Below are 72,089 nucleotides of genomic sequence, written 5' to 3'. Positions count from 1 at the left end.
AAAGACAAACCGAAGGCGAAACAAACATATAGATGAAGAAATGGTCCAAGAACCGAAGGTTAAGATGTCCCAGAAGGCAAAGGAAAAAATCAAAATTGAAGAAACGATCCAGAAACCAAAAATTAAAGATCAAAAAATTAGAAGAAACACCACCGGAAAAATAAAGAAGAAGGGCGTAATACCCCTAAAAACAACAAAGCAATCGAGGAAAACGGAAGGACTGAGGAAAACAAAGGCGAAACGCCAAAAAACCAGAGTATAGATTTACTCTAAAATAAAGGCGAAACGCCCAAAAAACCAGAGTATAGATTTACTCTAAAATAAAGGCGAAACGCCCAAAAACCAGAGTATAGAATTACTCTAAAAATAAAAGCAAAACGCCAAAAACAGAGTTTAGATTAACTCTAAAAGCGAAATATCAAAGATCAAAATCAACTCGAAGCAAAATAAAACGAAAGGCGAATCAACTAAATAAAGCAAAATAAAGCGAAAGACGAAAATGTCAAGTAATAGAGGAATGCGAAAGAAAGAAAAACGCCGAAAAATAAGAGAAATGCGAAAGAAAGGCAAAATGCCAATCAATAGAGGAATGCAAAAGATCTCAAAACTGAAGACCGAGTCTAAAATGATTCAGGTAAAAATAAGGCCAAGTGCTCAAATAAAGGCGACTCGTCCAGAACAAAAGAAATAAGGCCATAGGCCCAAAGCAACAAATAAAAGGCAACTCACCCAAACCAGAGGAACAAATCTTAAAAAGGAAGGCAACCCGTCCGAAAATAATCAAAATCAAGGAAAATCGACGAAATAAATTGAAGACATGATCTCAAAAACGGGCATAAATACCCTTTGAGATTAGTGTATTTATGGAGGGGGTCGAAGGACTCATAACTCTATCAGTGAATTGCATGAAAGAAAACAAGAAGAAACACCTTGAAGAAAGATAAAGACGAACACAAAAAAGACAGAAAAAAAGAAATGAAATGAATATCGCCAAACAGGGACTCGCCAAAGAAGAAGGAACATAAAGAATAAAGAGGAATAAACAATAAACTTAAAATCACAAACAACGAAGATCAAAGTACTTGAAGACAAAAACACAGCAAACCAAATGGGAAATAATGAGCAATGCATTAAATAAAGAAAAGACTCAACCGAGTCCTAAACAAGAAAAGTTCAAAATCAAGAAGAAAAAAGAGAAACGCCGAAGGATGATATATTAGACAATCAAGATAAAGAAGAATCTATACGGATTCGCCATAATAAACAAAAGATGAAAAATGAAACAAGTCATGCAACAGTTTAAATATAAGGAAAATAAAAACGGACACTTGTCTTAAGTTCAAAAGCAACGAGGAATAGACGAACGATACGTGGAAGAAAGAAGAAAAATAGAAATCTTGCTGGAGAAGTAAAACGACTCGCCTCAAATAGAGCTGAAATACTCCAAGGCATAAAATACCATGACTTCAGCTCACTTGCGGGGGGGCTAATGATGGATACCGAATCCTATTCTACTTATAATGGAGCCGAGTCGCAGGAGATCTATTCTCAGACGACACCTGACTCCCGCCCAAAGGGCCGAATCCACCGGATCCTCCTTGACCGAAATACATCATTCGACATCATAAAGACCGAATCCCTGAGGACTCGGACAAAGCACGTCGACCCCGGGATTCGGATAAGATCTCCAAGATCTACGCAATATTCGGAGTATCTGTCCTATTTGGATGCAAACTCCAACTTAGGAAGATAGCCTCCAATTTAGGAAGACGAGACTATTTAGGAATATCTTCTTAAATAGGACTCCTGTCTGAATAAGGAAGGACACTCCTAATCAAGGTCAAACCCTACTAAATAGGAATCACTTTCCTACTACAACACTACTAGGTATGCAATCATCTACTATAAAAGGAGCTTGAGGTATGCCTAAACACACAACTTATATCAAATACAATTATTCTCCCGTAAGCCTAAACTGACTTAAGCATCGGAGAGCTAATCGGACAAACCGTCCGATTAGCCATCTACACTGTTTTGCAGGATTAATGCCGTCGAGATGCCAGAATCCATCAGTAACTAAAATTTTGAGTTTCATTTTCTAAATTCAAACCTTTATATTTTTGTTTATCAATTACGACCAAATTTTAAATTTTTGTCTACCTTCTAAAAAGAGTTAATACGAACATTTGAGTGAAACTGATAAAAAATACAAAGGTTTGAATTTAAAAAATGATTTCTAAAGCTTTGGTTATAATTGTAAAAAAACTTTTAAATTGTACATAATTATAAAAATTAAAAAATTTAAATTTAAAAAATAAAATTTAAAGTTTTGATCATAATTTTAAAAAGAATTTTTAAATTGAATATAATTATAAAAATTGAGAAATTTAATCAAAGATTTAAATTTAAATTAGGCCTAATTACGTAAAAAAACCCGCACCTTGAACTTTTTTTTTTGGGTAATTTACACAAATCTCTTAAAAGTGCTTCTATCTAATGTTTTTACCTCAACATTTTCTTTTTAGCAAAAATCTCTCAATTAAATAAAAAACTTTTCATAACTCCCTCATAATCTAATATAGGACAAGTTTGCCCCTATTTTTGGGGTTGAACACGGAGGAATGGCTCTATTTAGACATTTGAAGATGACAGCTCATTATATCTATCAAATTTAGGCATGTGCTCATTTATAGGTGACACCTCACTCTTGCTATTTTTTTACTTCTTGTTTTTACTTTTTACGTGCAGTAATTCTTGACTTTCATTTTTAATGTTAGATAATGGCCATCAAATTTCAATCTGCATACAATAAAATTCTTCACAAACACTTATTTTCTTTAATAAATTATTTATTTGACTAAAATTATTTTAGTTTAAAATATATTTATAAAAAAATTACTTTAAATTATTTTATATTCAGTTCAGTTTTTGTTTATTTTAATTTACATTCAGTTCATTTCGAATTAAAATTTAGTTAGTTTATTTTGAATTAATTTTTTTTAAATATATATTTTGTTCACGTTCATTTTATTTCAAGTTGAGTATAAATTTCAATTCGGTTTAATTTTAATCAAATCATATATAAATATATTCAGTTTACTATTAGTTTATTTGTCATTTTATAAATTTATTTTTTAGTGTGTAAATTATTAATAAACTGATTTGACTAGAATATATAAATTATAAATTTATACTAAAATTACTTAAGAATTTAATAAGGTTAGTTTATTTTAAGTCTACTTTATGTTTATATTTATCGTATTTTAACTTTATTTTAAATTTACATCCAATTAGATTTCATTAAAACCATTAGTTTATTTGCAATTTTATAAATTTATTTTTGATAAACTAAATTATTGATAAATTAATTTAGATTTTATAACCAGTTTACTAAGAGTTTATTAGTTTAATTTGAGATGACATTGAATTTACATAAGTTTACACAAACTACCGTAATATTTTTTAAATAATTTACTTTCAATAAACTATTATAAATCATAAAATAATAATTTTAATAATTTAATAAAAAATAAGTAAATTTTTGGTGTGTAAGAATGACGGTCTATATTGTTTGAAGAAGAATGATATACTTGTTGAGTTTTAACCGTGGAGACTTTCTTACAAATGCATAATTAATCAATTATGGAAGTTGAAATTCTGAATGAATAGTTGTAGCCTTTATCTTACGTAGCATTTGCACCATACACACTTAACAATTCCATTTTTCTTCTACTTATTATATTTGTTAGTAACTCCAAAAATCACCCAAAAATTCAGCATGTGGTATTATTTCAGGTTCACATAAGGTACACATCAGGTTACTTTTCAGTTTTATAAACTGTCAATTACATTTCACTTAAAAATAATCAATTTTTATAATAAACTATATCGCAAAATTCTTTATATATAAAATATTAGATAAAATTGTAAAGAGCAGCAAGACAAGTTTTGTAAAAAATTAAATTGAGGTAGTTCAGTTGATACAGGTTCACATCAAGTTCACATCAGGTTGATTTTTGGTTTTATAGACTATCAAATATATTTCACTTAAAAGAGATATTCAATTTATATTGCACTAAATCTCAAAATTTTATCTAAATAAAATGTCAGTTAAAATTATAAAGAATAGTAAGATAAATTTTATCAAAAAAATGAATTAAGATAGTTCAGTTGATACTGGTTCATATCAGGTTCACATCAGGTTGATTTTCAGTTTTATAAACTATCAAATACATTTCGTTTAAAAAAACTATTCAATTTGTATTACACTAAATCTCAAAATTTTTTCTATTTAAAATGTCATTTAAGATTGTTAAGAGCAGTAAGAAAAATTTGATTAAAAATTGGATTAAAGTTGTCCAGTTGATATAAGTCCACATCAGATTCACCTTAGGTTGATTTTCAGTTTATAGTTGTCAAATACATTTCACTTAAAAGAAATATTTAATTAGTATATTACATTAAATTTCAAAATTCTATCGATATAAACTATCATTAAAATTGTAAAGAGTAGTAAGATAAATTTGATTAAAAATTGAATTAAAATAGTTCAATTGATATAGGTTAACATTAGGTTCACATCAGGTTCATATCAAGTTGATTTTCAGTTTTATAGACTATCAAATATATTTCAATTAAAAGAGTTATTCAATTCTATATTAAGAATAAAGCAATCGTAAAAATCAGTTGGAATAAAAGCTAAAAAATAAAATTAAAAACCATCAAATTCGTAAAATCATACAACAATATAACAAACAATTTCATTATTTGTCAGCACTTTCTTTCTCTTCGCTAGATCCAGCACCGTAAAAAAGTTTAGATAGTTTATTTTTAATTTTTAATCGTTTATTTATCACTCTACATACTGATTCCCGATAGCATAAATTTTTAATAAATAAATTTAATTAAACTAAGTTAATAGAAAAACTATAAAAAATTTCTTTAACTTATATTTTAAGTTGATGTTCAGTTTATATTAAGTTTTTATTTTATTTACACCTATATTAATTTATTAGACTAAATCAAATTTAAATTTATAATTAGTTAAATAAAATAAAAATTTAAATTATTTACTTTTAGTTGACATTAAATTTATATTGAGTTTGCACTGATCACAGCGGATCAGACCGCCAAATATCTGGTTATAAATTATTTTAATTTAAATTATACTTGACTGCCACTAACCGGCATAGAGTCCTTAAGAAAAAATACATAAATTTAATTAATATAAAATTTATAAGTTTATTATTATATATTAAAATAAATATTATTCCAAGAAAGAGAACGAAAGTAATTTTATAGCTCAAGAAACAAAAGAAATAAAATAGAATCTATATTCTATATTCTAAAGATGAAATGTAAAGTCCCGTACATTGTACAGGAATTTACAAGCCTAATGCATGAAGAGGTTCGAATCGTAGTTAATTGTGCAGGCAGCCAAATGCACAATCCTCATGAAACATGGCCTACATGGAGATGAATTTTTCTTTTTTCTGTACTCAGCACAAGTGCCAAAGATATGAATTATTTTATACACTATTTGCAATTGTTCTTTTGTGTGTGTGATTGTTTTGCTATTCAACTCTCATGTCTCATCAGAGACAAAGTTTTTTAATGCTTAGAGAAAAGGACCCCATATACACAATTATTTTTTCTTGGATGCTTTGCTCTCCGGGAATTCAATTGGCAGGATACTATTTGTTTTTGTGGATGCTTTACTCCTCGAGGAGCTCAATTTGCAGAAGCAAAAAAAAAGGTCTCGCTAGCTTCACAGACCGTGAATTATTGTCATGGGTAGTTGTGCATTTATTTCCTCACGCTATTGCATTTTATATAACCTGCTCCGGTGGAAACAAAAAAATTAAATGCTATAGCTGCCTCCTATATATCTATGAAACTAGACTGTATTGAAAAAATTTATTTCGAGGACCAAAGTATACCTTTGACCACCGTGAATTAAGGACGACCTTTCCTTTAGTGAAACCAGTGCACTCCTTTACACTTTTCATAACCCTGCCATTCAGCTATAAATTTAGTTACTATTGTTCTGCACCTCACACGACTTTGCGCACTGAGGTTGGCTTTCTTTTTGGTGATTTCATTATCTTCGCTTTTTTGTTTTCATATTTAATTTTTCTAAATTTACCAGGTACCCACAACTTGCCGCACTGAGGTTAGTTTTTCTTTAGCTCTTTCAATTTCAATATGTTCGCATTTTATTTTCATTCTCACATTTGTTTGTTACAGGTCTGTCCATCAACACACGCATATCTCATACAAGGTAATAAAATTTTAACATTGTCAAACAATACATATGTGCGTGCTTTGTGTTTGTAGGAAAATATAAAAAATATTATTTATAAAAAATTAAATTGATTGTCTATCAAACAGCCTGAGAAGGGCCACAAGGAGTTTGCGTTGCCTACTGCCAGGGCCTTTTTTTTTAAAATGATTTCTTTTAGACATGATATGAATTCCACCACTGACATTTGGCCTAATTATCTATTATTGGTATTCTGTGTTGTTATTTAAATTTTATCAAAATTGTTTATATAAAAAACATATAAACACTTTATAATATTTGCATCACAGTAGAAATTTACGATTTTGTCGATTAATTATTTATTTGTATTTGCAAGTTACATATTAAGTTACAAAATGACTTTATTATATTTGTTTACAATTATAAAATATTTTTGTATAATACAGTTTAATAGTTTAAAACTTTTGGTAAGACATCATATTTGACATTTGGCCTAATTATTTATTATTGGTATTCTATGTTGGTGTTTGAATTTTATCAGAAATATTTATGTAGAAGCTATGTAAACCCTACATAATACTTACATTGCAATAGAAACTTGCGTTTTTTTTCAATCAATTATTTTTTTATATGCAATTTACACATTAAGTTACGAAATAACTTTGTTATATTTGTTTACAAATTATAAAATATATTTTTTGTTTAATATAATTTAATAGTTTAAAACTTTTGGTGTATAAATTTTCCTTTAGATGTGTGAAAATGATGTGTCTTTATGAGACATAACAGTTGAAAAATATTTTAAATTAAAACGATCATAAAAGAGAAAAATAATATATATGACATTCGAATTGGATTTTTGTTACCTAGATGCCGCAACTTATCGTGACGCCTGACTACTTGCTTATGTTTACGCTATCTCAATTGCACTGTCCGCCACATTTTTACAAAGTGACTAAGCAGTCCAGAACATTCTTATGGGATGCCACAATTGTTTTAACATTTACAGACTGTGTTATGGGTTTGACTAATGCTGAATTTCATGGGCAAAGTAATTTTTCCGAAGACGATGCCAAAGATCTGGCTGCCCAATGCGGATTTGAATTTTTACAAGACAAATTTGATGTTCAAATAAATTATTACCACACACATCGGCTGGAAACTTTAACTAAATCCATGGACACTATTCTCGAACATTGTGGTGGAGATAATATGTTATACATAGGGCTCATGGTTAAGTACAAGGCCACAAGGAAAAAATATGAAAGACTTAAATCATAATTATTGCAGTATAATATTTCCTTTGCTTTGTAGTAGTTGAAGGGCATATGGATAATCTTTGTAGTCTGTTGTTTTAGCTTTATTTGGTTGTATGCGATGTTTGTGTTATATTATTGAATTTTTTTTATTTTTTTCAGTTATCTATTATTTAAATAATTGTCAATAGTCTGACCGGTATATACCACGACACATAGTAGCATATTAATATCAAGTGTAAAAGCAACTTCGATAATTAAATAGTGTAGTTCTACGTTATATTTAGCGTTTATTTGGAATCCCCTGCAGTTTTACCAGTCTGAGCAGTTCAATCTGTATTTTTGCCAAAACCGCAGGTTTTTGCTGGATTTTGTGCACTCTGCTAAGTTATCGGATTTTGTGCACACTATTAAGTAAGCGTGCCTTTATTTTTTAGATCGCGATTGTTCTAAGTTGAACTATGTGATGTGCAGATGCCTGTGATGTCGTTAAGTTGTGAATCCCTGTTGATTGATGCCTTAAAAACCTTATCCATGCCAGCCCCAAATTTTGATACAGACCACACAGTGGGCGGTTGGTTTTTTTGCCGTGTGACATTCACATACAGACACTTTTGAACAAAAGATTTGGTTGATAAAGTTTTAATTGCGCGCTGTGACAATGAAAAAGATGCAAGGGAAACAACATCTAGATTGGCTCTAGAATTCTTGGAAGAGGCTTGCGGATTGCGCATTGTTAATCCCAGTTTTGCGGACCTGCGCCGAATTGAGCGTTTTTTTGGTGTTTTTGGCGAAGAATTTCCAGGTCAAAGTAAGCCTGATTATAGAGAACTTTCCGCTCTTTATGAAGCAGTACGCAAAGAATGTGAATTGCTTGAATCAGCTATGCAGGTTACCATGCATGGCGACTGTATTGATTTTACCTTCCCGACTCTAGAATCAGTCTAGCTATTTATTTTCTTATAAAACACTTATGAACTTATGGTTGAAATATTTGTAATTATTCGATTTCAGACCATGCATACCCTTTTTTGCGTGCACGTTTAATTGCATGTTGTTGTACACCTATTTATTTGGTTATATTTGTTGATGTATTGTTTACATTATATGCTTATATATTCGGTAGATATGTTGATTCATGATTAACTATTCACGTCGTAAACAATATTTGGCATTTACTGAAATAAACTTAACTGTATGATGTATTTACGTATGAAAGTATTGTATTAAATTTGATTGTATTAAATATTGCTAAAAAATGTCTTTTAACATTACGATTTACTCCTTTATTTAATAATATAATGTCGGTCAACTTCAGAGTTAGACTTCCTGTCGGTTTTACAGCTATGCTATGAAATAAAAAATTGCATTATTGGTGCACAATTCTAACAAGCGGCTTGAAATCCGGGGTTCCATTCAATATGTCGTCTGGTTCTATCAATGACTAATCAACTACAGAGATGGCTGTTGTCCACACAATTTTCTTTTCGCTTTACCATACACTCCTACAATAAATAATATAAATAACACCTTCCCTCAAATTACACAACCCACTAGCCACCATATTTTTCCTTACTATTTCATGATTTATTTTTCTAGCATGCGAAGAACATAAAAAAAGTTAACATTCAAGGTGCGTTATTTTCTTAAACTTCATTGTAAACTAAACAATTTTGTATGTTTTTCACTGCATTTTCATTTTTCAGGCATGAGTGCCATTATGGAGAAAATATTTAAGCAAAGACAGATGTTATTGGATGCCAAATATCAAAATTGTGACACCACTCAAACCCAAATTCGACATTTTGAAGAAGTTATCCCGCACAACTACAAATCCGTTAGGAAAAAAGGCACAAAAATACTGTGTCCATAGTTACGTTACGTGATGTCATTCACGTTTTGCTGTTTAATTTGTTGACTGCAAATTGGGAGTGAAGCTTTTAGGTCCAGTCACATTCCATATATATATATTCTATTATTATAAGTTACTTTTAATTATGTGACATTTATTTAATAAATAAATATGCAATGGATAAAACGTAACAAGGCCGTGCGACTACTAGCAGATTAATGATTATTAATATGATAAATTGTGTGTTGATATGCTGTTAATTAAAAAAAAATTATCGTTGTACTAATTCTTATCTTGGATATATATCAGTTTACAGATTAGATTTTCTTTTATTATGCCAAATGACCAAAAAAGACCAAATCTTTCATGAAAGATTCATAAAGTCCAAACCTTTCTATTGTATCCAATTTGTCACGAAACGCATGATTTCGTTTCAATTTTGTTCAATTACATAATTTTTTTTCCATAGGTAAAATTGTGTAGTTGGACAAAATTGAAACGAAATCAGGCGGTTCATGATAAATTGGATAAAATTAAATAAAGTGGACTTTTATGAAACTTTCATGAAAGGTTTTTATTTATTTATTTACCTTTTTATTTTTAAACACAGTTCATATATATATATTATAATAATTAATAATATCTGCTTGCGATTACAAAATTTGCTAACCTATATATTGATATGAAATTGTTTAGCAAACAATTGTTATATTAGTTCTAATTTTTAACGCACACCAGTTTACACAACTTTTTTTTATAAGCAAAAGTTTGTATATATATTATATAAATTGTTGCATATAATTTTAAAATTAATTAATTTTGTATTACAAATTTATGTTTTTAAAATCTACAATCTTATTGACAGAATTCCAGTAAAACACATTGATAATTTTAAAGTAGTGCTACATTCCAAATTTGTAAATAATGTCATTATTGTTTTATCTAATTTTTCTACACTAACGGTCATCTACAACGGTAATAAACGGATACTTTTTCAACCATTTATAATAACTTTTTTTTTTCAACTTACAATTTTCATCATCTTCTCATAAATTTTCCTATTTTTCACATCACACTTTAAAATGAAATTTCTTATGGTTTTAATTATAGTTTTGATTAGTCTATATGTAATTAGCATGTTTCAGCTTTCTGAAAACAAATTTGTTTTTTTTTAATTTTGTTTTTTCTTATTGTTATCCCATTACTAACAATGGCACTAATTGTTGATTATGGGTTATAGTTTAATTAGTGTAATATAATGTATTTATATTGCATATGATTGCGTAATTGCAGGTGATGGCCACAACGTACTTTTCGTCGCCAAAAATGAACTGCTTGGGTCTGTTATGTAATCTATTACTATTATCATCGATGCATATGCTTTAGGTTCTAAGCAGTTTGTGGAATTATAAGTGATGCGTAAAAAAATGTGCGACACCAAGTATCGATAGTTAAAGATTATATAACAATAATTGTAGTTTGCTTTGTAGTTCTTCTATTTCAAATTATGTACTATTTTGAACAATTTTAGTCTATATTAATTATTGTTTATTTTTTAATTTAATATATTGAAATTGTATATAATATATTAATTATTAGCTACCATTAAAAAAAGTGTTTCCCGAAACAAAATGAGGGTTATACACTAGTATATAATAATAATTGAAAATTGAATGAGCAGGTGTTGTAAGTCAAAAAAAGTTGAATGAGCAAGGGTGCGCATAAATTGAAAATAGAATGAGCAGGGCAAATTAGATGTGAAGGTATGACAAAAAGAGTATGAGCAGGTAAGAGATTATGAAAATAATTACGTGGTGTGCATCAATAAATAAGGAGATAGTTATTGTATGTAATAGAAACAGAATAAAAAAATACACTATAAGGATAAAATAGGAATGACAATTATATAAAGATAGGCATAGAAACTTTTTATAAGAATTGAGAGATTTTTGCTTTAAAAAAAAGCTGGGTCACTAACATAAAGATTTGATCTTTTGGGTGATTTGGTGTAATTTTCTCTTCTTTTTTTTGGTTTATACCCTGATCTTATAAAAAAAACATTTGTACCCAATTTTGGGTTTTTAGTTTTCATCCCTATCCAACACAAGGATATAATTGACAGTTTAATGAATTAAAGGATGAAATCATTAAAAACAACTAAATTGAGGGTTATATCATACTTTTTTATATTTTAAAAAATTCAAACAAATATTTCAACTTAAAAAATATTCAAAAATATTCTAATAATTAATTAATTAATTTTTATAATATTATAAAAAATAAAACAAATTAACAAAAAATATTTCCGAAACCAACCGCTTCTTCTCTAAATTGTAAAAGAGCGAGCTATTTGTTTTCCAATTTGGAGAAGAAGCTGCTGAATAATGAGGTTTTTATAAGGTTAGAATATAAACGGAAAAAAAAGTTTAAAGGGAAATTTTGTTAAGCAATGAAGTTTTTATATTATGATTAGATGTATTATAAAATGAAGTGAAAACAATTGGGAGTGAGGACTAGCAGAAGCGGTTAGGTGCTAGAAAGGCATTCCTAGTGCGTGGGAAAAACGCGAGGGGGAAGTTGGTTAAGGGAAGAGGAGATAGAGTGCATGAAGACGATATACCTTAAGAAGTGTTTCTTTATTTTACCTTAAATCTCTCTCATCACAATCACAATCACAATCACAATCACAATCAGGTGCCTTTTTCAATTTTGCAGCTTCTTGATTCAGATCTCTCTCTCTCTCTTCCCTTATTGGTAACCTTATTTCTCTTGATTTTTCATAAATTCCATCAACTCAAAACAGTTAGTGGAGCTCAAATTGGATCATAAGGTTGCTGCTAAACATTGAATTTGGTTTGTTTTGGAAGTTTCTCTAATGGGCTCTGCCAACTCCAGAATAGAAGAAGATAAAGTGCTGCAGCTTTGTCGCGAAAGAAAGAAATTTGTACGGCAGGCGCTTGACGGCAGGTGCTCACTCGCAGCTGCTCATGTCTCCTATGTGCAGTCCCTCCGCAATACAGCCACTGCTTTGAGGAGGTTTGTTGAGCCCCCCGAAGCTCCTCTTGAATCTTCGCTCTACACCTCCACCACTGCAACACCCGAGCCTCTTGCTTTGACTCACAGCTCCCCATCTCCTCCCACCGCCAATCACATGAAATTTACGGGTTTCTCTTCTACCAAAGTTGAAGAGAAGCCTCCACCAGTCATTACAGCCACTGTAACACCTCCATCCACTGAAACATCAGCGCCCTGGGATTTCTTTGGTCTGTTTCATCCAATTGACCATCAATTTTCCACGCAACACACTGTCGATGACATTCGACGCCTTAGGGAAGAGGAGGGAATTCCTGAGCTCGAAGACGAACAAGACAAACATTCATTCAGCGCTACGGAAGAACACTTGGAGGATTCTGAAGATGAATTTGACCAAGAGGATCCCCCTGCAGATACTTTAGTTCGTAGTTTTCAAAATCTTAATAGGCAGCCTGCACATAATTCATCACCTACCGTGCCTTCAGCTGAAACCCAATTATTCAATGGAGAGAAAAGCAATTCTCCTGATATGTCGCCCCTCACAACTCCAGCCGATACACCTCTCAAACACCATCCTCTTCCCCCCAAGGACTTCTTTTCCAGCATTAAAGATATCGAATCTCTCTTCATTAAAGCGTCTCAAGCTGGCACCCAAGTTCCAAGGATGCTTGAAGCAAATAAGCTGCATTTCCGTCCAATTGCCCCACCAAACCAACGTATCACTCGCTTCATGTCTTTAAACCTTTATCAAATTTCTATTTCATTCATTTCCATTCGATACTATCCTACTTTTATGTTCAAACATTTATTTAGTATGTTATGTACTCTCGCAGATGGATCCATGGTATCTACATTCTTCAAGGCCTGTTTCTCTTGTGGGGAAGACCCTACTCAAGTTCAAGAAGGTATCTACAACTCCTTTATCTCTATAGTAAGCTTTTCTCATAACATGGCATAAAATGGTTACATTTATGTTACTTTTCAAGTGTCCATGTAAAGTTAAATTTGAAATCATGTAGTCGTAGCGATGGAATTTTGATTCCATGAGTGAATGTTTGATGACATCTAATGGTCGATTGATGATCACACTTTCATGTTCTCTTCTGTTTTATTTAAACTGTCTATGAATGCAAGTTGATAATAGGGTGTAGTTTATAACTAAATGGTATTTTTTTTCCAAAAACACATTTAGAACATAGTAAGTTAGGGGTTAGGTTATATTTTTAATAGAAGATTGGAAAGAGAAACTAAAGTTACTCTTGTTTTATTTTTTTATTGTTTGCTGCTTTTCATACCAATTTCTACCAAAACATTATGATATTATCCATTTTCCAGTCAGTCCTAGACGTTGTTATGTGACTAAAGTTGCTAGACTTCATTATATGGATGATTGTTTTAAGTCACAAACCTATTTGTGTTTCTACCTGCTTAGATATGATTGCATACGATATATAGTGTTCTTTATATAGTACTTAACGTGTGTGTTAAATTAAATTTATGACCTAAAAACAGCTTTTTGATGTTTATAATTATCTCTATTGTCAATGGGAGGGAATGTGAATCTTAGAAATCGTTGTTGTAACTTATATAGGCAAACCTCAGAAACTGGAACACACTTTCCTTTTGCTTTGGTGGAAACAAACAGATAAGGAATCTAAGAGGCTCCTACAAATCATGGCATGCAAGGTTTAACATTTGCATCCTTTATTTGAAAATGACAAAGAATACTCTTTGATTAGAATTATAGGTGCATGTGGCAATGAAATATATCAGACTTAGAAAGTTCCTTGAGAGTTGTATGGGAATGGAGGAACAAAAAAGTGAAAAGTTTTGCTCTCATAGATTAAGTGAACTGTTTAGTAAAATTCCCAAGTGCTGTTTTATACTTGGGAAAATTAAGGGAATTTCCTATGTATACTTGGCTATATTTTGCACATAGAACTAGTGAGGTGAAGTTTGACAACAGGAAAAGAACAGTATGGCTCTTTGCATTAATATATAAGAATCTGACATGTCAACTTTGTTACCCCCATTATGTTTTAAGATATGCTTCTTGTCTTTGGATAATCCTTTTGCTAATTCTTTCTAATCCTTGCTCAGAACCTGCACAAAATGATGTGAAATATTTAACTTGGCATAGGACAACATCATCACGGTCATCTTCTTCCAGGAATCCTCTTGGTTTGAATGCCAAGGATGACGCAGAGGATTTTACTGGTAATCTTTTTGAGAATTTCTGCATGAACTCTGGAAGTCATGTCTCAACCTTGGATAGGCTGTATGCATGGGAGAGGAAACTGTACGATGAAGTTAAGGTATTGTGGTTTCTTATAGTTACAGGACTCCTTTAAACATTATTTTTGAGTCAAAAGAAAGCAGAGCATTTTTCAATTTGTTTTGCATGCAGCCTGGCTTTTCCATATGAGTGAAAACAGTAATTAAGTGGAATTGTTTCTTCTAGTACTGTATTACTTGTATCTGGTTTGTTATTTGAATCAGATTATAGACTATCGGTATTTTCCTTGCTTTGTTTCCTTAGTAACTATTCACTGTCAAACTGCTTCCTGAACTTCGGATAACAATCTAAGTAAGAAAAAATAGTTGAATGTTTGGTGCTTTACAATTTGACCATGTGATTCTTTGTCCATATTTTTTCAGTACTTTTAGCGTAGATCCATCTGCATGCTATAGTGGTCTGCTTCTTTCCTTTTGTGCCTATAATGTTCCTTCTCTGATTAGATTTTTAATTATTGGGTTGGGTGATCTGTTGCTTGGTCAGCATATTCTCATGGCATAGTAACTGCAACCTGATTTTTTAATTTTGATAATAGAAGAGTTCAAGAACCTAGTATTTCCTATTGCAGTATCGAAAACAATTTCAGCAACACTAGGCCTTATTATGAATCTAGTCGTGACTGAGTAGAGAGTTGAGGTAAGTAGCTGATTCACCTAGGGAAAACAAATACTGTTGTTTCATTTGTTCTTGCTGTGTATTAATTGCCTAGAGCTATAAACAGAGCTCAACCTTCCCGTTCTAGTATGGTCCAAGCTTGTATAAATTGTCAAAATTTAAAAGATTATTTAGAGTGGTTTTCATTATTAATCTTTACAGACAATTGCTTTGCCACATATAAGGAGAATTAAAGTGACACCTACTTTGAGCTAGATGCCCATTATGAAATAATCAGCATGTTATCAAATTAAGAAATCTGCATAAACAATATCTAAAACAGGTGGAGAATTATTGCTTTAGCTTTATGGAGATAACATCTTTAACTCTTTAAAATATTATTATGTGAATTCTCATATGATTTTATATAATCAGTTTTCAGTTTGTGCACCAGCAATTTGTCATCTGCAGATAGGACTTTGAATTTAGATGCAGTATTAATATTATTGCATTGTGCATAGCATATTTAGAATTTTATGTATATGTGTTTGACTATATTTGCTACACAATGAGAACCTATAAGAAAATTTTGAACTTCTAAAACAATACAAAGCTGTCCATGATACTCTAAATCTATAGTTGAATGTCAAAATTGAATGCCAAACCAACGTATGTGTTCCGTGCAATTGTAATATATTTATGTAACTTCTGAATTTCAGGCTAGTGAGATGGTCAGGAAGGAGTATGACAGTAAACTTACAATCCTTAGACAATTGGAATCAAAAGGAGAACATAGCCACAAAATTGATAAAACGCGTGCTGTTGTTAAGGATCTACACTCAAGAATTAGAGTTGCAATTCACAGAATTGATTCCATATCAAAAAAGATCGAGGAACTGCGGGACAAAGAGCTTCAACCACAGCTAGAGGAATTAATTGATGGGTATGTGATTTCTGGTTCTATTTCCTCAACTTCAGTTTTGGTTGTGAGTTGGGCATGGGACTGTTCATCAACTCCACATGCCTCCTGGGTAACTTAGTTGTGCTAACCGCTTAAAGATGTTTTCATGCCTATACATCACAAGTGCTATAATTAAGATGATGCATCTTGGTTGTCTGCCCAAAGTATGGCAATGTGGCTGCATTAATTGGTAGTGGTATCTGTCTGTTTTAAGGCTAAAATAAACATTCACTAAATTTAGAAATGGATCAAGCTAAATGACGGAACTCTAGATCAGTTTGAGCTAGAGTACTTGATCTCTCCTTGCAACTTAAAATATCATTTTGTTAGACAATTTTAGCTGCAAACGCTGTCCAGGAGAACTGCACATTGCTTGTGTTTAACTACAAGATATGAAACAATTGGGATTTTCTTTTACTTATGCAAACTATATGCTTATGAATGGGCACTAAAGTATTTTTAATGCCCAACCAATACTTTTCTGCTTGTCGCCAAGTAAATTATTACGTGTCTGCACGACTAAGTAAAAATGCGATTTGAGTGTTGTTGCCAAGTTAACTAATTCAATCTTTTCATTTCTTACAAACAATCATTGATTTTTACAGCTGAATGGGTTTATAAGTTATAGCTATGTTCAGTTATTGTGGTTGTGTAGTTCGTTTGGTCAAGTTAGATTATCATTTCTTTTCCAAGGTTTGCTTATTTATACTAGATATAATCTCTAGAATTGATCTGTTTAACTATGTGCCAATGGCAGGTTAAGTCGGATGTGGGAGGTTATGTTTGAATGCCACAAGCGTCAGTTCCAAATCATCACGATAGCATACAACCATAGGAGTGCCAAAATTTCTATACAGTCAGAGTCACATCGGGAAATTGGCATCCATCTAGAATACGAACTTCACTCTCTCTCGTCGTGTTTTAGTAAGTGGATTGGTGCTCAGGTGTCGTATTTGCGAGCCATAAATGACTGGCTTTTCAAATGTGTATTCTTACCACAAAAACCGACAAAGAAAAAGAGAAGAAGTGGGCCTTCCCCTTCATTGACATTGAGAAGAAGCGGTCCTCCAATTTATGTAACCTGCGGTCTCTGGTTGGAGAAGCTTGAAGCGTTGCCTGCTAAAGAGGTTGTGGAGGCTATAAAGGGTTTGGCTGCAGAAACTAGTCACCTTCTTCCCCGCCAAGAAAAGAACCAAGGGAAGAGTGTAAATGTAGCGTCATGGAAGACTGAAAATGGCGGTGATTTGGGGATTAACCTATTAAGAGATGAAGAGGCTTCAGATGATGGTTTAGAGAGGTTTCGATCAAGCTTGGAAAGATTTATTGGGCAGTTGAATAAGTTTTCAGAAGGTTGTGTGACTATGTTTGTGGAACTTCAGAAGGCTATCCGGGATGCAAAGAATCCGCAACCCCAAGCTCCACCACTGCAGCCACAAGGCTAGTTAAATGGGAAGCATTTTGGAGAAGAGTTGAGGTGTATGTGGGCATATATGTAGATATGAAGAAGGGAATAAAAGAAAGTAATTTATAAATGGTAGAAAAGAGGAATAAACGACATTGTAATTTGTAGTCTGAAAGGTGTCATTCACCTTGTTGTTGGTGGCGGTGATGCATAGATGGTCACAGAAGATGTATAGTTTCTTTTCTCTATTTATCTTCAACAAACAATAAGCTCTCGGCTCTCTTCTTTTACACCTACTTATTGCAAATTTTCATTACTTGCTCTTCCACTGTGAGAAAAGAGAATTTTTCTTTAAAGCTGTGTTTCTCTCATTTTGGTCAGAAATATCACACCATACCAGCTCGAGAAGTGTTTCTAAAACTTTTGATACGGTGTGGTTTGCCAATGAATGTTGAATAGCAGAATTTGCAGGGAGTAAAGTTCAGTTTGAACGAATAAACTTGACATGTAATTTGTGGATTTGGTAAACCTTGCTATTCTAAAATTATGCCAAAAAGCTTCAAAAGAAAGTTTGTATTCATTCAAAGTTTACAAATGTGCTTATAAGTATGAAAATGAGAAAATTATACATAATTGAGTAAACATGGGGTTGGGGTGATTTGATTGGATGTTTGTTGGTGTCTTTTGTTGTTGATGTCCTTTTGCTTTGATACTGGACATTTGATTCTTGTAACATTAAGTAGTTTTTGCAGACTTCAAGTCGATGCCCATGTTCTCAAGAACTACTACGACACCAACTGCTAATTCTTTTGAATGTTCTTTTCTCGCTTCCCGCATTCATATTTTTTTAACTAAACAACTTCCTACATTCTTGAGTAACTTCTAAAAATTTAAACACTGTAAAAATAGCAGTCTGAATTTTTGGAGAAAGAGAGAGGATGATTCTAAGAGTAAGAATAGCACTCAAAATTTTCCGTGTCTTTCTCCTAAATTCTGGTAGGTTTTTATAGAGGTTGAAATCCTCCTCTATTATTACAAATTATGTCATTGCTTACACTTTACTGCAACTTGTTCAATAATCCTTTTTTTCTTCAGAGGGGTCTAGCTCCACTAAAAAATTGTCTTTTATCTTTTTTCTTTTTCCTATGCTAGATTCCTCTTACTTATAGGTTCTTTTAAAGATTTGTATTGTAACTTTTGTCATTGGTATATCTCCTTTATAGATTCCTTCAAGATAAGCTTCCGGCAGGTACCTTAAATGCCATTCGTTGGCTAAATTTGTGAATAGATAACCATATATAATTGAGGTATAATATCTTTTTCCATCATTTAACATTTCATTTAAGCTCCGAATAATCGTCTCTATATTTTTTACCCTCATATCTCGTAAATTCCTCAAAATATATGGTGAAATTGTGAAAGTCCTCTATTCTTCAGGAATATATTCTCTTGTTATAGTTTCCATTTTTGTGAAAGTTTCAGTAGGAATTTCCTTTCCTGTTTCGTCGTCCCATTCAGGCACAATAGACATTGTCCTTATATAAATCTTCGGCGCTTTTGTTATAGATCTAAATATTTCAATTTGTAGTTTTACTGTTTCTGGTAATAAAGATATCTCTGATAAATCGTCACTCGGGTAGATGGAATGAATTAACCCGAATCTGAACATTTTTTGGGTCAACTCCTTGCTTGATTATGACTTTATTATAAGTTCCATTTATTGGAATTGTACTCATTCCAACTGCATTAGTAAATTTTTCTAAATATTGTAAGGCTTTAAGATAATCAGATTCTAATTACCCTTTAGATCCCGGTTGTAAATTTTCAAGAACTTCCTTTAAAGGAGTTATCAATTTTGATTTTATTTTTTTCATAGATGGTGGTCGGAGATCTAAATATTGAAGAGATCTCCTCATCATTATATTTTTAGTTAAATCATCTTCTAGTTCCTTCTTGCCTGTAGCACCAAGAATTGTCATTTTTTGTGAACTATGACTTCCTTTATCAATTGAGACTCGACTAGCAGCGACCTGCAGATAACTCATAGATACCCGCGCAATTTCAGTATCCAAACATAAAATTTGTGATATAGATTTTTGAATAGATTACGTGAGCTCTTTCATTTTTAATATGAGCTTAGATATCCTTTCTGATCTTTTTTCCATTTTTTTTTACCTGCAATTCATTGATTAGTATGATTTATCGGTCTACTAAGTAAATCTGCTAATATATTTTCCATTCCTGGCATATGCTCAATTTCAAAATTAAAACTAGTAAAATATTATTGCCATCCCATTTGTCTTCTTTGTGCTAACTTTTCATTATAATTTTTGGTGATAAAAGACTTATCCTGTGTATTATTTGTTTTAACAATAAATTTTTTAAGTAACAAAATTAACTCAAATTTTTCTATAACATATTTTACTGCTAATAATTCTTTTTCATTACTATGATAATTTTTTCTGTATTTATGAATGTACCTGAAGCATATACGTAAATTCTTTTACCATCTTTGCTTTTTAATATAGCTCCCCAATAATTGTCTGATGCATCTGTTTTTAATTTTACTTCTTCATTTGCACTTGGTAGAGGTAATTTTGGTAAATTTTTACAATATTCTTTTATTTCCTTTACTATTTTAGTGTCTTCGTCATTCCAATTTCAGGGATTATCTCCTTTTATTTTAGCTTGTAAAGGTGCTCTTTTCTTTGCACAATCATGAATAAAATCACTAGCATAAGTTATATGTCCTAAGAATTGTTGTACCATTTTTCTATTTTCTAATTGATCTGGAAATTTTTGTAATTCTTCAGCTATATGAGGTTGTAGTTCTAATTCTCCTTTAGAAATCATAAATCCTAAAAATTCTATTCGCTTATTTGCTACTTCAGCTTTTTCTTTAGATAACATTATTCCATATTTAAAACATCTTAGTAAGAATTGTTTAACATACTTAAAATGATCTTCTAAAGTTTCACTAAATATAATCGCGTCATCTATATAGATTAAACAAAAATTTCTTAAATCTTTAAATACATCATCCATTTTTCTTTGAAATATTTGTGGTGCATTACATAATCCGAAAGGTACTACTAACCTCTCATAATGTCCTCTAGGTGTACTAAATGATGTATATTTTACGCTATTTGGGTGCATTTTTATTTGCCAAAATTCGGATTTACAATCAAACTTAGAAAGCTTAAATGCTCCAAAAATCTGACACGAACTTTTAATTTTGGCATAAAAATACATGAACTATCTGATAATAATAACACGGACACCGTTTTGAACATAAAACGACACCGTTTTTAACCTGAAATGGCACCGTTTTTGACCTAAAACGACATCGTTTTTTAAAATAAATGCAAACTTGGTCTTATATGCAAAAATTAGATATTTTGTGTACTTTTATGCAAATTAAAAGTTCGTGTCAAATACCAAAAACACGCGATAGTTCATGATTTTTGGTGCATTTAAGCCAACTTAGAATACCATGTTTTTCCTTTTATACTATGCATTAAAATTTCTTTATGAGGTATTAGGTGTGCATCAAAGATTGTTACATTATTTAACTTTTTATAGTTAATTACCATCCTAATTTTCTTTTTCTTTTTATTTCTATATGATTTCTTACCATAAATGCTGGGCTGCTATATGAACTAGTACTTTTCCTGATTAGTTGTTTATCTAGTAATTCCTTTATTAGTATTTCAAATTCTTCCTCGTCTTCTCTATTGTACCACATTCTTTTACTTCTAATTGGATTTTCATGTTTTAATTTTATTTCTGCATAAATTTTATTTTATCCCATTTTTCTATTGGAATTTCTCCTATACATTTTTCTAATAGGTACCAAATTTCTTTTGGAATTTTAATATTTTCTTAATTATTTTCACTAGTTGTACATGTTCTAACAAGTTCTTTTATTACACTACTAGAAAACAACAGAGCATTAGCGACAGAAATATTCGTCGCTAATGCCCTTTATTCCGTCGCAAATGACATTTTGCGACGGAATTGCGACGGATCAGGTCCATCGCAACATTTTTGGTCGCTAAACATGTTAGCGACCAATTAACGATTCCGTGGAAAATTCTGTCGCTAATTTTGCCACATTCCGTTGCCAAAGGTCCCTAGCTGAGACCACGTTGGTGACAGAATTGTTTTGATTGGCCACGGAAATATTTGTCGCCAAATGTGCCAATTTGAAGACAAAATTGGCACAGTTGGCGATATATATTTCCATCGCTAACACTTTTTAATTAGAGATGCACATTATCCGTCGCTAATGTTTTCAGTTTTCTCTCAAGATTGGCACATTTGGCGACGGATAAGTCCGTCGCCATTTGGGTAATTACCGGCAGGATTTTTTCCATTTTTCCGCAGTTTTTTCCTGTCGTTTCAAACCTGTTAAATACAGTAATTAAAATTTATTTATGGGTCACAATTTATAACTTAACACTGAATATATAGATAAATATCAAAATATACATATAATCGTCTGAAAGAAAAAAAATATTTAGTGTGTACAAAAGTAATCTAACACGACACTACAAATCTGTAGTGTCGTCACGGTCTGGAGGGGGAGGGGGGAACTGTGGCCGATACTATGCAGGAATATTAGGCATCATCCTTGCAATCTCCTCTCGGATAAGCTGGGCCATCGCCGCTTGGTGGTCACACTGCTGCTCTGCTAACTGTTGACGATTTTGCTTGGCCAGCCTCTGCTCAACCTCCCGCAGGCTCTCCTGAATGCCCGCCTGAACACGTCGCTCAATGTCTTCGTCTGCCAGCTGTATCGACCTAGAAGAGCTGCCTCGCTGCGTCTTGCTACTCGGTGCTGCATACATGCAGCTCACTGAACCTAGACCGTAGATGCGGTGCTTCTTGTTGACACCCTCGATGTCCAGAAACAGCTGGGTCTCATCCACCTCCACTGGACTCTTCGAGCTACCCTCTCCAGTCGGCGACTGTGTCGCAGCAGCTAGCCTCTCAGCGATAGCGTCCTACAAAACAGTTAAATAACATACCAGTTCAGCTTTATAACAAAAAAAAGCATAATCTATTAAAAGTAATCCTAATTTCTAATGAAATTTCGGCAACATTTCCTTTATAATATGAGCATCACCCATTTTTTAGGGAAGTCCTGCAAGCAAATTACAATATATATATCCCAACCAATAAACACTCTCAATCTAATTAAGTACACAAACGTCAAGTCTACACAACCCATATAATTTAACACTTAATCCTAATATATTCAAAAAGTATAAAACTATGTTCAACACTTAACCCTAAACACAATTAATAGATTTTGAAATTTATAAGGACTTACATTCATGTTCTGAGCCCGCTTGTCTACAGGCTTCTTCTCAGACTTCGTGGAGTGAAGGCGACTGTACAGCTCCGTCGCAGTCGGCTCTCGGCCGAGCTCCTTAGTCTATAAGAAAAAGATAATTTAATTAGTACGAAAATAAAGCAAATACAGTATTTTATTTACTGAATTTAGAAACAAACCATCACGTCCATATGCTTGAGAGCGGAGCGAGATCCCCCGGTATGGCGAACAGGTCCAATACCAGCGCCCACCGGCTCGCTCATCCGATTTGTCTGGGCTATCTCTGACTTCTTTTTCTTCGCCTCTGTGTCCCAGAAGGCGTTCCAGGCCTTCCAGATATCCTGGCTCACAAAGATATGCTTCTTCTTTTTGGACTTCATCTTATGGACATTGTCTTTGTAGCAGGTGGCTGCGTGGGTCATGAAGACCTGTCTGATCACCTCGTCGCTGTAGGCCGACCTATCCCACCAGAAGTCCTTCTGTAAACAGTAAAACCATGTGTTCTGAGGTAGTTTTCACGAAAATCAAAATGTAACTGTATTAACTTTAATTTATTTACCTGAAACTCCTGAAAATAGAAATCCCTCTGGTCCGCAGTCAGAAAGCGCCATGCATAGCCAGTCTCGAACTAGCACTTCCTAAAAATCTCTCGGATAGCCCGAGAAACCGGCCCTGAGTCCAGCAACAAAGTCCTGTGATTTTATAAGCATAATTTAGTTTATATACAAATTAATTACATATTACAATACACACATTAAGAATTAAATTGTAATCGTACCTGCTAGGATCCGGGTGAACCCTCGCCCTACCCTAGTCGTCCAAAATAGCCGGGGGCTCGCCAGGCTCACGCTGCTGCCGAGGCTGAACAGGTCCTCCGACCTCAAGCTGCTCTTGCTCCTCAGCAACGTCGTCATCGCCAGCAACAGGGTCGTCTCCCCGTCCACGTCCTCGGCCTGAGCCAGTGCCTCGGCCTGAGCCAGTGCCTCGGCCTCGACCCCTCATACCTGCACATACGTCAATTTGAAATGTTCCACAACCAACCAACACATTATAACAATAAAATTATACAGTATTTCATGAAACATAAAACTAAAAAATATAAATTCAAATTCAACGAGTACACACTTGAATAATATAATTAAAAAACATAATTTCAGCGTTAATATATCGTCTTCAATAGTTGCAAAAAATCTAATACATAAAATTCACTCTAAACTACTAAAGTTCTTCGCTTTCATCTTCGTTTGATGAGGATGCGATGAACTCATCTTGCGTTTCTTCTTCAGGAGGCACGAACATCGCATCTTCTTCAGCTTCTCCATTTTGATCAGCCAATAGGTCGGATTGTCGTCCTTTGCAACAATGAGAAGATTTTCTTCTATCTCATCTTGAAAGGACGGGATAATCCCCTTGGGCATGTCAAGTTCGGATCACGCCTTTATCCTGCAAACTGCCCACCAATTTAATTAATCCCTTCTTTTACTCGGATATGGCAGGTAATGAACTTGGTCGGCCTGTTCAGCTAAGATGAACAGTTCATACTTATTGTATCTCTTTCTGTTATTAATGTCTCCCATGTTGTATTTTTTACTACTAATTGTGCCAAAATTTTGCGTTGGGTCGAACCACTCGCATTTAAATAAGACAGTCGTCCTCATTGGAAGCGCCAGATTCTCTAACTCAATTATGTTTGTCAGAACTCCATAAAAGTCGTTTTCGCCATTGACATATTGAGTTCCCTTCATGCAGACTCCACTATTCATTGTAAGTTGTTAATCCCCATAAGCTTGAGTCTGAAATTTGAATCCGTTTACACGGTACCCCTTAAATGTTTTGACTAATCTAAGAGGTCCTTTCGCGAGACTAAGAATGAAGGGATTGGTATATACAGTTGGATCTTGAACCTGTAGCGTATATAATGTATTATACATCAGAATGTTTTTATTGAAAGAATTGAAATATATTTGGTAAATACTTACATATCGTTGAAACCAGTAGGAAAAGTCACTCTCGAACTTTGCTTCAATTTGCGAGTTGCTGATTTTGGGATTTTCTCTGTGCAACTCGCCTTCGAAAACCCTTCAGGTAAGAAGAAAACAATAATTAGAAGCTGAATCAAACATAATTACATTGATAGCTGTATTAAAGCTTACTCTCTGTAATTTTCAGTTTCTGAATAATTCAACTGAACATATGTTCGGGCAGCAACAATCTCGTCATCTTCAAGATATATCTTGCGTCAAGCACCCACTGGTTGCCCGTGCGGCTTGAAAATAGATAGTCTGTCAACATTGTCGTCGACTTCAATGTCACAAACTTCATTCCTTTGCGGCCGCTCAGGTATCATTGGATCACCTTCTGAAAAGTAATAAACTGCAAATTTTGCATTTTCTTTATTCAAGTATCCGTTACTGATGCTTCCTTCCACCCTGCCTTTACTGGAGACTTTTTTTTCCAATTTTCTCAGATATCTGATTCCACATGTCATAGTTAGAAAACATTACATGTTAATATACTGATACACTGAATTAAGAAATTTCAGTAATATTACCTTTCAAATGGATACATCCAGCGATATTGGACTGACCCTACCATCATAGCTTCGTACGGTAGATGTACGGGTAGATGTTCCATGGAGTCAAAAAAGCTGGGCGGAAAAATACGTTCCAGCTTGCACAATATCTTTGGGATTTCCAGCCTCATACAATCTAGATCTTTCTCTGTTAGAGACGTGGAGGTTAACTCACGAAAGAAGATACTCAGATTTGTTAAAGGCTCCCACACTTCCTTCGGTAATAGCTCACGGAGAGCGATTGGCAGAAGTCTTTGCATAAAAATATGGCGCGTAGCCATCTGGAAACTTTATTAACTTAATCCACTCAAGTACAGCCTTTTTTCCGTCTCTGTCCAAAGCATATTTCGCCTTAGGAAATCTCCCAGTGACCGGATCTTTTGCGAACTCAGGCCGATCACATATGTCATTCAACTCTTCTCTAGATTTTGCATGGTCTTTTGTTTTCCCGGGAACATTTAGTACAGTATTGAAAATGTTGTCGAATACATTTTTCTTAATGTGCATGACATCGAGATTGTGACGAATGAGATTTGTTTTCCAATACGGAAAATCCCAGAAGATGCTTTTTTTATTCCACCCATAATCTGTCGACTTTGTAGCATTATTTATCTCAGCTCCAATTTCATATGCCTTCATAAACCCTAGACTGTCCACCTCTGCCAGCAATTCTTCTTCGGTTTTCGGCTGTCTGAATACTTTGTTTACGCTTTTTCCTTTTCGGAAATCAGTAGTATTACGACGATACAGGTGACCACGAGGCAAGAACTTTCTGTGGCAATCAAACCATGACTGTTTTCTACTCCCTTTAAGCGTGAAAGCATCCGTATTTTCCATGCAGTGTGGGCAAGCCAGTCTCCCAGATGTGCTCCAGCCAGACAACATGGAATAAGCGGGAAAATCATTAATTGTCCATATAAGTGCCGCTTTTATTTAGAAATTCTGTCGCCTATGAACTTCGAATGTCTGGACTCCAAATTCCTACAGTTGGTTCAGCTCAGCTATCAACGGCTGCAGGAAAATATCCATTTGGTGTTTAGGATTTCGAGGCCCAGCGACAATAATAGTTAAAAACATGAACTCATCTTTCATACACATCCCTGGGGGGAGATTGTAGGGTGTCAAAATTACTGGCCATGATGAATAATTCTGCCCGAAGGCCCCAAATGGTTGAAACCCATCAGTACACAGGCCTAGTCTGATATTTCAAACTTCTTCCGCAAACTTTGTATGCAATTCACAGAAATGTTTCCACGCCGGGGAGTCTGACGGGTGACACATCTTTTCATCAACCATCTCGTGTTCTGCGTGCCACGTCATATGCTTGGAGGTGTCTTTAGAAGCGTACAACCTCTGCAGTCTCGGAGTTATAGGAAAATAAAATATTTTCCTATAAGGGACGTTAACTCGTCTTTTCACAGAGTTTCCTTCAGGGGGCAGTTTCCATCGTTCGTGATCGCAAATTTTGCATCGCGTTAACTCTGCGTCTGACCCCCAGTAAATCATGCAGTTGCGGAATCAACAATCGATAACTTCAACCGGCAACCCAAGACCTCTAACCATCTTCTTTATTTCAGCAAAGTTTGTTGGCATCTTGTTGTCCTCTAGGAGCAGCTCTTGTATAAATTCGGTCACATCATCTACTAAAGCTACCGACCCTCTATGTCGACATTTGATGTCCAACATTTTAACAGCTTCAGACAAGGGAGAGTGTTTGCTATTACCGAGGCATACAGGTTCTTCGGCCGCACGCATCATATCATAAAAATGTTTAGCTTCATTATTCGGTTCCTCCTCCGTGAACACCACTTCTGGCCCGGCAGCATCGATAACCATTCTCTGAACGGAGCTGAACTCGTCACCCACCTCATATTCCATGTCAACGTCATACTCCGGTAGCTGTGCAACGGGACGGGGATTTAAAACATTTCCCTCACCATGAAAAACCCAAACTTGATAATATTTGACAAACCCTTTCTGCTAAATGTGCAGCTTCACAGTTTCGACATCCCGATAACTCGTATTTTTACATCCTGTCTTAGGATAGGGACATTTAATCTCGGGCCCACTCATACACGCGGGATGGCGTAAGGCGAAATTCACAAACTCTTGTACGCGCTCGTCAAAACGTGGGTGCAGCAACCGCCCTGTAGCCGCCTATACATCCAACTTCGGTCTGATTCCATTTCTGTAGCACAGATAATTAGGAGGGGTATTTGCTTGAAAATAGCAAAGTCAATGTAATTGACTGCTTTAAAGGTATGGACCTATCTCATTCGCAGAATTGGCGCCCCTTAACTCGGCCACGATATATGCCTAGCAACGGAGAAAAATATTCTGCAGCCTTCCGACATTGTTCTCCTTTAGTGCGATATTTATTATATGCGTTGTAACGCTAACTATATATTCCGCGAGGAATAAGCGTTACAAAACATATACTATACATTCACCCGGAGAACAAACGCTGAAAAACAACCGAATATTTTTCTACCGCTACTAGACATATATGGTTTTCGTGATCGAGCTACGGGAGGACCAGATTTGCGAACTGTACAATCCCGTGTCGTTCAATCTCTTGAACACACGGGACGAGAAATCTACGGCTAGGTTTACGATTTTATTCGGTGGGAATAAAATCGAGGTCATTTTAGGTTGAAACATCTAATAAATTAACTAATTATAATTGAAAATAAAAATTAAAATAATAACGGTACTTACTCATTGCAGCACAGAACCGAAACAGATAACAACGATCGATGTGGAATGACGGACCGATGCAACCAACTGACGGCTATCAAACCTATCATATAAGTAGTTTTAATATTTTGTTATTATGTAAATAAATATTAATTTTCTAAAAAAAAAATCTGGCAGCACTTCCCCTATAAAATGAGCATCACCCATTTTTCAGGGAAGTCCTACAAGCAAATTAAAATACATACAAACCAACAGTATAATACAATTACGCCGGAATCAACATTTACTACGTTAATTACACTAATTAACTGAAATTACACTAATTAATCAATTTCACCTTAATTACACTAATTAATTAATTAATTAATTCTACCTCATAATTACACTAATTAACTAATTGTAACTTTAATTAATTAAAAAATCAATAATTAACCTAATTTTTACAATAATATTAATAAATTAAAAAAAACTACATTAATTAAAAGAATTAAATTATTCTATTTAACCATAATTAAATTATATATACTAAAATCATTGCTAATGAATATTCACAATTAATTAATCTATATCATCTAATTAATAACCAATTAATATAATCTAAACTAAACTAATTAACTAATTAATAAACTAATCTATCTAACAATTAATTTAAAATACTAACAAGTAATATTAATTAAAATTAGTATTAATATAAATAATTATTAATTATATTAATTAAATTTTAGTTTATAATTAACTATACCTCAACTTACATAATTATTTATTAACTAACCTATATTATTATTAATTATCTAATTTACAACTAATAAAATAATAAAAAATCTATTTAGTATATTAATAAAATAATAAATATCAAAACTGATATTTACCGGGATCGCGCGCGAAGGCAACACGGAGGCGGATGGGCAGTAGAGACAGCGGAACAATCACCGGAAGACTGATTTAAAAAAAAATTAAATTATATAATAAATTAAAAATAGTAAATAAAAAAAAAGCAAACTTACCTGTCGTTGCCGGCAGTGGAGATTGGAGGAGGAGTGGCCGGTAGTGGAGAAGAGGAAGAGGGAGACAATACGGCGGGGGAGAGGAGAGGAAGATGGAGAAGATTGCAGCGGCTTACTGGAGGAGAGTGTTGGCGCAGCGAGACGCGAGGGTCCGGATCGTATATTTCAATTCAAAATCGAAATTCCAACAATCTGAATCCTAAAGTTGATCTTATCAACAACAAATGGATCGTCGTACCATTTACTAATTAAAGCATGCATCTAGGAATAAAAAGAAGAATACCTATGTCGATTCTCCAACGATTCTTGTAGTCCCAAAAGTACGGCGACCTCAAACTCGTCCACACGAGTATGCGTCCGATTGAATCCTCGCCTTGAAGTAATCTGCAAGAGTTCCTCTTGCCGAACAGCCCTAATCTCAAACTCTCGCCGCGATTACGTCCTTGCTCGGATGTATGAAAAACGTCGCCATGTTTTTCCCGTGATTGATGACTACTTGAACTCCTTCAAGTGCTTTCTCTCTCTACAACTTTGTAGTGATATGTGTGTTGTGTGGTGTGTTGAAATGAGCAAGGATGCAACACCTTGCATGCTAGGTGTCACACACCAAGTAAAGGTGTTGCCACCACATAACACCTTTCATGTGGTGACATCACATAGGTGACATCATATAGGTGATGTCATCATATGACATCACATATATGACATAAGCTTATCTCATTACATCATCACCATGACATCATCATTCTATTAGCTTATGATTAATGATTTAAGTATCATTAATTACACTAATTAATTACTTAAGCCTTTTAATTATAAAACTTGGTTAAAATATAGTTAGGTTCCTACTAATTTATAACTCTTATAAATTAGTCCCTAATTAACTTGGACATAGTACAATTAGCTTCCTACTAATTTATAACTCTTACAAATTAGTCCCTAATTTGTACTTGTTTTTCATCTTAGATTAATTCCCGAGATATGCTAGTATCCATATGAAATCGATCTTTCGTAAACTCAATCGGTTGAACACTCTATTGTGTGTGACTACCTAGGTTCACATCTATATGGCAACGAGAGTCATAAGAAACACCTTTCTTATATTAAATAATTAAATCCTATTTAATTATTAATTCTCGTAGATCGAGAGTGACGTCTAGCAACATATCACGACCCCCAAATAGAGATGAATGTTTCAATGCATTCTTAATGAACCAATGTTCATAATTACGATACACTCAAAATTCCCTTCATCTAAGATTCCAATCTTGACTATTGTCACGGTTAAGTCAAACACTATTTGTCTTGATTATATAACCTCATCTCTCAGTTCTTATTCTTGATAAATATGACTTCCACTGGAAACAACTTTCTATGTAAGTCATATACACATGCGCAGGTTTTTGTTAGTGATATGCACTAGGTCAATCATGTTTGACCATGTTTTGACTTTATTATTTTGTTATTTATTGATTGACAGTTTTTATCATTTTACATTAATGATTAAAATACTTGAATGGTTAATTCTTTCTAAGGTCATCAAGTATGTGACTTGATAGTAGAACCCTTAGGTTTAATAAAAGAATTATATACCATCTGTCCCTAGCCTTAATAGAACACTGAGACTAGTATGATGTTGACTGATGATTATGTTTTACTAATCATGTATATGAGATATTAAGTCAAATCATAGGTGCTATTTGAGAAATAAGGCACTGGATGACCCACTGTAAGAATACTACATAGATCACTGTCATAAGTAATTCTCATTACAGTTCTATTAGTATAATCCTTTGACCTTGAAATCATCATGGATTTCTACATAGCTATTTCATATTTTGATACAGTCTTACATTATCTTTACAGGATAATGGAATAGATTGTCATTGGATATGAAAGTAACTATGTGAGAAATGTGAGTGACTGAGAAGGAATTTGTCCCTCATTTATTTGAGTAAGATATCTATGGGCCCGTTGAAGAAGATAGACTGAAGGAAATGCATGACCATGCTAAATGAATTGATAAAGAGTTATCATTTTCAGTCTACTTAGAGTCAAGAAACTAATTATTGAATATTATAAGGATGACAGGACTATGCCTTATATTCAATCTGCATATCGAGAGACAAAGGGATTAAAATATTATTGTAAATGGTTAAATCGGATTGTCGATATTCGTATAACTTGTGTAGTCATAATGTCTTGTTAGAGGCCACTTATGACTTGTGGGCTGAAATAGGGATTTCGAGCCTACTGCCAACGTTATATGAACCTACAGGGTCACACACTAAGAACAGGCCCAAAACAGTTATGGGTTGTTCAAACCCAATGTGATTAAGTGATTAATTATTATATATATACATATATATAACTCGTAATATATATATATATATATATATATATATATATATATATATATATATATATATATATATATATATATTAATTCAAAATTTAAGGATAAGTGTTTTCCTTAATTTTTTTTTTGAAGATAATAAATATAGTAATTAATATATATGGATGATTATCAAAAAGGAGTTTTTGATAAACATAAACTTGTAGAATTGCAATGAGATTGAAATTCGAATTTGTCTCAAACCCTAGTGTTGTTGTATCACTATAAATACACATTAAGCAATTGCTTTGAGAATTACGAAATTCATTATTCACTAAATCACTAAAATTCGAAATTGCTTGTGAAGCAATAGTGCTAGCACACAAGCACTATTTTTGGCTAAGGTCTGTTCGTGTGGATACTCGTAGAGGACGCATTCTTTTGGAGGCGTTTCTGATCCGAGGCCAGGTATCACAAAAGTGAACCATCATTAGATTAGATTGAGTTGGTTTTTTTTGTCTTTTTCTAAATTAAATTAGGGGTATTTTGGGTGTTTGAAATTTTTAAGGTATATTTCCGACGTGTCAGATGATATGACACTGTCAGATTTTTTTTTCAAAATGACAATTAACTGAAAAAACGGCGCCAGGGGTATTTTGGTCAAATTTGGAGCAAAAGGGGTTTGTGAGCGCCGCCAGAAAGATCAGGGGGTTTAGCGCCCGTTTTTAAACATCAGGGGGTTTAGCGCCCGTACCCCCAAAGTTGAGGTGCCATGGGTGATTACTAGCCCCTATCTCCATATACTACTAATTAGAGCCAACACATCCCGCGGCCCTAGCTCATGAAAGATCTAGGGTTAAAGAGTATCAAACTCTAATCACCTATATACAAGATAGTGTCACTGCAAGTCAAAGGACATATGTACAATTATGATCTAGATGAAATTAAATTGACTTTAATGAATTACCATGTATAAGTCATCTAGCGTCACTTGTTCGACTCACTCAACACCTTGAGTGTCCACATGTTTATTCTGATCCCCATCAAGTAGTATGAGACTCACTACTTCCTATAATTAGCAACTCATTACTAATTAGGAGAATAAATAGAGGTGACAATCTTTCCGGGATAATGCGATGCCCTTATTCGCAGGACCCCATCGATCGTGAACAGTTATTTAGATCACTTGTATAATAGAATCTGTCACTCATATTCTTAACACCTTAAGAATAGATTCTATCACAATGTGATAAGGACAATACGTAATAAATGAACACTTAGTTGATGAGACACTTAGTTCAAATAGACATATATATCTTTGTCATTGGGATTAATTCTACAAATATACATGATCAAATGGCCCTAGGGCACATACTACTAACAGAGAGGAGAGGAGTATGGTGGGGGAGAGGAGGAGAAACGACGGCGGGGAGAGGAGGAAGCAGCAATTTCTGGGGCAGATGAGGAAGAGGAGGACGGCGGTTTAGTGAGAGAGAAGAAGAAGAAAGAAAAAGACTATGATCTGGTAAATAGGTTTAGAGTTAGCGACGGACTGTTATGTCCGTCGCTAAATAGTAAGTGAAACGCAACGTTTCACTTACACATATTTTAGCGACAGATTGTTTCATTCGTCGCTGAATTAACGACGGATGCAACAATCCGTCGCTAAAATATGCCTGTTTGGCGACGGATACTTAAATCTGTCGCCAAATTTGAAAAGCTGAAAAGGCGGGAGCTCCCCTCCAAAATTTGCGACCGACCTCTACATTTAATCCGTCGCAAAACTTGGCGGGAAGACTCCCGCCAAAGACCTCCTTTCTTTTTGATGTTTTCAGCGACGAATGTCTTATCCGTCGCAAAATCTGTCGTGAAGTAGACTTTTAGCGACAGATTTAGTATCCGTCGCTAATTCGTTGTTTTCTAGTAGTGTTATATGATCTTTCTCACCCGCGAGGTATCATAGGTGATGTTTTCCACTTATAAGTATTTCGAAGTCGGGGACAGATTATTATATGATTACATGGTGTTGTTAACTTTATATATTGTTTTCCTATACTAACTGGGTAATAATTTGTCAAAAAATCATTTCCTAATAGTATATCACTTCCATGTAGTTCACTCCTATAAATTCTAGGGATATGCAGTATATAAAATTGTAACTGTATCTTAATATTATCTAAAATAATATTCTATTTTGTTGTTTTTCCTGTGATATCAATTCCTAATTTATAATCATTAGTTTCTTTCCACAATTCTTCTTGTAGTATATATGGTTGAGCTAAACTTATAGTTGATCCTGTATCTAAAAATGCATGGTATGATATTCTATGATACTTTTCATATAAAATTTCTAAATTTATATATATACTCAAAAGGCTCGTCTTTATATCTTTCAATTTTGTATTTTGCTCCATTATAAGTAAATGTTATATAGTCATCTGTGATAGTATATGGGTTTATATGCTCTAGGAAACCAATTCCTAATAAAATTGGTATTTGGGTAGATATTAATGTACCCATATTTATTTTTATTGGTAATATAACTACTTCTGCGATAGTATCTGTTAATGCTAAATTTATTTTTACATATTCGGTAATAGTATGTTTATTCCCTGAATAATCTAAAAACTCATAAGTATTATATAATCTATATTTTAAAAAAGTTGATAATAAGCATTCATTTATATGGCTTTTACCTGCTCCGGTATCTATTAGAGTCTTTAATAATTTCCATTCACCCATTACATCTAATTCTGTTTTAATATAATATTGTGTAGATATTAAAGATGATTTTAAATCTATACTATTTCTAGGCTGAGAATACATTTTTCTTGATTGTTCCTTATTATATATTCACTTAAAGGTTGTTTCTGTTATTTTTGAAAGGATTTTCCAGTGGTGGTTAATAGTTTATTATCTTTATGTATTTTTCTAGATTTTAGTCCTACATTTTGATTTTTTTGTTTGAGATCCATAGATAATTCTGTTAAAACCGTCATAGTTGTAGTTGTTAACTGCCTTGATGGTATATATTCGATTAGATCGCTAAAGGTATTACCTATTTCTACATGTAATTTTATGTTATTCTTTTGTAATTTTTTATGATGATTAGTCGTAAATGCATATATAGTTCTATAAGTAACTGAAAATATCTTAGATCCATGTGTCATTTCTATTCTATATAATTTGTGATAAAGGGTTAAGGCTTTGTCTATATTTTTTTTATCTTGTAAGCTTATTAAGAAATCAGCTATTAAAGTAAATTTTAGTTTCTTATATACTAAATTTCCTGATATTTTTCCTAATAGAGCATCCAATGGATCATTTATTATCCTATCATCCATACAAAATAATTATATTGGACTGTTTATTCCTTGTCTAAAATGTGCTTTTATTATAACTTCAATTGTTCCTAAATATAAATTTTTATATTTTTTTAGCAGATAGCTTTGCCAATTCTCTGTTTATTTCTTTTTTATTTATTAGAGGTATAATCGAATTGCCTTTTATTTGATATATATCGACGGCTGACTCGTAATGTTTGGATATATAAGTTGCTTTTAAGACTCTATTATACAATTTTCTCTTAAATATATTTTCTGTTTTTATATTTAAATCGTGGTTATTTAATTGACTAATTTTTTCCTCATCAAATGTTTGAGTATAGCTAAATATATATTATTATCTACCATTTCATTAGATTCATTAGCTATCACTATCGCTTTCTGTTTCGGATCCTGTATCATTTATATTATCAGAATCATATTGAGATTCTAATTCATAATTGTTTCATTCTCTGAAAAATCACTAAATTCAATTGGTTCACAATCTTGTTCAACTAGCTCCTCCACATTCTATATGCTTTATGATTTTTTTGTTTTCTTATTTTAAGGCATCTATTAGCAAAATGTTCTTTTTCTTTACATATTCAACATGTACATTTTTTAGGATTTTTTTTATTATATCTTTTTATTTTTTTAAATAGTTTCTTTTTTGCATAATCATTTTTATTATAGTGCTTGTATTTTCTTTCATAAAATCTCCTAAAACTATTCTTATAATATTTTCTATTTTTCTTTCTCTCTCTTTTACTACTAGAGCATTTCCATTTATTTGGTTCAGATATTACTAGGCAACATAATCTATTTTTATTGCTTTTCTTTTCCTTCTTATTTCATATGTTTGGTTACACATTTTATTTATTCTTTTTTTGGACATACTCTTGATATGTTCCTAAAGTTTCTTCACTTAATTCCGGTTTTGTTTGTATTTCTTTAAATAATAATAATTCCCAAAGTTTAGGTAACTTGGTTACATGCATTTACCTTAATAGTTTGCTTTCTTCTGCTGATAATATTATGAATTTAGATATATTATAATAATATTTATTAAACTCACATGTATATTGTGGTAGAAAACACATATTACATATCGTTAAATTTTATAATTTCCATAAATATTGTTGTCCTAATTATATAAAATTTTCTTGTTCATTAAACCAATTTTCGTATTTTATTGTTTGTGTATCTCGCCGTGTAATTAAATTCCACCATAATTCTGCATTTCCTTTGGAGGTGTTAATAAGAAAGTTGTATGCTTTTTCTAGACTATATCCATTTGTTATTATAGATATATTGTTCATTTTTAACCATTCATCTATAGTTTTTAATATATCTTTTGGACAGTTTAAGTCTAACCATATTCCATTTGGATATATGGGTTCTGTTTTCTTAATAAATTTTAAGTCGTTATTAAAAGGTTTTTCTCTGTGAACTTTTCTCTTCATATTGTCATAATCTCTCATATCTATATTTCCTTTTATCATTTCTTCTTGTTCTGTATTAAATTTTTCAGGTATATTATCGTTTTCATATTTTAGTGGAGCAGATGTTGGATTAATATTCATATTTAAATTTTTAATTTTTTGACTTAAATTTAATAATTTTTCTTCTTTGATTTCATTATTCTCATATAATTTTAATCATTGTTCTAGGGTTAGCATTTGGGTTTTTATTGTTAATCCTTCATGTATGAGTTTTTCACTTTCTTTACCTTTTTCTTATTTTTCTATTCTATATTCAAGGACTTTGACTTATTCTTTTATATTTTCTAATAGATAAAATATTTTATCTAATTTTTCTTGATTATTATGTGATTTATCAATTATTGATTGCTTAAAAGCGCTTAGTGGTAAAGTTAGACTTCCATTACTGTATCCTTCATCTTCATCATATAATGTATATACAAAACTATAAGGTTTATAATTCATAGTTTTAATATTTGATTTACAATTTTTAAATTATTATTTATTTGTTTGAATTATTCATCAATTATAAATCTTTGTGTATCGACTATTTCTTCCATTTATCCTATTAATCATTATATCCCATGCGTTTTATTATAAAATTTATCATTTGTTCTATGTTTGTCAATCTATCTTCTAATAATGATAATTGATCATTTATTTCATTCATTTTTAATTATCGATAAATTTTAGTTATAATAATTTTTAAAAGATCTATATTTTCTATTTGGCCTAATGGTAAAAAAAAACCCAAACCTTGGCAAACTGTTGCAATGACTTAAGTGGCAATTTACCCTTTCAACTTGTAAGTAATGGACACTTAACACATAAATTAACTTTGTGTGCAAATTAGTACATAAACTTGGTGATTACGGACAATTTACCCCATTTTGGCAATTTTCCCCCTCAATTTGTAAGTTAATAGTTCCTTCAATTGGCAATTTGCCCCTTTAACTTGTAAGTTAATTTGCCAAGATGGGCTAATTGCCCATAATCATCAAGTTCGCGTATTGATTTGCCAACAAAATTATTTTCTGTGTTAATTGTCCATTGCTTACAAGTTAAGGGGGCAAATTGTTATTTAAGTCCTGTTGCAATTATATCCAAACCTTTTAATTTTTGCAATAATATCCAAATTGCATTTTTTTGTTGCAATAATATCCAAATTGCATTTTTTGTAGCAATAATAGTCAAATTGATGGCTAAACTTGTTGTTTTTAATTAAGATATTGGGCTATTATTATGTTTTGATGTATAATAATATAATAAAAGTCTCAAAAAAATGGCAAAACATTCAAAAAAATTCACATAAAAAGTGCAATTTGGATATTATTACAACAAAATAATGCAATTTGGATATTATTGCAAAAATTAAAAGGTTTGGATATAATTGCAACAAGTCGTAAAGGTTTGGGTTTTTTTTGCCATTAAGCCTTTCTATTTCACTTAATAAATTTTTAATTTCATTTGCATTTGGACTTAATTGCATTATTATATTTTGTATATATTGTCTACTATTCATATTAGTTTTTTTAATCTTTTCTAGTTGTTTAATTAATTATATATCTTTTTTGGTTATATTGTTTAATAATTTTTTTTTCTATTTTGTTCATATTTTAAAGTTTTGGAGGCTAAATTGATCTTTTATATAAATTTTATGATTTGGTGTTAGATTATAAGAGAGCGAAAATATTATTATTTTAATAGTAGGCACAAATTAGGAAATACCAACTCTAACTTAGGTTAGTTCAAGAAATAGCTCTTCTTGAGTAACTTCTAAAAATTTAAATATTGTTGTCAACAATTTCCCCGCATATAACCCAAATATATAGATTGAAGGTTTAGCATTATAGCGAAAAATGAACGTCTAAATATCATATGAGACTGCCAAAAATTGTCTACCTTCAAAATATATGTCAGTTTTGCAGCAGCTAAAAAGCAAGTTAGATGACAAAAAGTGGTAGTCCTATAAGCCAACAATTGAATGTCAAACTCCAGCACAGTTTTATAGACATATGAAACATATAAAAGCTAAATAAAATATTTCTAGAGAACAAACTTAAAACACATCAACGATTACATAAACTAAAGTACTATAAATAGCCAACAAGCCTATCCGAAAATTTATCAAATTTAAAAATGGTCGAATAGCATACTATTTGTTTCTATACGAAGTGAGTTTAATAAAAATTAAATGGAAAATTTATTTAACTATTAAGTCAAATTTTATTTAATTTCTCGTTAAGAATTTCACACAAAGTGATAAAATCATGTTCCATATTTCTATCAACAATATTTCGATATTTAGCATATATATTTCTAAAGTAAATAAGAAATTAATGTAGTGGTTATCTTAATAGAAATATGTTTAAAATGGTTTTTATCCGATTTAACTGTCAGATACACCTCTACCAACGTCAAAATGTTATCTAATTTATTATATTAGGTGGACCCGGCCTCTTCTTGTTTTTCATGGTAACGTTATGTTTGAAAAATTGTATTCATAATCTTATATTGGTTATGAATCTCAATTAGATCCTGATAAATAATAGAGTGATACTAGATCTGAATGGACGAAGGCCCGTGTGAGAATAAGAACAAACATATTATAAGAACACCAGAAGGGGAATTTTGGGCATTCATTCTAATAGTCAAATAAGTATTCGGCAGGAAAAGTGTCACGACCAAAAACCGAAGGCCGCAACCGGCGCTAGGCAACGAGAGTTGTTGCTCTGAAACCCGTATAAAGCGCAAAAAAAAAAAAAAAAAAACTTGGGTTTTTTTTAAAAACAACCAATATTTGATAACAAATAACTTTTATACGGTTAATAATTTCACATTCCTAAAATACCATCCACGCTGGAAAAAATAACTTTTATACGACATCTATATAATAAACCCTAATAACAGATGTCATCATTATTTCATTCATCTTCTCTCTCATCGTCATTATTTTCTCTCTTCCTCACAGCTCAAGTTTCTCTCTCCTCATTAACTTCTCCTTTCTCTCGCTCAGCTCCTCTCTTTTTCTCTTCGATAATCGCAAAATTCTCAATCATCAATTCATTACAAGCTGATCTTCGACTTCATTCTCCTCTTCAGAAGCAAATATTCAAGATCTTCACAGTACAATAATTAAAAGATAAGAAATCTACAGAAAAAACAGTTGAGTTTATTCTGATTTAGATTTGATTTTTTGTCTATTGATTATTTTGTATTATTTAAAATTGTTTATATCTGTCTATACTGAAATAAACTGAATTTTTATTAAAAATACATCAATATGTAGAATACATTGATATTTAATACAAAAAAAATTTAAATAATCAAAATAAAATAATTTTTAGATTTCATGTTGATTTCTGTTCAGGAATGGAAAGCATAGCGGTTTTTATTCAATATAATGGATATTGGGACAATAAACTGCAATATACAGATTTTACTGTCAAAGGACTACTTATACCAAAAAATTGTTGCATGAAGGATCTTGAAGAATTACTGGCAAAACAGATACAAATAGATTTAGAAGACACAAGTATGCAAATCAAATATCAGGTACTTTCAACATCAGTAATGAAATTATCAAATTTTAATTAATTATCTTGTTGATTTTTTGTTACTGTTGTGTTGATTTTTTGTTGACTGTAAAAGCATGTGGATTTAACATCATGTTCACGTGCTGTTGATTTGTTGTTACTGTTGTGTTGATTTTTGTTGACTGTAAAAGCATGTTGATTTAACATTCATGTTCACTTGCTGTTGATTTGTTGTTACTGTTGTGTTGCTTTTTTGTTGACTTGTTGATATTATCCAGGTTAAAGCAGATTATCCACCAATATTAATATAAGATAATGATGCATTAACCTTCTACTTCCAAATGAAGAGTAAAGAGACAGATCCAACAAAATTTCCACTTTGTCTTGAAATAGAAAAAAAAAATAAGAGACATGTCGATATATGTATCATCATCAAGATCAACACATCACAACGAAAACACGATAGAAGACATTTGTCAACAGAAAAACCAATCAACAAATAATGACGACTCAAATTCAGTTTCAAGCATCTTTCAATATGCAAATGATATGGGGAGGATGTTAAACGAAGATCAAGAAGTTCAAAGTCCATACATGGGCAGTTTGGTAATTGATGAGATAAAGGAAATGGAAATAGAAGAAGGTCAAAAATACCGAGACAAACGCATATTGAAAACTATTTTGAGTATTTATGCGATAAAAAATCATTTTCAGTTCAGATCCTACAAGTCATGCAAAATAGAGTATATTGCAATGTGCAATGAATCAGAATGCCAATGGAGATTAAGAGCGTCAAGAAGTAAGAAAACAGACGTGTTCATTGTTAGAAAATTCAACAAAGAACACACATGCAAAGTGGCTGACAGAATGGCTGATAAAAGGCAGGCGACATCCGAATTAATTGGAAATTTCATAAAAGACAAGTATACAAATTTCAAAACTGTTTATACACCAGCAGATATTATTAGAGACATGAAGAAAGAGTATGGAGTCGAACTAAGCTACCAGAGAGCTTGGAAATCGAAAGAAAAGGGATTGGACCTTACAAGAGGAAATCCGGCTGAATCGTACCAGTTGTTGCCTTCTTATCTACATGCCTTGAAAACAACAAATCCCGGTACTGTTACCGAACTGGAAACGAGGGAAAACAGATTTTTATATGTTTTCATATCATTGAATGCTTCAATTAAAGGTTGGGGTTTTTGCAAGCCAATTATTGTTGTTGATGGAACATTTCTAAAAGCAGCATATGGAGGAACTCTTCTCACAGCAGCAACTCAAGATGCCGCAAATAAAATATTTCCGCTTGCATTTTGTGTGGTAGATTCAGAAAATAATGAATCATGGGAGTGGTTTTTTACGAAAATTAGAGAAACATTTGGAGTAAGAGACGAAATGTGCATAATCTCCCATCGACATGAAAGCATCAGCAAAGCAATTGAAAAGATATATCCCGAGGCGCATCATGGGATATGCACATACCATCTCTTTAACAATGTCAAAGCGAGATATAGAAAAGCGAAAGGAGAAATCAGAGAACACTTTTTTGGTGCAGCGAAAGCATACAATATTGAGCAGTTTGAAAAACACATGAAAGAACTTGACAAGCTAGACCCGAAAATAAGGGAATATCTCAAAGAAGTCGGATTAGAGAAATGGACAACATTTAAATCACCAAACAGTAGGTATTCGACGATGACATCCAACATTGCTGAGTCATTGAATGCCACAAACATAGCTGCAAGAGAACTGTCAATAACGACTATGCTAGAGTTTTTACGTTCACTTGTGCAAAAATGGAGTAATGCATATAGAGAGCGTGCAAGGGCGACGAAGACAGATATGTCAAAAACAGCTGAAGAAATGTTGAATGCAAACTACATTCAGTCTCTGCATCTAACGGTAAATTGATTATTGTTTATGGTATATTGTTAATATGTTGTTGATTGTGTGTTACTTTGTTGTTGATTTATATAAGAAAATACATTTATGTTCAAAAAATTGGTTTTATCAGGTCAGCCCTGCAAATGACAATATATATACTGTCACAAAGACAATAACGCCTTTCTCGGTCAATTTGGAAAAAGGAACATGCTGCTGCAACAGATTTCAAATAGATAGAATACCGTGTGCTCATGCGGTTGCTGTGATAAGGAAATACAACAAGAATCCTTTACTCTATTGCACCAAGTACTACATGACTGAGACATACATCAACACATACAGCCACACCGTTTATCACATGACAAATAAATCAACATGGAATATACCACAAGAAGTTAAAGAAGTCATCGTGCTCCCGCCAGAATCAAGAACAAAATCCGGCAGACCGAAGAAAAAAAGATTTGTGGCAGGTCATGAAAAAAAATCTAAGAATACGTGTTCAGCTTGCAAGAAAGTAGGCCACAATAAAAAAACATGCAGGAGATGATTATGATTAAAAATAATTACTCTTATATTTACAGTTTTCAGATTTCATTTGTTCCATAAAACAATTCGAATTGTCAAAAATTATAATTGCTTGTTGATTGATTGTTAGTTTGTTGTTGATAAGTTGTTGATTCTTGTTGATATATATATATATATCTATATAACAACACTATTATGACAAAAATAGTTTTGTTATTGATGATTTATAAATGAAATTAAGTTACAATATATAAGATAATGACAACCAAGGATTACAATTGTCTATAAATAAATAATTTGTTGACATTTTGTTAACTTATTGTTGATTGTGTGTTGACATTGAGTTAAAAAAAGCAATAAAAAACAAAAATAACAAGATATTCAGCTAACTAATTTTTATAAAGTAATTATAAGGGTCATGTACTTAAAACAATATAAAGGAACAACATAAGTAGGTCTAATACAAATTAAAACCATCCTAAAAATAAAAAAAAAATACTAAACATAAAAACAACACATCAGTTCAAACATTATAAAAAACTATTTTAGGTTTTCTTCTTCCTCAATTCTCGTCGAAGTTTGACAGTTCCTTCAGCATTACTTGAATACCCCTTTTCAATCTTCCACCTCCCATATTTAACCAAATCTTGAGTAAGCCAGTTACGGTACAATTCCATTTTATGTCCAGAAAATGTTGGGGGAATAGGCTTCGAATCAATGAAATACTCCGCAAATAAACAGACAAATGCTCCACAATCACTGCAATATTAAAGAATATAAAAGCTAAAAAACAGAAATATAATTATGAAATATAAACATAGTAAAAACAAAAATAAAAATAAAAACTGACCTATTGCTTTGAATTGGCAAATCAGCAACATTTACAACAGTAAATGGATTGTATCTGCTGTCAAAACTAGAACACAGAGCAAATGATGCCTGACTATTCCTCATCGAATAAAAATCAAACTTTTTCAAATACTTTGGAAGATAGTCACTAAAACACTTCATATAACTTGCCACAGTCGCATCCATCGTCTCATCCCTCATGGAATTGTAAACATAGACCTTACACTCTTCAAAATTAACCCGCGCGAGAATCCAATGGTTTGGATCCAAAACAATCACAGGGAAAAGAAGGTCATCCACTAAAGTCTTACCATATCTGCATCCTTTACCCAAATAGTATTCCAGAATAGTATTTCCAGCACAAACTTTAATTTCAGCCAACCCAGATGTCAAAAAAGAATGATATTCTGCATGTAAAACCTGACTGAAGATGGTATCAGTGGTTGAGAAGTTTGACTTAGTAATATTCAGCAATTGACGCTTCTTTCTCAAGTAATAAAAGATGATGTCGATATGCTGTTGCAAAAAAGAAAAAAAATCAACAAACTACAAAGGAAGATAAAAGCTAAACAAATATAAAATAAAATAAAGAAAAAAGTATGCTAGACTTACATTGGTAGAAAGTTCGCCACCAACATAATTCAAAGTATGAAAAAAACTCTTTTTTGACAGTAAATCACACCCAAGATCAAGCGGAGGATTGACAACACCTGATCTACCAGCAAAACAACTAAAAAAAAACATATAAAAGTTAAAAAATAGAGATGCATAAATAAAACATAAATAAACAATAATAACATTAAATTACCGATTGACAGCATTCCACCCTCGATCAATCCATGAAAAAATGTCAGCATCTCTATAGGCATCAACCTTAGTATAAATAGTATTGATGAAGGGACAAGGAACATTATCGAATGACATTTCAGTTCCAACTGCATCTAATTAAAAAAAAGTCAACAAAAATTAAAAATTTATTGTTAAAAAAACATATAGAATATAACTATAAAATATAAATAAGTTAAAAGTTATAAATTCTATATATAAATAATAATAGTTTAATTACAAAATTACATTGACATGGATACTGAGAATACTAAATATAATATAGGTTGACAAGATGTTGATTTTGTGTTGACAGACAATAAAAAATAACAAATTTAACAAGAAAAATTTAATAGCAAATAAACTTTTCAATTCATCAACAAATAAAAATATAGAAACATTACTAGATTGAAGGACTCCTTCGCTTGATTTCAATTCCTGTATCAAAAACAGATAATGAATAAAATAACAAAAGAAAAAACAAATATAAAAAAAAGCAACAAACTTACATCTTTACTTCCAAAATCAGAATCAAAGCTCTTAAAATGATTAGCAATTGTCTCGTCTAGCCTAGCAATCTCAGAATCAGTGAATACTATATCTGAATCAATTTGTGCCTTCATGAAAAAATTAAAAAGAATTATTAGTAACAAAAAATGCTAGTAAACTTTAAATAAGAAAAAACAAATACCTCAATAATATTGATGTCACATTGTTGACCATCAAGTAAATCATTTTCAGCTGACACTTTGTCTAGTTCTTTGTCATTTTGATTCTCTGGAGCAAAATCATGTTCAAGTTTTTCAGCTTGCACGTCGTCTATTTTTTTGTCATGCTCATTCTCCGTAGCAGAATCATGTTCAAGTTTCTCGTTCTTCGCATCACATTCTTTATTACCATCTTTACTTGTAGATAAATCATCTAACTGACCGCCTTCATTGCCTTCATCATCACCATGCTACAAAATAGAAAAATGTAAGAATAAAATATTCTAACTTTTCACAATTATGACAAAATATATAAAAATAATAAGATAAGTTTAAAATTGAACCACAATATCTTCCGACTTCTCAAAAAACGGTTCATTTTGATAACAAAACCATTCAAAATAGCTCCAACTTCTGAAATATCCTTCTTCAGATCATCATGATAACATTTCAAATCATTCTTGATAGCAGACTGATCTGATATTACAGTTCTAAGCTGCTTTTCCGGGTTTCCAACCCTCTTTGATAAGCTGTCGATTTGTTGTTTACCCATTGTTGACCCACAAACAGTGTCATATTAACAGCAGAAAGATCTTCTTCGTCTACACTTCGACTTCTTTGGGTCCCAACCTTCTTTTTCCCAGAACCAAAAAAACCTCCCAACATTAAAATACTCTTCTCATCAGCAGTAGGAGCAATTCTTGTAAACATAAGCTATATTTTAAGACATAAAAAATAATCAACAAATGATTAAGACAAAACTAGAAAAATAATAAAATAAAAATAAAATAAAAATAAATACCTTTGAACCAAGATTAAAAAAGTCGCTCTCCAAATCAGTCAAATAAGGAGGTGTGCTCGAACTCCAATTCAGCATTCTTGGCACCTTATTACCTTCTAGCATACATATATTACCATCCGAGGTAGGAAAAGACTCGTAAAACAAATACTGTAAGATAATAGGAAAACCAATTAATCTGTAAAAGCCAAAACCATTTTTTGACTTACTGTACATATTCTTACGCTGAAAACACTTAAGAGTATTTAAAAAAATTTCTTTACCCCACGGGTAAGAATTAAAGTCCCCTAAATCAATAACGTCCAAATGGTGCTTCTCAACAAAATTCAAATCAAGAGCGGATAAAAAGTAAAGCTCCAAGACATACAAAAAAGCAATCTTTACCGCGTCTTCATCACAATCCCATCTCTTTGACAAAAAACACTCTGTCACAGACTGTCTATTAACCTTCGGCAAACCAGCAAAATACTTATCGGAGAGTGATCCACTTCTTTTCTCAAAGCCAAGCTTTTGAATTTCACCGATACAATTCAATCCAGTTAGAACAGCAAATTCCTCTATACTAAACCTGATTCTTAAATCACCAACACTGTCACGACCCAATTTCGTGGATCGTGACCGGCGCTAGGGTATGGGTATGGTCGTACCAAAACCCGTAGCAAGCCTTGCGGAAAAACAATAAACAATATAAATAACTTAAATATCTGGAAAGTTTAACAGCATGCCTTATATATAAAAATAAATAATCTGGAGTGAACATGCCAATAAATAATCGAGCAAATCGATAATCCCAAAGTATAATAATCCAATGAAATAAATAACTAGTTCTACTACGGTCTAAGAGTTCGAAAAATAGAAACTAGTTTAATAACATAAAAACCTCCGAGGAATCAAAAGAATCGGAGTGGACCAGCTTTCAAATCATAAACCTGGAAAATTTGGGAAAACAACGGGGTCAGATATACTGAGATGAGTTCGCAATACTATTTACATTTATTAAGTTTAAAACCCTTAAATCAAAACATTTTTATACTAATATAATATGATTATGGAAAAACAGTATTGAAATGATCCCAGCGTAAGTATGACATAGCATACCGATAAACCCAGAGTGGACGGGAACAAATCCTCGTCAAATAAATATACCAGCGTGAGCAAGACTTTAGTCTGCCGTTTCCCAGAGTACTTACCGGTGCACACAGTCTCGATACAAGCCTATCGAGTAGCTCGTTTCAATCCAGTTCCATAATCCGTAAAAACAGTTCGCAAACATTTATAATATTAAAATAAATTGCGGTACTTAATAAAGCGGTAAATAGCACTACAAACTCACTGCTTGCTTATCCACGTGATCTTGGCAAACAGCTAACCCTGCGTAGACTCCGAAGCACGAGCAGTCGACGGGTCTAAAATAATAAATAGGTTAAAATCCGTTGACCCCTAACTCTAAGATCACTAGACACCACGTAGGACTAGCGCAATTAAATAACCAGATAAATCACAGAGAAACACAATCCTCAAATAAAATGTAATGCCGTAATTAATTCAAGACTATTGAGTTCGTATTTAAATTCAATCCGAAAATATTATTAAAATAATATTTAATTGATAAATAAAATCAATTCCTCAAATAGTGGGTTAGCCGAGTTTTTCAAAAACTACCAAGCTAAACCCACATGTCGGGCGACCCAAGTCTAACCCGACCCAACCATAAAACCAGAGTTATAAACCACAGTTTATAATTTAATATTTAATAAAATATTAATCGACATTAAAATAGAACTCAATAGCTTGAAACCCAAGTAACTAATTATTACCGGCAAATATCTCAAATAACTAAATAACAAAATAAAGTAAAAATATGACCTTAATCTCAAACGCATTCTAAATCAAAATCTTAAATTATCGATTAATTAATAATTAATAATAATTATTAATTAATTTTTAAATATTCAAATATTATTTTTATGCCTAAAATAATATAATCAATTTGACAAACTTTCAAGTTAAATAAAGTCCCTAAAACTTATTTAGTATAGTCAATATATAATATTTAAGTATAAACTATTATAAAATTAATATTTAATTTAAACTTAAAATATTAATGTCCGAAGTATATTTCAATTTATAAATAATAATATTATTTAAAACGTTAATTAATAAGTCAAAACCAATTTCGTAATTTGAAATCAAAAATCAATATCAAATAGTTAAAAGATAAGTTTAGGAACCATTATATTTTAGTCACAAAAACTTGATGACCAAAACAAACCATTAACCAAAACAATTTCAAACTAACCAATTAAACACCAACACCTAATCACCTTTTTCAATTGTTCATTCAATTGATCCCAACACTTACAGAGAAACGATTTCTCATGAAATCAAACTCAAGAAACCAACTATTAAACTGCTACCTCATAAACTAGCAACACAATCAATTTCAAACAACTATATCATGATTTTCGAGATCAAAAGCAAGAACAAAACCTTCAATGTCGACTTCAAAGAACAAAGGATATCACTGAACTTGGTTGTTCTGAGAATGACGAACCATAACATGAAAACGATGGATTATACTTCATGAAAGCTTAGACTAACAACCATTAAAGAGATTAAAACCCATAAAAGATATTACAATCAAGAACACCACAAATCACAATCCTTTTCACAAGGAATCAATTCAGAAAATCAACCCAAGCATCGGCAGTAACATGTCAATGAAAACAGTTTACAACCTTTCAAAACGATAAACTTGCGGCGATTGAAACGGAATTGATTACGTACCGTTTGACGGTATTCCAAAAGCAAAATTGTAGAGAATCGAGTCTACTGTCACGGGATACAAACAGAACTGAATTCGACCTCCGAACGGCTGTGGAACGAATTGAATTTCAGAGAGATCGATTTAGAACTCAAAAACAGAATTTTTTAAAATCGGTAAAACGGCGGCGAATGATACGAGAAATATAGCGTACCGTTCTTCGAAACAAAAGTTGGGATTTGTAGATATGTGAGCCTTCTATCTCTGGAAGGAAGCGGAACCTATTTCGGTTCAGAAACGAACGAGAAATCAGTGATGAACGGAGATGTCGTTTTTGAACAAAATCTGAGATTGAATTAAAAACTTACCAATGATTTTCACTTAACTTTAGTTGATGATTTCGGAATGAATTCTCAGCGAAATTTCAAGGGAATGGCAGCTAGGGTTAACTTGCCGTGAGGAGAACAGATTTGAGTAGGAGTTAGGTCTTTATACGGGCTCATTAGGTTAGAAAAAGGTGGACCAAACTGCCCCCATGGAGGGCTGAGGCGGTCTCGAACGAGACACTGCAGTCTCGTTCGAGACTGTGCGGGAAAAATTAATTCCCAGGTCTCTTATGAGACCTGGGTTAATTCCCTTGGTTCAACCATCTGGTTGAACCAAAATTCAAAGAACCTAAGACACGAACCAAAAAATCAAACCACAAATCGAACCACCAAACCGAAAAAATTTTGTAACTTATAAAATTAAATATCGAAATTTTACGGGGTATTACAAACACCAAACCACATCTCGTTTTGCTCCGGATGAATCAACTTCCTTGCCAACATCGAATGAATAACTTGCCCTTGAAAAGAAAAACTTGGCATATCCAGCAAAAACCCAAAGCAAGTATCCTTAAATAATTGTTGTTGATGTGCCGACAATTTGCTTTTCAAATTGTCAATAACTGGCTGCTTCATACAATGATCGACCCTTGTCGTAGGAATATCTTTAAGTATCCAACAAGGAGACCACATCTATTACAAAACATGAAAACAAAAAACAGGTTAATATAAAAACAATAAACACATATTTAAACTGTTAAAAAATTATGAATTATTTTATAAATCAACAACATGTAAACACAAAATCAACAAAATATCAACAACCACAGTCAGAAAATAAAGTATCTAAATATAAATAAATCAAAACTAAGTACAAAAATTATAATATAATAAAAAGTATAATCAATAAAAAGAAAATTGTTTAATAGTATTAACATAAAAAGATGAAACATTAAATTAACAATAAATATAAAAAAAAATACCTTAAGAGAAGCATTATCCAACACTTTTTCAGCTTCAAAAACTTCAATAGAAGTTTTTTTCTTAGATGCACCAGAACTTGACCTACTCTTTACAGACTGATATAACAAACAACAAAATGACAAAAATCAACAAAATATCAAAAACCAAAATGCAAACATTACTAAAAAAACATACCCAAAAATAAATAACAAAAGATCAATAAATTAAAAAAAACATAATTAAGAAGACAAGTAAAAAATAACAAATATCATACCTTAAGGGGAGAACCATCCAAAAGCTCTTTAGCATCAGATACTTCAATAGAAGTTTTGTTCTTTAAGGCACCAGAACGTGTCCTAGTCTTGACAGACTGATAAAATTAACATTAAAACAACATAAAGTCAACAATAAATCAACAACCAAAATACAAGCCTTTTTAAAGAATCAATCCAAAAATAAGTATATCAAACACACACAGATACAATAATAAATCACAAAAAACATTCAATTAAAAAAATATAAATACGAAAGCAAATAAATAAAATAAAAAATAGCATACCTTTGTAAATTTCTCAACTACCACATTTTCATCATCACAAATTTCAGTGGAAGGTTTTCTCTTCAATCCAGAAACAGACTTGATAATTTTCTTTTTTATTGGCGATTGTTGCAGAAAAAACATATGCATAACTTTATGATAAAAATAACAGGACAAAAACAAAAAAATTAACATAAAATTAACATAAACATAGTTTAATACCTTATCAGTTTTATCCGCACCACTATCATCATCAGTCGACTCAAATGTCACTTTCCTCTTCACATTAATTCGAACTTTCTTCTGTATTTCGACTTCCGGTACAACAAGTTCATCAACAACACTGTCTTTCGCATTAGTTTCGTCAGAAACTTGCTTGGCTTGTTTTTTAGCAGTGTATGATGCCTTTAGTTTCGCCATATCCGAAAGAAAAGAAGGAGTTCCAGTATTCTTCAAACGCTTCGAATATCGAGAAGCTGGTTTGGATAATTCTTGATCCGACTGTTGTGATTCAGTTACAACAGTTTCTGGTGCTATTATGTCCTGATCAACAGCGGGAGATACATTTTTGAACCGATTTTGAATAATCGTCAATTTTGTATATTTTGCTCGTGGCGGTTTAGCAGCAACATCCAATGCTTCATCTCGCATTTCTGGGATAACAAGCTGCAAGACAGAGTCCTCTTGTTCAACGGGAATATTTTGTTGTGCAGCGTCATCTCCCTTATTTAAAGCGGTTTCATGCAACTCGGAAGACTCCATGACATCAGTAGTCTCAACAGCAGGTGAGTCATCAATCTGCCTGGACTAGTCTCATCACCGACAATATCTGTGTTTGACATATCGGAGCGTGTATCGACGGAAGATTGATTTCTATCCGGTTTATGACCAAAAGATTTCTTCCTCATTAACAAATAAAATATACAGAACCTGTGAATGCAAAACACAAAAAAAAAAATTACATAACATAAATAAATCAACAAATAAAAAGAGCAACAAACAAACATGATCAATGAAAGAAACAGATGTAAATTTAAAAAAAAATCAACAAACATGATAAATCAACAAAAAAAACAGAAATCTAACTAGATTGAACAGCTAAACACAAAACAGATAAAAAAAAAAAAAACTTAATAATCATATATAAACAAATAACAACAAAGTAGTAAGATCTAATAATTTAAAACTGAAACTAGTAAAATTCAAAAATATAAAAATAGTTTACGATCTATATACAAATAAAACTTAAAAATGCAACATAAAAACAAGATCTACATAAAAAATAAGCACTGAATAACATTATACATAACTATTTAAAAACGAATGAAGAACAAAACCTAAAAAAAATTCAATTACATAAATTACAAACCCTAGAAAATAAATTACCCTAAATAAACAAAAAAACAATTAAAATTGATACAAAATCATATAAAGAATCAAATTTCAGATGATAAAATCAAATTGCATGTACCTATAACTAAGAAAAACGACGATAATTAATTTTTATCAAAAAAAACTTACAGATTGAAGAACTGCACATCTCAATGTAAATAGGGAGCAGTCGTGGAGATGATTCTAAAAAAAACGAGAAGAAAAAGGAATAATGGAGTAACCGCAAGAACGTGGAGCAAAAGTCTTGAGGAAGAAGAGGGAAGAAACCGCCAAGAACAAGTAAAATAGAAAATATCCGTAAAAAAGAAAAGATTTCAAAAAAATAAGATATAATATTAATAAAATCAGGTGCCCAAAATAAAGATATGGACCGCATGGTGCAAAAGTAAATGGGCCTCCAAATATCGTATTTCACATAAAAAGCTCAAAAAACTTTATGCAAAACCGTTCACAAAATCAAATATAAAACATTTTCAGGAAATTTCCTTAAACAATAGATTGAAAATGTTGAAACCACTTTTTAAAAATCGTTCCACAAAACATAGAAATCAGGGTCTTACAAAATAACTTTACATATCCCACATTGCCCTGTTTCAACTAAAGCAAAATTATCATATACACTAGTTCAAATCACATTGAATGCCAAACAAACAACGGTTATAAGGCGCAATCAAAACTTTATTTAAATAAACAATTTATCAAAGTATACAAACATCTAGACCTTTACAACAAAGTAGGTCTACTACTGACAACTACTGCAGATCTAGCGAGGAACAAAGACTTCCATGAATGCTTTACACTGAGACTTCTAAAATATAAAATAGAAGTTCGACCATGTAAGACCTAATCAAACCTGAAGATGGAAGCACTGTGGGGAGGTCAATCGACACTGAGTGAGTTTGTATTTACACAAGGTATTGTAAATATAATTTGCATAAACAGAACACAAACTAATATCCAATCCGAAACACACATCAAAGCAATCCGACAATCCGATCCGATCGCAACCCTAATCTTAAACTCATTGTACCATCCCAAAGTCTAAATCTTTATCAAAATGTATCAATTAAATCAATCCAAGTGGTAAGGTCCCGAGATAGTTCAACCGAGTTAACCGTTACCATGTGACATAGTCCTGAGATAGTTTCATTGAGTTAACTCATGTCACTTCTTATACCCAAGGTGTGAGTCCTGAGATAGTTCAACCGAGTTAACTCACTAGATACAGGCTCGAAGATAGTTCCACCGAGTTAACCTCGTATCTACCAAACGTAATCCTCCTTTCCATTCCTAAACATAATCAAACATATAATGAGCTCATATCAAACATTTCTAAGTATAAACATCTAGACTCTTAACAACATTGGTGATTACACAGTCCTATTGACGCCCAATTGGTAGCTCATTTCTTCGGATCGCTCAACCAAACATCACATTTTACCAACAACTATTATATACCAAACATCGTAGCAAAACCAAATTGTATGCAATGCATCCAACTCGATCATACTAGAAACACACTGAATCAAGTTATAAATACAATACGCAAAGTAAATAGCAAACTCACGACTTGCTATCCAAAACCAAATACGTAAAGCAACTCTGTACTACTCTATGAACTTTGGGTTCCACCAGTAGTTGTCTCGTCAAATCTAGATCGAAAACAATAACAAAACGCAATTAAAACAGATTCTACTCTAGCGCCATTCTACCCACAAAACACATAACAAATAAATTAAATTATATCGCGTCGTACTCGCCTCATACTCACCTTGATATTAAATCGATAACCTTTAACTTACTAATTTTTGTTTGTTAAATAACATTATTTCGAATGTTATTTAATTAAATATCTAAATTAGCTAAAACAAATTAATTATCGGGCTAAAACGATAATTAATTTATTAAATCACTTTTCCTATAATTATAATTAATCTCAACTCAAAACGTTATCCGAATAACCGATAAATTATCGAGCTAATAAAATTCCTAGTTAAACTCAACTTTTTCAAAACTGGTTTTCTAGCCAATTCCGGGCTATCAAACGCTCATTTAAAATAGTCCAATTACTAAATAAATTCAATATTCTTATAGTCCGCAACACCATCTACAATTTTCATGCAGGTTCGAACTTCATCCGATACGCGTAGGGTGTCAAAAACACACCCAAACTGCCTTCCCTGAGTAGTTTTAGGGTTGCACAAGCAGTCCTAAAACAGCCCCTGCTTGCTGATCAGCGAGAAGGTTTCTGCTCGTTGTACAGAGCAGGTTCTGCTCCTTGGAGCAAAACCGAGATGGTTGGGGTTTAGTTTGACACGCACACACGCCAAACGCTCAATTTCCGACAATAAAAACGCTCAAAACGACTACCAAACAACGCTTAAACTCAGCTCCTAACCACATGCCAAACAATTTATACATCACACCAAAACTTAACAAAACCATCCAAAAACTTAACCAAAATTAGATTTGAAAATTATACCTTGAGCGTTTATGAGTTAGCTCTCCAACCCAGCTTGAATTATCAAAAACGATTGTTGTAAATGGAAGAACTGAGCTCCACCGTCCAAGTTGGTGAAGGGAAAATGAGAGATTAATGGTGATGAAGATGGTGGGTGCGGTAATGGAGGTTTGGGTAGCTTAGGGTTTGAGTTTTTTCTATTTTAGAAAATGAAGATGTGAGTGGGTATTTATAGGCAACACTTTGTGGGTCAAAGTTACATGCAAATCCTTCAAAACTTACCATTAAACTCACACCAAGAATTAACATCCAATTTAATCCAAATTAATCTCGTAATTAAACGAAACTTTGACGATAATTTCTTAATAATAATTATCGGACTTTGGCATAATAAAATTTATCTTGGAACCCTTATTTTATTTATTTTAATATTTCTTAACCTCAATTTTTCTTTCGTCCGTTAATCCCTCTCTTAACCAAGTTAAATTTCTAATTTAACTTATCAATTCACTATAATAAAAATAGACTCTCCTTGGTCTAAATCCAAATTTTTTAATTTATTCTCGACCTCCTTGATTTTAATTATCAAAATTTAGGATATGTTGCATCACTTAATAACCATAAAAATACGGGGTATTATAGAAAGAAGAGATAATAGAAGTGAAATAGAAAATGTAAAAAAAGAGTATCAACTACGGTTTTACCTGAAAGTGTGTATATATAGAGAGTTGGTGATGGGTTCAGATCAGTTAGGGAGACGATCAAATGAACAAATTTTATTTTTCCTTTTAGAAGAATGTGTTAGGAGCCATTGGGTGCAGGGGAAACGTTCTACTATGTTAGACATTCTCCTATTTTAGAAGATTCATATGGTCCCTTATGTACTTCTTGAGTTACATCTTGGTCAGTTGGGTTATCTTTGCCGTCAAGTGATTTTAATTGTGTGCCCTTGGTTATGTCGTTAAACTTGAGTGCTTATTTAATAATTGTGTTTATTTCTCAACACTTTCTTAGTTTTGTGTATATTTAATAATTTATATCTCAAAACCTTTTGATTTACATATATGTTTGGTAATTTATATCTCATCACTTTCTGGTGGACTTCTCCTACATGAACATGTTGTTTGCACTTTGTTTATGCTTTACAGTTGTTCCTACTGTACCATGTTACCACTAGTCCCTCCTATGTTATGTCGGATATTGATGTCCGAGTTTCCTCTTATTTCGTGGTTTGTATATATGCTTGATTTTATGTTTATTAGTTGTGGCAATGCGTATATTGTTTTGGACTTCCCCAATGCATTGTTTGACATGGGGTATAAATGACATCTTTTGTGTTTTTCGAGCTAGGAATTTTTTGGCGGTTTCTTTTTCTTCTTTGGCTTACATGTCTTATTTATTTCTTAACTTCAATTCTAGTCAAAATTACAGTACGACTAACTACACGACTGTTGGATTTTTTCTCGGCTATTTCTATTTTTCTTAACTTCTTTATCAGCTAATTTGTATATCAAGGTTTGTTGTTTTTGAATTTGTAGTTTTTAGATCATATCGGGTGAGAATTCCCAAAACTTGGATGTTTTTGGAGATGACGATTTTGACTTAGAGGCAACCTTTTTGAATCAAACCAAATACTGTAAAAATGATAGGGTTAGAAAGATTAAGATGGAAACTACTTTAAGCTCCATTACCTTGGCCCATTTAGCCCACTAGCCAATTGGATTTAAGATTTTGCGTGATTATCTTTTCTCGTTCATGCCATAAGCTCCAAGATAATGTATCTCCCGAGCGCCTCTTTTATTTTGTATTTTATATGAATATTTTCAGTCCATCGTTCGTCTTCCATTAGATCCCTTTTATTGATGATATGTCTAATATTGAATACAATGCCTCTCAGTTATCCTAATCTATGACTTCTCTCACTTTAAACTTCGTAAGGAACAACCTAACAAACTGGTGATTATTGTTACCTCTTCTTTAAAGAACTTAATGGTCAGTTATCTTTGTGTCAGTCATTCTTCTGCTTTTGATGATTTGCCTTTACACTAGTCGCCTTATAGGCCTTTTATTGCTAAAGGGCCCATAATCAAGGTCTGGTAGAGAAGAAAACATATGCTTTTATTGCTGATGGATCTAAAAATGTGATGGCAGGTATCCGTCTTTTGGTGGTCTCAAAAGAATCTGGATGACCTGCATAAGGTGGATATAGGGAAGATGAACTTAGGCTTCGGGCCCCAAGTTCGCTCCGATGCCTAAGTTAGTAAGGGTAATTATGGTATTTTAGACAAGCAAAATGGATTATAATGCTTGCGATAAAATGGTACTGTTACCTCTTTTATAGGTCTCTTTGTGTCTCTTTCCTTTTCCTGGGATGTTGTGGAATTCCATCATTAATCCTCACCCCCCCCCAAAAAAATGTCAGTATCAACGCGATATTCATCTCTATTCTCTAGCTCGATTCAGTTGGGTGATGTAAGGTAGATGTAGTGTTTCCAACTTCGAATTCGTAGTTTTTTCAAATGTTAGAAGTACTTACGGGTTTAGGGGAGTTTCCTAAACCCTAAAGTCACTTCCAAGGTTCGAAGAAACCTATTCTTTTTTATTTTCCCTTGGCGCTCATTGTTTGATAATGATCCTTTTGATTTTGAAGGTGGCTCTAGATTAGGTTTTTCTCAAACTCTGAAGTTACTTCAAAGATCAAAAGAGAATTATTTTGCTTTGTTGTTATGTTTGTCTTTGTCTTTTTTCTAGCACTCCTTCTTCTTTTCCTTATGGTGGTATTAATACTTTATTCGTAGTGTTATCCAACAATTTTTATTATGTTTTGTTTGATGCTCCTCGGATGCTGTGTTCCTACTATTACTGTCTCTTTATTTTTGATAGTTACTTACCACGTCGCCTCATCTTCCGCTGTTTTTTTATATCATGCCGCAGTAAATGATGATGTTTTTGGTTTCAAAATTCTTGGAATTTTGTGTGGTCTTGTCCTTTGGATTTCCCAACTCATCCTCTCTCCTTTTCTTTATAAATATATTTTTTTTCTCTTGTCACTTTTTTTCTCTTTGCCTCTTTCAGTTTTTTTCCTTTCATTTTCAAGATATGTCTGAAGCTTTCATCCTCTCTTTTTTCTAGTCTTTCTTTCTCCAAACCTTCTTTCACAAAAGTGGAAAAAAATATCTTCGACCCCCTCGGTGAATGGTTTGCTTTGTAATGAGGAGGTTACAGTAATGGCTTTGCCCATAATAGATCGTCCTTCGACCCCCTTGCTGTCCCTTATCTCAAACAACGAGGATGTTAGCCCTCGGGGTACTGACAAGTTTTCCACTTCCACTGCTTCCTCTTCTTTACTTCTCTTTTTTCTGTATTGTCCTCTAGTAATAATGTTAGCAAGTTTTTCTCTATAGCTATTGATTCGGCGGCCGTCTCTACCACCTTTGTTTCTTCCTTGCCTCATCTTTCGGTATCCTCTTCTGTGTCGCTTCCTCCTTTGGCCCTTACTCCTCTGGTAGTGGATTCTAGTAAATGTCTGCCACCTCACTTCCGGATTCTTCTTCAACTCCCTAGCAACGTTCCAGGAAGTACATTCCTAAGTCTATTTATATCAATAAGGGGAGTGCTATGGATAAGGACTGTTTTATCCTCCCTAAGACTACTCCGCTAAATGCTGTTCACGTCCATCGATCTATGTCCATGTTTCTTGGTTGTCAGAGTCCTGCTTCTCCTTATGAGGCCTTTGGTGGTCGTAAGATTACTCTGCCCTTTATACTGATGTTCTCTGAGTTCTAGATGGCATGTCATGTTCGAGGTTTCTAAGAGGATTCAGGAACTGCCTTTCAAGCAGGGGGAAGATATTTCTTTTCTCTTAAGGGTACCAACGACTCTCAAAAGGTTGATCTTCGTGAGAATGAACAAAGGATGATTTTACCCTCTCAACTTGGCACAAAGTATCAAAAAAGTTCAAATCTGAAAAATCAGATCACTTTTACACTTAACTTGAAAAAACTGGCTCAAAACCCCCCTGCGCTGACGTGACACCTTAATTGGAGAGTGGATTTATAATTAATAATAATTTAATCTAATTAATCATATTTAATTCTAATTAATCATAATTAAACTCTAATTAATCATAATTAAACTCTAATTAATCTAGGAGTCATTTTAAATATTTTTCCAAATTTTTTCAATTGTTTTGGCGAGGAGCAGATCTGCTCCTTGCTTGAGGAGCAAATCGCTCCTCGCCAAAACGAGGAGCATATTCCCTCCTCGTGTTGGCAAGAAGCAGATTTGCTCCTCGTTTTGGCAAGGAGCTCACCAAATTGACATTACCTATCTAGATCTGTTCATCAAGAAAATGATGAACAGACCCGTGGGTCTGTTCATTTTTTCGAAGAAGATGAGCAGACCCACGAGTCTATTCTGAGGGGGTAAATCGTTTTATCGTGTATAAAGAGTATTTTTTATATAGTTTTTGATTTTATAAAATAATTGATATTTATATAAATTAAATAAGAGTATTTAACCTTTTTTGTTAAAAATTCAATATTGGGGGGTTAATTTGTTATATAAAGTTTTAAATTAAAGGGATTAATTTTTTTTATTATAAATTATTAGATATTAATTTAAAATGTTAAAAAAAAATTAGGACCATTTTAAACCTTTTGCCATCAAAAACTTTCTAGAAAAAAAACCTCTATTAAAACCATTTTAAACATTAATGATAAAACCTAAACCATTTTAAACCTTAGTGAAAGTGATGAACGGACCCTGGGTCGGTTCATCAATTTCGTAAGGAACTGACCCAGTGGGTCTGTTCATCTTTTTTCGAAGAAGATGAACAGACCCAAAGAGTCTATTCCGAGGGGGTTGATTTTTCGTTTCGAGGGGGTAAATCATTTTGTCGTGTATAAAGGGTATTGTTTTTACGGTTTTAAATTTTATAAAATTATTGTTATTTATATAAATTAAATAAAAATATTTATTATTATTTTGTTAAAAATTCAAAATTGGGGGGTTAATTTGTTTTATAAAGTTTCAAATTAAGGGGATTTTTTTTTTAAATTATTAGGTATTAATTTAAAATGTTAAAAAATTAGGACCATTTTAAACCTTTTGCCATCAAAAACTACCTAGGAAAAAAAACAGCCATCAAAACCGGAGAGTGTCCGAGTCTCTTAGGTAAGAGTGAGGAGGGGATTTTGTACCAATTTTGTCAAGTTTAAGGTTAAAGTGATTCTTTCCGATTTTGGATTTTTTTAATACTTTATGCCAAGTTGAGGGGGTAAAATGATCATTTGTTCTCTGTTTCTTCCTTGCCGCATCTTCCAGTATCCTCTTCTGTGTCGCTTCCTCCTTTGGCCCTTACCCATGTAGCAGCGGATTCTAGGAAACGTTCGGCCACCTCACTTTTGAATTCTTCTTCAACTCCCAAGGAACGATCCTAAGTCTATATATATCAACAAGGGAACAAAGGATTAATTCACCCTCTCAACTTGGCACGAAATATCAAATGAGTCATTTTGGACGAAACAGGATCAAACAGACCCGCAACTTAGCAAAATCGGATCAATTAATCCCACAGCTTACCAAACCGAATCAAATTCACCCTTTTGACACAAAAAAGTAGAGTGGATGACCTAATTAACAAAAATTAATTCTAATTAATTCTAATTTAATACTAATTAAACCTAATTAAAAAATCTAATTAAACCTAATTATTTTAATTAATTATCTAAACTTAATCAATAGTGCCGCCACGGGAACCCTTGCCACCGCCGGAAATAGCCGCCAGCGACCGGACTTGAGACCTGAGAAAGGACCGTTCTCACTGGCCTGAGAACGGACCGTTTTCAGCTATTGAGAACGAATCGTCCTCAGTTACTGAGAACGCCGTTCTCAGTTACCTTAGAACGCCTTTTTAAGTTACTAAGAGCGATCTATTCTCAGTAATTGAGAATGGATTCTCAGACGAAGGGAAAAAAGGACGCCGGCGGAAAGGGAAGAAGAAGCATGGTCTCCACGAACGCCACAGCCTCCAAGACCGCAACAACCACAGGCTCAAGTTCAAGACCGCAACCACCACGAGCTCAAGTTCAAGACCGCCAAAGCTACCACCTCTATTGCCGGGGAATCCGGGAGGAACATCATCTCCACTACCAATAGGACCCAGCTTACTCTGCCGCATCTATTCCTCCAGATCATCAATGTGATACTGCAAGAAAGAAGAGAGCACTCAGAGCTATAATTGTATACATGCATACATTTAGAATAAATCATGGGCACATTGCATTTTTACCCTTATTTGTGAAGAGACAGTACACAGCCGGTCTCGCCAGTAGGCCGCATCAGGCAACTGTATAGCATTAGACACAAAAACCTGTAAAGTAGAAATGAGCACTCATTTAAGCGGACAGGAAGTCCCAGTAAAGACAGAAGCACAAGCATAGTAAAGAAACTCACATGAGTACAATCCGTAAGCGCAAAAGAGTGTGCAAGATAAGCAGTGGGAATAGAAGCCTGCGTAGGTCCATGCACATCACTAACGGGCCGATCTCTCTGGCATCTGACACAAAGAACTAGAAAATATACCATAAGAGCTAGAAGCATCTCGCCTACTAGCTACAACTCGACTAGGAGATCCAGGAACATCTATCTTGGCACGAACAGCACGGGTCTCGCGCCTAACTCCTACCTGAGAATAGACCAGAAGAGAAAGTCAAATAGACATCATATCAATAAATAAAAAGACCAAAGAAGTGGTACATATCTATGGCCCCCATATCCACCTGCTGGCTGGAGGATCCAGAATAACAAGCACTTGCCGCCCTGGCACCTCAAGCAGAGGCAATCTACCCACCTCACCAGATTGTCCAGATAACTTAATTGAGGGGCAGACACAAGCTCTGCGACTGGGTAACTGATAGGTGTAGATTTACCCCTATTTTGCGAGTCTATTTGTAGCGTTTTATAGTGACTTTGGTTGTATTTTGAGTTACATGTTGCTTAGTTTTGTATCAAATTTTTTCAGGTGCAAATCGAGGAAATATGGGAGAAAAAGCATCGTTGGAAGCAGAAGTAACTGGATAATAGCCTATCTCGTTCGAGACAGGGTGTGTCTCGATCGAGACACACCAAAAAATAGCCTTTCTCGATTGAGACAAGTTGTGTCTCGATCGAGATATTTTCTGGACAAGTAGGGGATGATTCATTTAAGCCTATATTGAAAGAAACACTCCCATTTCGAAGGAAACACCTCATTAATGAAGATACGTGATGAAAAGCTGAAATCACACATGTGGACAACTCCTTGGTCTACTCTCATTAGTGGCTTCATTTAGACTTGTACTAAGATGTATTTTTTATTCCTTTTATGTCCTTAACAAATATAAGGATCATTTTGTTCCCATTTTAGGGTTGGCACTCACTTTGAGAAACTTGTAGCCACCATAACTTTTATTCTCAGATTTTATTCTTTTTGCTCTTAGTGACATTTATAGTTTTTATTGTGGATTCAAGTGATGATTATTAATTTAAGAAGTAGTTTTATTATTGAAGATTACTATTTCTCTTGTCATCCTTTGTGTCTCTACTTATTTAATGCTTCTAGGTTCCATTTATTATTCCAAGGTATTTATATCTATTCTTATGATTAATTACTATTGCCTAGTTTGTATTAATTTAAATATGTGTAGATAAACCCCTTTCTAGGGGGTTACTAATGAATGCATATTTAGGTGTCTAGTTGATTAGGGTTAGTGTATTGGTTAGGGTTATTTGTAATTGATGTATAATGCCTAGCTTGACTTGCTCTCTTAACCTTTGTTTGTAGTTTAGTTAATTGAGTGAGAGCTAGTTGATTAAATGGACTGTGGCAATCACGAACCTAGGACCTAATCACGCTAGGGCGGTTTAGGAAATAGGTAGTCTTTAACTTTGCTCGTTAATTCCGTTTGATTTATTTAGGTGAAATCTATTACGCGAGAGCGATTTAGATTTCGACTTATTAATCAAAGTGAAATTTTCTTAACTCTAGACGTGAGAGAGCGGACATTGAGGCTTTAGGATACCTTGACTCGAACAGATTTCAGTACGTAACCCACATTACCTAGGATTCTTCCAGCATTTGCTAGTGACCTCTAAGCTCTTTTAATCGATTGTTTAATAGCAGATTGTCACTTATTGTTTTTATGCTCCGTTAGTTGTTTAAATTACAATCTTTTGTTTAATTGCTAAACGAATTGCGTTTCAAAGTCAATTTTCATTCTCATTAAATCTCTCTCATCATTGTGGGTTCGATACCAGACTTTTGTCCACTATTACACTTACGGTAAATGACCAACAAGTTTTGGCGCCGTTGCCGGGGATGAGATTGAAAGTATTTTGAATGTCGGTAGAGTTAGTTTTATTTTCTGCATCTACTTTAATGTGTTGTTTTTGCTTTTTGTGGTTTTACGCATGGGTGCTCTTGTTTGTGATACGCGCCAAGCAAAGCTTCTGCTTGAACCGTATCAAGATAACCTTGGTAGCTTCAAAAGGAACATTCGTAGATCACACCGTCATCCTCAACCCAAAATTATGGAGAGTAACGGTGAAGAGTATGAAGTAGAAAGGTTCAATCCTCAAGAAGAGGAAGGGGGGCAACAATTTCCACCACCTCCACCCCCTCTTGAAGATGGGAACCAACAAAGGCAACAAGAGTATCCAAGGGATGACCACCAACAAGTGCGTCCACAAGTGCAACAACAACAAACGCGAACCTTGGGTGACTTCTTTTTTCCGGATGCGGACAACGCCAATTTTGGTTGCTTCGCTCAACCGGTTCAAGCGGCCACAGTTGAGATTAAGCCAAGTACCATCCAGCTTGTGGAGAACCGATGTGCTTTCTATAGGCTACCTAGTGAAGAACCAAATGCTCATAGCCACGTTTTTGGGAGTCCTTAGTACATTCAAGCTTCACAACATCACCTCGGATCAAATCAAGCTTCGAATATTCCCCTTCTCCTTGAGGGATAAAGATCTCATTTGGATCCAATCTCTACCTAATTACTCTATTGACACTTGGAGAGACTTGGCCCAAGAGTTCCTCACTAAATACTTCCCAATGGGGTGGACCGCCAAGTTAACTAAAGAGATAATTGATTTCATGCAATATGATGGTGAGTCCTTCAGTGAATCTTGGGAAAGGTTAAAGGATCTTCAACAGAATGTTCCCCATCACCACCTCAAGAAAGAGCATGTTATACAAATTTTCTACAATGGGATGGGTGAGACATCCTAGGCTACCATTGATGTGGCCTCGGGAGGATCCTTGATGAAGAAGACCTATGAAGAAGCCCTTGAGTTGTTGGATGAGTTAGCTAGGGTGAGTAGTACGCTTCCATTGGAAAGGAGGAGGCCACCACCCCAAAATGTGGTCATGACTTTGGACCAAGTTCAAGAAATGGAGGGTATCAAGGCTAAGAATGCCTCTCTTCAAGCTCAATTTGATGCTCTTAAGAAGCAAATGAACCCAAGAAATGATCCGGTTGCATATGTGCAAGTGGGATGTGAATTTTATGGGGACTATAATCACACGGGTGGAGAGTGTCTTGTGACGGCACAAGCCATGAGTGAACAAGTCAATTATATTGGGGGCCAAAGACAAGGTAATGATCTCTACTCCAATACTTACAACCCCGGGTGAATTAATCACCCAAATTTTGGGTGGAAAAACAATGATGGGCAAGGGAATGTGCAAGCTCATCAACAGGCGGATCCAAGCTTCCAAGGTGGAAATAGATCTTATAAACACTAAGAAGGCAATTACCATCATAACAATAGCAACAATTTTTTGGGTAGGCCAGAACACCCTCCCAGGTTCCAACCATAAAGGAATCCAGATGAGGGGAGTACGCTTAACAAGGTGCTTGAAAGGTTAGATAGGATGGATGCGGAAAATAAGTAAAAAAATAAGAACCATGCCTCTACCATCTACCATTTGGAGACTCAAATCTCCCAACTAGCCATTAATCTCCAAGGTAGACCTCAAGGAGGATTGCCTTCCACAATGGAATCTAATCCGAGGGAACAACTCAAAACGGTTGAGCTTAGGAGTGGGAAGATACTTGAGAAGGCTAATGGCAAGAGGCTAAGAATTGAAGAAGATGAGCCTATTGTTGTTGAAGAGATTGAAAGCTCTAATAAAGAATTGCCAAGGGCTAGTGAGGAGGTAGTTATTGAAGTTAAGGAACCATATGTGAGACCACATCCACCTCCTCCATTTGTCCCTAAAGTACCCTTTCCTGGAAGATTGAAGAAAGTGCCTGACAATCAAAAATTTCACAAGTTTTTAAAGATATTCAAGAAGCTCCAAATAACCTTAGTCTTATGGATGCCTTGAGGGAGATGCCCCAATATGCTAAGTTCCTCAAAGACATCATCATGAACAAGAGGAGTTGGGAGAAAAATGACACTATCTTTCTAATGGAAAGTTGTAGCACCATCAGACAAAGTGATATGCCAACAAAACTAAAAGATCCAGGGAGCTTTAGTATTTCTTGTAATATTGGCAATATGAACTCTTTTAATTGCCTGTGCGATTTGGGTGCTAGCATTAATTTGATGCCTTTGTTTCTTTTTAGGTCCTTGTTTTGTGATCAACCGGTGAAGCCCACCTCGATGGCATTACAACTTGTCGATCACTCTCTCAAGAAGTCGTATGGATTAGTTCATGAATACCGATCGGGCATGCTGGAAAGCTTACTTTGAGAATCGACGAACAAAGGGTCGAATTTGACATGAAGAGAGTGATACGGAACAACATCGACGAGGAGAAATGCATGAGGGTGGATCTAGTAGATGAAATAGTTGAGGAGAAACTAAAATTGAACATTGAGAGGCTTAATGATGGAATGAAAGGGGATTTGGAACAATTAAAAGTCCCAGAAGCTTGTTTCAATCGAAACACCCTTGTTTCTTTCGAAACACAAGATCAAAGAAGCAGTGAGAAGCCTCAAGTAGCCTGTTTTGTTCGAAACAAGGCTGTCTCGATTGAGACAACATCTGTCTCGATCAAGACACCCTCTGTTTCGATCGAAACAGGTATACAATCAGAGGAGACTGTTATTTCTCAATTTCAAAGGTCGTCTTTCATTCCGACGACCAAGACCAAGTATATTCGGAGGAGGATGAACCAAGGCCTGAAATTTTGACCAAAAGTGAGGGAATAACACAACCTTCATCCGTTATACCACCAAATGTTGAGCTCAAACAATTGCCACCTTATCTCCGATATGCTTTTGTGGGCGAAAACAAAACATTGCCCATTATTATTGCCAACAAGCTAGTGGAAGCTCAAGAAAAGAGTTATTCAAGTGGCGAAGAGTCATATTTTTTCCATGGGATGGAAAATATCTGATATTCATGGTATTAGTCCTCAAGTGGTGATGCATAAAATCCACTTGGAAGACGAGTCTAAAGCCGCGACACCAAGGCAAAGAAGGCTAAACCCGAATATGAAAGAAGTAGTTCACAAGGAGATAGTCAAGCTTCTATACGCCAAAATCATATACCCCATATTCGATAGTGGATGGGTGAGTCCTAACAATGTGTTCATAAGTAAGGGGGGATGGCCGTGGTTGAGAATGAGAAGGGTGAGCAAATCTCTACACGAACGGTAACGGGGTGGCGTGTTTACATCGACTACCGCAAGTTGAATGCGAAGACAAGGAAGGATCACTTCCCTTTACCCTTTATTGATCAAATGTTAGAGCAGGTAGCTGGCCATGCTTATTATTGCTTCCTTGACGACTATAACGAGTACAATCAAATTCTAATATTCTTGGATGATCCAGAGAAGATATCTTTCACATGTCCGTATGGAACTTTTGCTTACCAGAGAATGCCATTCGGGCTATGCAACGCACCGACCACTTTCCAAAGGTGCATGACTTCCATCTTTGCCGATATGATTGAGGATATAATGGAAGTTTTCATGGATGACTTCTCGGTTTTTGGGGATTCTTTTGAAATGTGCCTAAAGAATTTGGGTCGGGTGTTAGTTCGGTGTGAGGAGACCAACCTCATGTTGAATTCAGAGAAATATCATTTCATGATTGAAGAAGGGATCGTCTTGGGCCACAAGATCTCAAAGGCCGGCATTGAAGTGGATAGAGCCAAAACGGAAGTTATCGAGAAACTTTCACCACCTACTACCGTAAAGGGAGTTTGTGCCTTCTTGGGTCACGCCGATTTTTATATACGCTTTATCAGAGACTTCTCATCTATTGCTAGACCTTCGACTAATTTGCTTCTGAAAGACTCTCCTTTTGAATTTACTAATGAATGTGATTGCTTTTGATAGGTTGAATGAAGCGCTTGTCACCGCCTCAATCATATCATCCCCGGATTGGAAGCTTCCCTTTGAGCTCATGTGTGATGCAAACGATCAGGCCTTGGGATATGTATTAGGGCAAAGGAAGAACAAGCGGGTGCACGTGATTTATTATGCAAGTCGAACAATGGTGGGAGCGCAACTCAATTATACCATCACCGAGAAAGAAATGTTGACAGTGGTCTTTGCTCTAGACAAATTCTGGAAATACTTGGTTAGCTCAAAAGAAACTATATACACCAATCACGACTCTTTGAGGCACCTTTTTGCCAAGCAAGATGCAAAGACAATGCTCATTCAGTGTATTGTTTTAATGCAAGAGTTTGATATTGAGATCCAGGACAAGAAGGGTATGGAAAATGTAGTAGCGAACCACTTGTCAAGATTTGAGATTTCGAAATCGATACCAATTGGGGTTGAGAATAATGAATGTGAAAGACCCTATGGGTTATAAGGCAAATCGGTTTTTGAGTTGTGAATCGAAAATTTAAATTCTTTTAAGTGGAAAAGAGAATTTAAAAGACACAAGAGATTTAGAGTGGTTCAGATCACAAATCGATCCTACTCCACTACTCAATCTAAGATTGAGATTTTAGAATCCACTAAATGGGATTGTGCTTTATAGATAAGCACCAACTTTACAAAGAGATTTCTTAGAGATAATCTCAAACTCACAATTGATTTTCAAGGATAATCAAGAACCTACAAGGGTTGAGTTTTTCCAAAGCTAAACTCTAACTCACAATGATAGGAGTTTCCAAGATTACTCCAAAACTACAACAAAACTAAGCGATTTGAAAATGTGTGTTTGTTGTTTCAAGGTGTGTAAATCATTAACGTTGAAACATTGCAAATGGGTTTATATTTATACCCAAAGCAATCCCCAAACAAAGCACTAACAAATAAAACAAAAATTGATCTCTGCACAAATATCGCCCCCGTGATGCATGGATCACGGGCGAGATATTTGAATGTGACAAAAACCTTCAACGGCTAGTGCCACGTGTCCATGCTTCATTGGGTCTTCAAAAATGTATCTGTTGGATCTTCAACGGTCTCATTTATCGCGCCCGAGATGTGTTCGTCGCGCCCGTGATTCGTTCCAACGGTCGACTAGGGTTTTGTCAGCTCGAATATCGCCCCCGTGATATTTGCGTCGCCCCCGTGATATATATCGCCCCCGTGATGAAAAGTCCATCACGGGGGAGATATGCTACTGGACAGCTTTCTACTTAAAAACACGATTTTTGCTAGAGAGCTCCGAATTGACTCCCGATTGTTTTTATGAGTTCCTATACACTAATAAACAAGATTGGATCACTCATAGTTAATTGTCAAAGTCAAAACAAAGGAGTTTGAAAGGACAATAGTCCAACAATCTCCCCCTTTTTGAGTTTGACAATCAACATGCTAAAATGGTTAAGTTAAGTAAGAGTCAAATTGATTTTGGCTCCCCCTCACTTTATGCACATAAGATAAAAAGAAATATGTAATGCATAAGCAAGAAATTATTGAAAATACTTAGCAATTTGAGCATACAAACTTTTCCCCCTTTGTCAAGCACAAAAAGAATCAAAGCATGTTTAAAACATGGACAAATGAACTAATTGAAAGAGATTTTTAAATCAAATTGAAATAAATCTAAAAACTCAATTGATTGAACTAATTTGATTTAAATGATCAAAAATAGGCAATAATTCCTTAATTGAATTATACCAAGGCAAAGTTCAATCATTAGAAAAAGTTTTAAAGCATATCAAAACTTTTTAGGAGAATAAGATTTGAAAAATGGATTCTCCCCCTCAAAACAACAATTTTAGAAAACATGGCATAGAAATTTATACAAATTTTACCTATATTGCCATTTTCCAAAAGCTTCCATTGATCATCCACCTTATGATTTGAGATTGGTTTAGTGGACATCAAATATACCTACAGAGCAAATCACTTAGGTACCCAAACAACTTTGGGTCTTTGAAAGTTAATGCTCGAATAGTTCAAAGGGATTAGCCTTAATTGAACTTTTCTCACATAGCAATGAACATTAGTGTGACCATATCTCATGCAATAGAAACATTGAGTTCTAAGGTTCACATTTGATTGCATTTGAGGTGGCTTTGCTCTAGAGGTCTCATATGAACAAGCACAAGCATGTGAACAAGATTTAACATTAGAAAATGCATGAACATGAGAGCTTTTTCTAGTCTTCTTGTTCCATTTGTGACTATATTGAGAAGCATAGCCATGTCTAAAGGGTTTTGTACCCTTGTTGCTCTTAGCCTTTTGAGCCAAGAATGGCTTAGGCCTAGGAGCTTGAGCATGCACCTTCTTTGCCTCAATTGGTTTGACCAATTTAGGAGGAACTTCTATAGAAGAATTTTGAGGTAAAGTGGACTTCACAAATTTAGTCCCATTGGAACTAGAATCATTTTGATTATAGCCAAGTCCAAATTTTATGGTTGGGCATCTTTGAGATACAAGAATTGAATCCAAAGTTGCCTTTCCTTTTTGAAATCTTCAAAGTGAATCTTTTAATTCAAGAATTTCATTCTTTAGTTGATCATTTTCCTTAAGCAAGTTATCAACATTCAAATCTTGCTTAGGGATAGATTCTAAAGATGACTTGAGAGCTTCATTAGACAATTTAAGCTCATGAAATTCTTTTGTCAATTTTTTTTTTCATCTTTGGCTTTAGAAGCCTCATTTTTAAAAAATAGCATCTTGGCTTTATAATCACCACATTTAATTACTAGTTCATCAAGCATGCTATACATATCATCATCATCATTATGAGCATCATCAACAACAATAACATCAATAACATCATCAACAATATCATTTTTAATATTTAAGCATGCATCATGTGATTCAACACCAATACTATCCCAAGATAGAAAAGATTGGGGGTTTACCTCTAGTGTTGGTTCCTCCTCAAAAGACACGAGGCACAAGTTGGCATCATGGTGGCTATCTCCATCGTATTGAGAATCGCCATCCCAAAATGTCTTGGGGCCTCCTTTTGAACTCTTCCTTGAAGAGGAGAGTCTACCATAATTGCCATTTTTCTTCATCTTGAGCTCATTCACTCTCTTTGTGAGCCTCAAGATTTCTTCCTCATTGCTTTCCTTCTTGTTATCTTCTACAAGAGCACTTGTTGAAGCCTTGAAAGAAATGTCTTTCTCCTTTGCCATTTCGGCTTGAATAAGCTTGATGTAAGACATCTCATGAAGAAGAAGCTTACCAATCAACTGATTCGTCCTCAAGGTGGATAAATCATGAGTTTCAATGATGGCGGTAGTCTTAGGTTGCCATAGAAGAATAGGAAGGGATCTTAGGATTTTACCATTGATTTCATTTTGCTTGAAGAATTTCCCAAGTTTCTCAAGACTATGAACAATCTTAAGAAGCCTTGATGTCATCATTCCCACATCTTAATTTGGCAAGCCCTTGAAGCCTTCATACTCACCAAGAAGCAACTCAAGCTTCTTACCCTTGACTTGTTGTGTACCTTCATAGTAGCTCTCAAGAGTCTCCTACATTTGCTTGGCACAATTCAAGTGTTGAATTCTACCTTGTTCTTCTCTAGACATTGAGGAGAGGAGAGTAGTAATGGCTTTTCTATTCATGTCATTCTCATTGACTTGCTCAATAGACCAATCTTGTCTCTTCAAAAGATCTCCATTCTTGTCACATGGAGGTGTCCATCCCCTTAAGAAAACACTCCAAAGATCAACCCCTTGCATATCAAGATGATTTTCCATCATATATTTCCAAACTTTGTAATTTGACCCATCAAGAAAAGGTTTGAGAGTGATAAAAAAATTTCGGTTGCCATTTTTAGATCGAAAACTCTAGCAATTAAGCGAAAATAAGAGCACCTTCCTTTGATACCAATTGAAAGACCCTATGGGTTATAAGGAAAACCGGTTTTTGAGTTGTGAATCGGAAATTTAAATTCTTTAAAGCGGAAAAAAGAATTTAAAAGACACAAGAAATTTAGAGTGGTTCGGATCACAAATCGATCCTACTCCACTACTCAATCTAAGATTGAGATTTTAGAATCCACTAAATGGGATTGTGTTTTATAGATAAGCATCAACTTTACAAAGAGATTTCTTAGAGATAATCTCAAACTCACAATTGATTTTTCAAGGATAATCAAGAACCTACAAGGGTTGAGTTTTTCCAAAGCTAAACTCTAACTCACAGTGATTAGGAGTTTCCAAGATTACTCCAAAACTACAAAAAAACTAAGTGATTTGAAAATGTGTGTTTGTTGTTTCAAGGTGTGTAAATCATTAACCTTGAAACATTGCAAATGGGTTTATATTTATACCCAAAGCAATCCCCAAACAAAGCACTAACAAACAAAACAAAAATTGATCTCTGCACACATATCGCCCCCGTGATGCATGGATCACGGGCGAGATATTTGAATGTGACAAAAAACTTCAACGGCTAGTGCCACGTGTCAATGCTTCATTGGGTCTTCAAAAATGTATCTGTTGGATCTTCAACGGTTTCATTTATCGCGCCCGAGATGTGTTCGCCGCTCCCGTGATTCGTTCCAACGGTCGACTAGGATTTTGTCAGCTCGAATATCGCCCCCGTGATGAAAAGTCCATCAGGGGGGAGATATGCTACTGGACAACTTTCTAGAGAGCTCCGAATTGACTCCCGATTGTTTCTATGAGTTCCTATACACTAATAAACAAGATTAGATCACTCATAGTTGATTGTCAAAGTCAAAACAAAGGAGTTTGAAAGGAAAATAGTCCAACAGAATGGTTCCTGGATGAGATGTTGATGATGATCTCGGAATTGGAGACACCTTGGTATGCGGATATCGCCATCTAATTATCTTCAAATGTCATGCCACCGGACTTGCCATACCATCAAAAGAATAATTTTTTGAGTGACGTGAAGAGGTTTTTATAGGATGAGCCGTATTTGTTCTAAGTTTGTGGAGACGGTATGTTGAGGAGGTGCGTACCATTGAAAGAAATGATGCCAATCTTGAGACATTGTCATGAGTCGGATTATGCCGGGCATTATGGGGCATCACGAACCGCCACTATAGGGCTTGAGAGCGGTTTCTTTTGGCCAACATTGTTTTGAGATGCCAAGGATTTCACGAGTCATTGTGACCGGTGCCAAAGACTTGGCAACATTTCAAAGCAAAAAGAATGCCATATACCACAATCCAAGAAGTGGAGATCTTTGATGTGTGGGGGATTAATTTTATGGGGCCTTTCTTGGTTTCTTTCAGAAACCAATACATCTTGGTAGGAGTTGATTATGTCTCTAAATGGGTAGAAGCGAAGGCTTTACCCACCAATGATGCCAAGGTATTTTTGAGGTTTCTTAAGTGTTTAATGAACTGGTTTGGGACTCCAAGGGTGATCATTAGTGACGGTGGGTCGCATTTTTGCAATAGGCAATTCGAAGCTTTAATTAAGAAGCATAATGTGTACCATCGGGTCGCTACCCCTTACCATCCCCAAACAAGCAGTCAAGTGGGAGTATTGAATAGGGAATTGAAGAGGATTTTGGAGAAAAAGGTGAAGGGGACACGCAATGATTAGTCCCTCAAGTTGGAAGATGCTTTCTGGGCATATCGTACGACATTCAAAAAGCCACTTTGTATGTCCCCCTATAGGATCATGTATTAAAACGTATGTCACTTACCGGTGGAGTTGGAGCACAAAGCTTATTGGGCGATTAAGAAGTTGAATTATGACTTCAAG

At 33.8% G+C, this 72,089-nt stretch overlaps 5 protein-coding genes, 1 long non-coding RNA gene and 1 other non-coding gene across 7 annotated transcripts in view; 5 read left to right on the top strand and 2 right to left on the bottom strand.

Annotated features, from left to right (window-relative positions):
• Positions 1-9,073: 9,073 nt before the first annotated feature.
• Positions 9,074-10,883, top strand: LOC126675570 (uncharacterized). Its single transcript, XR_007639773.2, has 3 exons — positions 9,074-9,151; positions 9,225-9,462; positions 10,664-10,883. It is a non-coding gene; the product is annotated as an uncharacterized LOC126675570 (long non-coding RNA).
• Positions 10,884-12,029: 1,146 nt separating this feature from the next.
• LOC126673270 (protein ALTERED PHOSPHATE STARVATION RESPONSE 1) lies at positions 12,030-17,972 on the top strand. Its single transcript, XM_050367351.2, has 5 exons — positions 12,030-13,119; positions 13,237-13,308; positions 14,504-14,718; positions 16,013-16,236; positions 17,012-17,972. Exons 1-5 carry the CDS (start codon positions 12,246-12,248, stop codon positions 17,694-17,696), a joined length of 2,070 nt encoding a protein of 689 aa, XP_050223308.1. The 5' UTR covers positions 12,030-12,245; the 3' UTR covers positions 17,697-17,972.
• A 22,381-nt stretch (positions 17,973-40,353) lies between these two features.
• LOC126672574 (uncharacterized) lies at positions 40,354-42,373 on the top strand. Its single transcript, XM_050366529.1, has 2 exons — positions 40,354-41,844; positions 41,957-42,373. Exons 1-2 carry the CDS (start codon positions 40,354-40,356, stop codon positions 42,371-42,373), a joined length of 1,908 nt encoding a protein of 635 aa, XP_050222486.1.
• A 396-nt stretch (positions 42,374-42,769) lies between these two features.
• On the bottom strand, positions 42,770-44,011 carry LOC126672573 (uncharacterized). Its single transcript, XM_056105328.1, has 3 exons — positions 43,813-44,011; positions 43,202-43,716; positions 42,770-43,110 (listed from the first exon to the last, which is right to left on the bottom strand). Exons 1-3 carry the CDS (start codon positions 43,942-43,944, stop codon positions 42,897-42,899), a joined length of 861 nt encoding a protein of 286 aa, XP_055961303.1. The 5' UTR covers positions 43,945-44,011; the 3' UTR covers positions 42,770-42,896.
• Positions 44,012-63,087: 19,076 nt separating this feature from the next.
• On the bottom strand, positions 63,088-63,194 carry LOC126675972 (small nucleolar RNA R71). Its single transcript, XR_007640152.1, has one exon. It is a non-coding gene; the product is annotated as a small nucleolar RNA R71 (small nucleolar RNA).
• Positions 63,195-64,355: 1,161 nt separating this feature from the next.
• LOC126672571 (uncharacterized) lies at positions 64,356-64,718 on the top strand. Its single transcript, XM_050366524.1, has one exon. It carries the CDS (start codon positions 64,356-64,358, stop codon positions 64,716-64,718), a length of 363 nt encoding a protein of 120 aa, XP_050222481.1.
• Positions 64,719-71,528: 6,810 nt separating this feature from the next.
• Positions 71,529-72,089, top strand: part of LOC126672569 (uncharacterized) — a 1,967-nt gene continuing 1,406 nt past the window's right edge. The window contains exon 1 of the mRNA XM_050366523.1: positions 71,529-71,903. Within this exon, the coding sequence (XP_050222480.1) occupies positions 71,529-71,903 (375 nt within the window). The remainder of the gene's footprint in view (positions 71,904-72,089) is intronic.

The sequence above is a fragment of the Mercurialis annua genome, linkage group LG3 (genome assembly GCF_937616625.2).
Source record: "Mercurialis annua linkage group LG3, ddMerAnnu1.2, whole genome shotgun sequence".
Taxonomy (NCBI): Eukaryota; Viridiplantae; Streptophyta; class Magnoliopsida; order Malpighiales; family Euphorbiaceae; genus Mercurialis; species Mercurialis annua.
Note: the sequence above shows the minus strand (reverse complement) of the source record. Positions and strands in the feature narration are given on the sequence as shown.

What these genes read in the sequence shown, in the direction of transcription:
- LOC126673270 (XM_050367351.2), top strand. Translation starts at nt 12,246, where the DNA reads ATGGGCTCTGCCAACTCCAGAATAGAAGAAGATAAAGTGCTGCAGCTT. An exon ending in CCCTACTCAAGTTCAAGAAG is followed by an intron (nt 13,309 to 14,503) that starts GTATCTACAACT and finishes ATCCTTGCTCAG; the next exon opens with AACCTGCACAAAATGATGTG. An exon ending in CTAGAGGAATTAATTGATGG is followed by an intron (nt 16,237 to 17,011) that starts GTATGTGATTTC and finishes TGCCAATGGCAG; the next exon opens with GTTAAGTCGGATGTGGGAGG.
- LOC126672574 (XM_050366529.1), top strand. Translation starts at nt 40,354, where the DNA reads ATGTCGATATATGTATCATCATCAAGATCAACACATCACAACGAAAAC. An exon ending in TTCAGTCTCTGCATCTAACG is followed by an intron (nt 41,845 to 41,956) that starts GTAAATTGATTA and finishes TGGTTTTATCAG; the next exon opens with GTCAGCCCTGCAAATGACAA.
- LOC126672573 (XM_056105328.1), bottom strand. Translation starts at nt 43,944, where the DNA reads ATGTTTTTTTTTAGTTGTTTTGCTGGTAGATCAGGTGTTGTCAATCCT. An exon ending in GTGGCGAACTTTCTACCAAT is followed by an intron (nt 43,717 to 43,812) that starts GTAAGTCTAGCA and finishes TTTTTGCAACAG; the next exon opens with CATATCGACATCATCTTTTA. An exon ending in TTGCCAATTCAAAGCAATAG is followed by an intron (nt 43,111 to 43,201) that starts GTCAGTTTTTAT and finishes TTAATATTGCAG; the next exon opens with TGATTGTGGAGCATTTGTCT.
- LOC126672571 (XM_050366524.1), top strand. Translation starts at nt 64,356, where the DNA reads ATGCCCCAATATGCTAAGTTCCTCAAAGACATCATCATGAACAAGAGG.